Source organism: Vidua macroura, chromosome 4 (assembly GCF_024509145.1).
Source record: "Vidua macroura isolate BioBank_ID:100142 chromosome 4, ASM2450914v1, whole genome shotgun sequence".
NCBI lineage: Eukaryota > Metazoa > Chordata > Aves > Passeriformes > Viduidae > Vidua > Vidua macroura.
This window is the reverse complement of record NC_071574.1, coordinates 59651773-59723861: the sequence shown is the minus strand read 5'-3', so window position 1 is coordinate 59723861 and position 72089 is coordinate 59651773. Positions and strand designations below refer to the sequence as shown.

General features: G+C 40.7%; 2 protein-coding genes across 4 annotated transcripts in view; both read right to left on the bottom strand.

Moving 5' to 3' along the window:
- The window catches only part of NKX3-2 (NK3 homeobox 2), a 2419-nt gene extending 1275 nt beyond the window's left edge, over nt 1–1144 (bottom strand). The window contains exons 1-2 of the mRNA XM_053975958.1: nt 748–1144; nt 1–307 (exon numbers count right to left, since the gene is read on the bottom strand). The exon at nt 1–307 is cut by the window's left edge and continues 1275 nt beyond it. Coding sequence (XP_053831933.1) covers nt 1–307; nt 748–1144 — 704 coding nt within the window. The remainder of the gene's footprint in view (nt 308–747) is intronic.
- Nucleotides 1145–18771: 17627 nt separating this feature from the next.
- Nucleotides 18772–55701, bottom strand: BOD1L1 (biorientation of chromosomes in cell division 1 like 1). Of its 3 annotated transcripts, none has more exons than XM_053974968.1 (25): nt 55507–55701; nt 54982–55106; nt 53552–53742; nt 51797–52402; nt 51182–51328; nt 49690–49859; nt 48710–48833; nt 48211–48355; nt 47474–47549; nt 40455–46584; nt 38318–38379; nt 36882–36951; nt 34443–34486; nt 33436–33523; nt 32288–32367; nt 31588–31672; nt 30558–30631; nt 29215–29290; nt 29099–29133; nt 27168–27213; nt 24329–24363; nt 24139–24223; nt 23537–23690; nt 21328–21471; nt 18772–20197 (listed from the first exon to the last, which is right to left on the bottom strand). In XM_053974968.1, exons 1-25 carry the CDS (start codon nt 55699–55701, stop codon nt 20089–20091), a joined length of 9096 nt encoding a protein of 3031 aa, XP_053830943.1. In that variant the 3' UTR covers nt 18772–20088. The 3 variants fall into 3 exon arrangements, with proteins under 3 accessions (XP_053830943.1, XP_053830945.1, XP_053830944.1); XM_053974970.1 differs by having other exon boundaries at nt 40845–46584; XM_053974969.1 differs by lacking the exons at nt 24139–24223; nt 24329–24363.
- Between the last annotated feature and the right edge of the window lie 16388 nt (nt 55702–72089).

Below are 72089 nucleotides of genomic sequence, written 5' to 3'. Positions count from 1 at the left end.
GCGGCGGGGGCGGCGGCCAGGAGGTCGGCGGCCATCTGCCGTCGCTTGGTCTTGTAGCGCCGGTTCTGAAACCAGATCTTCACCTGCGTCTCGGTGAGCTTCAGCGAGGCGGCCAGGTCGGCCCGCTCGGGCCCCGACAAGTAGCGCTGGTGGTTGAAGCGCCGCTCCAGCTCGAAGACCTGCGCGTGGGAAAAGGCTGCGCGAGAGCGCTTCTTCCGCGGTTTCGGAGCCGCCGCCGCCTCCTCCTCCCCCGGCAGCAGATTCCCGCACTTGCCCGCTCCGTCCTCTTCCTCCGGAGGGCTGCGATCTGCGGGCAGGGCGAGAGCACGGCGGTCAGGGCAGGCAGGCACCGGGACAGCGGCATCCGCGCTCCTCGCGGGGCCCTCACTCGCGCACAGGCGGCCAGGCGCGCTCCCTGCGGCCAGCCCGCAGCGACGGGGCGAGCGGAGAGCCCGCCAAGCCGCTGCCCGCCTCGTCGCCGGCGGCCGGGGCTTCTCGCTCTCCTTTAAGCGCCGGGCGCCCTGGCGAGCTGCGGGCTCAGCCGGGCCAAAGGTCCTCCCCGATCCGCCCTCCCTCGCCCCGCGGGACGCGTTTCGGGTTTTCACTCCCCCCCCGGCACAACCGAGCCTGTCGCACAACTCCGGGGAGCCGGCGGAGAGCCACGGTCATCTCCCGTTCCCAGCCTTCCGGGACCCTCCCGCCCTCCTCGCGCGGGTGCGGAGGAGCCGCCATCGGGGCCGCCCCTACCTGAGACGGCGGCCGACATCTCGCTGTCGCTGAGGCCGGTGGTGTCCCGCTCCGCCGCCTCCGGGGGCTGCGCCTCCTCCTCCGCCGGCCGCCCCCCGCCCGTGGCTTCTGCGGGGCGGGCGCTGCCACCGGCGCCCTCCTCCTCGGAGCGCCGCTCGCCCTCGGGGTCCTCGCTGAGCGCGGAGTCCGAGTCCCAGCCCGCCGGCGTCCGCGGGGCCGGGGCGCGGGCGGCGGGCGCGGGGAGCGGCGGGTCCTCGGCGGCGCCGCACAGCCGCCAGCCGCCGGCCGCCCCCGGGAGCGGCGGCCGCCCCGCCGCGTGGCGGGCGCGCTCCTCCTTCTTGTTGAGGATGGCTTGGATGGAAAAAGGCGTCAGGGCGTTGCCGCCGCGGACGGACATGGCCCGGCGACGGGCAAGTCCCGCGGACGAGCAGCGGACCGTGCCGCGCCTTCAGCTGGGCGACCGCATCGCCGACCGCCGCCGCGCCGGTGCCGGGCCCTGTTCTGCCGCCGGGAGGGCGGGCGCCAGCGGGAGCAGCCTCTCTGCGCCACTGCCGGCCCGCCCGCCCATAGGGCCGGGGCCACCGGGGCCACCGCGCTGCGCCGGGCGCCGCCGCGGGTCCCTGGCGGCACGGGCGCTGCCTCCGCCCCGCTCTGTCCCGCCCCCGCCCGCCCTCCGCTTTTTCTGCCGGCGGCGCTGCCATCCCTCACGGCCGCCCGACAGCGCCGGCCCCGCGCCTTCCCATTGGGCAGCCCCCGCGCGGCCCGCCCGCCCATTGGCTCCCGCCGCGGGCCGATGCGGCTCCGCGGGGCGCGCGCCGGGGCGCGCCGTCTCTTAACCCCTTGCGGCCCGCGGGGCGCCCCCGCCTCCCCCGGCGCCCGCGGCCGACGAGACGCTCGAAGGGACGGTCCCACTGCATGGCGGAAAGCGGCGGCTTCCACCTGGAGAGTGTGGGATCGTAGTTCAGAGGTGCTTCCCCCCTCGCCGCGCCTCTGCAGAGCGCTGCAACCTGGCGCCGGGGAAAGGTTCGGTCCCGACGGGGACGGGACCAACGCCGCGGTTTGGCGTGCATTGCTGCGTGCCGCTGGGGAAGGGCATCGGAACTCGCCTGTTTTGAGTCTGTCGGGGGCCGAGACACCGCGCCCGTGCGGGGCTGTAAATGCGGCGGGATGAGCGGCCAAGCCCCCGACCGCCTGCGCTGCCGGGGTAAACGCAAATCAGCCTCGGCTGGTTTTGAAAAATGCGCTTTTGACTATTGCGTTTGTTTAAAAACATGGTCGGGTTTATATTAAGTACGGTCTTCTGTCCATGGGGCTTATAAAGCCCGTATTAGGAAAGCAATTTCTCGGAGATTAAACTCTTTTCCCTAAACCATGCTTTTCCTAACAGAAAACGGCCCTACACAGGAAGACTTTGGAAAGTATAACACGCACATGAATTGTATATCTCCGACTCGTTGCCAAAAAACCAATATGCCCCCAAGCATCATGCTTTTCTCTTTTTAAAATATTTTTTGGCATTCTTGGAGCTAATAAAAATACCGGCAAGGGTATCAAGCGGGTACACGAGAAATGAAACGCCCGTGCCTCACGAACATGGGTGTTTGGTGCTGGGTGAACGCGGCAACATAAGGACATAAAGCACAGAAAAAAGATGCCCGCAAACCCGCTTTGCTCCATGAGCTAAATTCCCAGGGTGTCACCGGGCTTCTCCGCAGGCGTGTGGCCACAGCCAACACCTCCCTACTTGATCTCACAGAGCTGAACGTCGGTTTGCAGTAGACTACGAAGTGACAATAATTGATTATCAACGACTCCGGTACGAATTAAATGTTTTCAGTCATAATTTTTACATCAAAAAGAAATCAACAAAATAAATAATCCCACTTGCATACACAGCGCAAAGCTGCAGAGCACCTCTGCATGACTAAGCGGGAGCTGTCTTTCTCTTTCTGAACAAACTCAGACCATTTTAATAACCCTGCTTGGACTCACCTTTTATCTAATTTTTTTTTCCCCAGGAAAGCCATCGCTTTGCCACCAAAGACTTCGGTGTCACGATACACTAAAAAAGGGGAAATTTTAAGAGCTGGAGGTAAACAAGAAGCATCTAGGGAAGCTGCGAGAAATCCACTTACAAGAATATACGTAGGGGACTAGGAAGGGTGTCCTGCACGAGTGTTTTAAAGGCTCCTTAACAGCCAAGAGGGATGGGATGTCAGAAGAGATGAGTGGCCTCAGACGCGGGGACAGAGGAAGGGCTCCGCTTTTCCAAGGGGAAGGGCTGGAGGTGCGGGTCGTGGGAGTCGTGGTTTGGGTTGGCGGCCGGGAGGGAAGTCGGGGCACGGTGGAGCTCCGGACAGGGCGTCTCTTTTGTCGGGGTCCGCTCAGGTGCGGCAGAGCGCCCAGAGCGAGGCAAAGCGGGCGCTGCCGGGGCCGGCGAGCGGCGGGGAGAAAGGCAAGCCTTTCCCGGTGCAGCCTCCCGCCGTGCTCCGGGACACGGAGTTCCAGCCTAGGAAGACCCTGATTTACAGGGTTTCGTGCCCAAGCTGTTGAAAATACCTGCGTATTGTTTACAGTGGCTGTAATTCTTTGCTAATTTACTCAGCTCTTCCCCCCACTCCCCCCATCTCCTTTTCTCTTTTTCTTTCTTAATATTTTTTTCTTCTTTCGCCTACTCGGGCGATCTCTGCACCCTCTTTATGATCAGTAAACCTCTCTTTGGGGGAGGAAATGCCTGGGGAAGAGGCCGGGAGGAGAGCGAGCGGCAGCGGCGTTGAGGCGCAGAGGAGCGGCGGAGGGAGGCCGGGCAGGGCCGACGTGCCGGGGCCGTGGCGGCCGGGGGCCAGCTGGGTGGTCCCGGCCCGCGCGGCCCCCAATCCCGCGGAGGAGACGGGCAGCGGGAGGGAGGGAGGGAGAGACGGAGGGATGGAGGGATGGAGGGATGGATGGATGGATGGATGGATGGATGGATGGATGGATGGATGGATGGATGGGGGGAGAGCGGTGGCCCGGCTGTGCACCGCGCTGGCCACCCGGGCGTAGGGCTGGCAGCCGCTCCCGGCCGCGCTCCGCCGGGGCAGCACCGGAGGGCACGGGCTGCCCGGCCACGGCGTGCGGGGCGCACAGGGCCGCCTCCGGGTGTGCGACGGAGAAACCGGGCGCAAACTGTCCTCGCTGGAAAAGGCTCGGAGTGGACATGATGGACGCAGTGGAGAGGCAGGGCAGCGCCTGAAACGGGGATGTCTGAGGGGGGCACGATTCCCACCGTGCCTCCACCCTTGACAGAGCTCCGCACCTCCCATTCCTCGCCGTCTGGAAGCAGCCACGAGCCTTAATACACCGTGATATACTATAACACACGGGCCCGCCGTCTCTCAGTCGTGTATTACATTTCAGCAGGGAAAGACCAAACCCGCCGTGCCCACAGCTGCCTCCCCCCGCGTCCACCGGAGACCCCCGGCTCGCTGTCCCGGGCCCGGCTCGCTCCGCTCTCGCTCCGCTGGCAGCGGCGGAGCCGTCCCGGTGCCGCCGGTGGCCGGGCTGCCCCACCTAGAGGCGGCCTGGCCGCACTGCCCGGCCCGGGGCTGCCCTCGGGGCTGCGCGCGGCCCTGGTGCCAGCGGGGCTGGGGCGGTCAGGGCAAGGCCGTGCGGACACACGGGTGCCAAGGCGCAGCCCCGCTGCCCGGTATCCAGTGACAAACCACGGCGTGAGCGGGACAGCGGGAAGGAAGCCTGCCTGGCTGCAGTGGGAGGTGGCTTCTCTCAGCCACCTGAGCCGCTCTGCTTGCCAGGTGAGAGGCAGCCCTCTCACAGAAGCACTGCATATGACATGTGGGGTGATGAAGTGGGGAAAGGTATGTTCTGCTTATAAAAGCCTTTTTATCACATGTGAAAGCACAAGGAAAGGTGTCTGTAAAACCCTAAAAAAGCCTTTGTAAAGAGCACAGACTTTCTCCATGTTATATAATGTTGTATAAAAAGACCCAGATGATCTCCTGGGTGGGAGTACACTGCGCTGGGAAAAGAAAATGTTATAGCTTTTCCTTCAGGGTAGGATTTGCCCAGTATGGGAAAATAATTAGTGGTGTAATCTCCATATGCCAGTTTTGGGGCAGAGCCAAGCCAGTACAGTACCACTTCTGCCTTCCAAGCTCTTCTCAGCTCTGAGGCAGGCCAAGGAGTTTCATGGCTAGGGGCTACCACACACTGCAGCCCTCTTGGCAGCACCTCCCAGAGCCTGCATGGTGGTAGGTATTACTTTTGCCATATTTTATTAGAGGTGATTTTTTTCTAGACACAAGCTGTCTCCCCAAACTAGTTTGCCTCCCGATATATTTAGAGCAATGCAAATCCTTGCTGAGTCTCCTGCTGGGTCTTTCAAGGACTTAGGTGGAAGATGGCAGTGGTACAAACAGTGCTTCCTTCTATAAGGAATTTGAATCCCTTGTTGGTAATGGGAAAGATTTCTTTCATAGCTTTTACCTCAGCTGTGCTGTTCTCTGACTGTGCAACAAAGGCACACAAACATATCCTGGACAACTTGCTGGTTTTGCAGGAAAATCTTATGTCATCTGCTTTTGAACAGGTTTTGACTCTATTTCTTGAATAATAGCAATTTATTTCCAACAAATGTAACTGTAACTACACAGTAGGTGACAGCTGTACATCTCTAAACCACTTTCCTGTCAAGATTTCTCCATGTATTTCATGAGGGATCTCATATAAGCAACTGCTGCAACACACTCAGTCTTCAAATTGCTTTTTGCAGTTGACATCAGGATCCTGTGTTGCTGAGATGTGAACTGTAAGATGCTTCCAGACTTGAGTGAGAGAAGGATTTACCTTCCACAATTAAGAGAAAAATTTGAATGATTTTTAGAATTCAACTGAATATGTGCAAATATAATGCTGACAATGAAAACTTTATTCTCACTAATGTGACAACCTTTTAGCAAATTAACTCACTAGGTTTTAATAGCTGCTTTACAATCTCTTTCATTCCTTATATGGGGAAAAGCCCATGTCCTTTAGGGCTGGGAGGCTCAAACAAAAACACTTCTACAGGAGTTTACAACCAAACTGAAAAGAATGCTTGAATTTTGCTGGTTGCATACATACAGTGACACAACTTCACCCAGTTTTATTTCTCAGAGATGCTGTTTCTGGGAAAACCAACCCAAATCGCCCTCTTGTTACTTCATCTTTACACTAACAAGTGAAGGCTTGGCATGCCAAGTACCAAGCACGAAAATAAACCTACCAACATTTCATTTCGTTGCATGGCAGTTTCTCCTGAATTATTCCTCCTTGCAAGACCTTGAAAAGGAAAAGACATGCAGGCTGTCTAACCACATCATGCTCTTAGGAAGGAGTGGAGCTGCATGATTGTGTCTGATGCTTAGTGCCAGGAGGCAACGAGTTCTGTACACACTGTACACACGAGCCCTGTCCCACAACTGCCTTCAGGCACCACCTGCTTTTGAAATAAATCTTCTCTTTGGCTGTCTCCTTATTTCTATGCTAGGTTTCCTACTAAAGACATAAATGGCTGTATATTCCTTATTTTCTGATGTAATTACCTGTAGGATAGAAATACAACCTGGATAAGATTAGCTTGTTTTACTAAAAAAAAACAAATCAGCATATGCAAATGGCCAGATGCTTCTCACAGTCATTAAGTAAAGCTTTTGCAGACCCTGTATTTAGCTTTAATCTGTTTTATTTCCAGTCTCTGATAGAAAAATTGTGGTAGAAATGTCATGTATGTGTAAGTCACCCATACAGTGTATTTACTTGTTCTGAATTTTTCCCTATTATTTACTAGAACATTTTAATGACTATCCACCATATTATAGTAGATGCATTTCCTGTGTGCAAGTCTGTAGGCTTTTAAGAACACTCCTAGCACAGATTAATCATTTGATGTTTATTTGCTAATTTACTTAGCTCTTCTATGATGTTGGACTTCATACAACATCATATGAAGTCCAGGTTTCCTTTACCACTGCTCTTCCACCTATATAGAAATAATAACCTTTCCTACTTTTTGTTTGAAGTAGTTGAGCTCACTTTTCACATATGATAGAACACCTTGGTAACTAAATCAATGGCTGCATTGCAGTAACATTTAAATATTTTTATTGCTTTTGATGCTTAGGTAAATCAATTGAGCCTCTCAGGATACTGACACTGTTTACATTTCTGAAGTGGTTTTACCTCTTTGTCTAAGAGTCACCTCTTTATTGATAGCAAGTCAATAGTAATTTTATATTAATGTTTTTATCTCTTTATTATTCATATCAGGAGTAGACACCCATCAAAGGTAAAATCAGGGAGCGTTTGGTACTTATAAATTTACACAGATCATTGATTGCTCAAAAATTTCAGAATTTGAGATCAAGGACTTGCTTGTTTCACATCCTTTTCACACTGAATAGGAAGCCTGAACTGTGGTGATAGGATGTGGCATTTCTGTGTGTGTTTTGGGCAGTCTCCTGCAATCAATGCTGGCCGTTGGGATGCTGCTTTGAGAGCAGACCTGACTCAGGAGCTCCTGTACTGACTCAAGTGTCTCAAACATGGTCTGTTGTGGAGATGAGAGTTGTGGAATACCCATCCTATTTTGGATCCAGGCCGATGTGACTGCCTTCCTGTGCTGGAAGGGCAATCAGAGGTGTCAGAGCACCAGCAGCTCACCCAGTGATGGGTCTGGTCCCAGGAGTGCCCATTGTGCTGCCCAGCAGAGAAGGAAGCCAGGCAGTTTAGACCAAGAGTCTCAGTCCATGTGAGGGAGGCACCCCTGTCTCTTTGAGAGCACTGTGACCCCTCTGGGAGGTAAGACCCCAACTCCACCTGCTGTGTGACGGGGGTCCATGCCTGCAGCTGCCTCGCAAGCTCACGGTGCTGGCCTTGCCCAATGACCTGCGGTGGAGCAGCCAAGCCAAGCAGCTTGAGCATGGAGAGCTCGGATCCAGGGTTGAGTTTATGAAGTTAGGGCAATTAGCAGGTTCATTGTGTGAGTTGTTTTCACTGGCAATGATTCTGTATGTACAGTGACTGTACATTTCATCTGAACCCAGCTTTTACATTAAATCACTAATTCTTTTGGCTTGCTCAGTGAGAATACAAATACTTACATAAACTTCACAAATAAATTAGTGACTCTCTTTTGTTCAGTACACCTGCAGATTTAATTGGCTGCCTGAAAATTACAAACCAAAAAAATCAAACATGACACAAGTTGTCTGCAGGCAATACAGGTATTGTTTTTATTTTCTAAATATTTCTTAAAGGAAAGAGACTTTGAGCATATCAATTGTGGATGACTGCAAATAAGCACCCTGTCTTCTCCTTATGATGCTAAATTCTGTCCTCTCAGAATTTCCTTCTTCATTAGTATTTTTTTTTTTGCCTAATTTTAGATATTCTGAATTTTAAGTTGTCTCCTGAGTAGCTTCTCAGGGTATTCTTGTCATAGAAGTAGCCATTTCTAGAATTTATTCTAGACATGTTTTGGGATTTACCTAACATAAAAACATATTAAGGCAGGGAACAGATAACAAATAAAAAAGTGTAATATGAGAAAAGCAGTTTGTACGCTACCCCATACATGACCAAGTGTAAATGAGATGGTTGGAAAAGCACCCAGTACTAAAAGATTCCTGTGACTTAGTGGAAAACTCTTGTGGTGGGAGATGTACAGAAATGTAGGTGGACAAAACATCAGTTATGGATTCCTTGGAAAACCAAGATAATACTTTTATTTCTCCAGATTTTTCACAAGTAAAGGATGCAGAAATATGCCTGCAAGTGAAACAGAGTAGAGGAGTGCTGTCTGGAAGGAATATTTCCAAGATGGCCAACTGTGATATCCTGCACTATGAATGAGGTTATTTTTGGCAGGACAAATGTGAGCTTTCTGTTCTCCCTGCTTTGGAAGGAGGGTAGTCTGGGGTGTGACCTTCTGGTGCTTTATAGTATCATCTGTATTTTACGAGAGCCGATTAACAACCCCATGCTTTTATCCATGTACTCTTTTCAACTATAGGTTGAAAACCTATAGGTTTCCAACCCTGTATAGGTCCAAAGTAAACTGCTGCCTGTAGGAAGCATTAAAACACAAGCTTTGGTCAAAAATGTTGCTATCAACTCTCCTTTCATATATCTGGAGGACTTCAGATGTGTCTGTATTTCCTTCACACACTGTACACTTTGTGCAACACCTCTCAGAAACTGCTCTGCGTCAGATATGCTCCCTCATCAGAAAATACAAGTCAATAAAATGAGTTGTTATGCTTTATAGCTCCAAAAAGATGTCTGCAGTATAGTCTTCTGCAACAATATAAGCATCAAAACTGTTGTAGTCCAAGATCTTTGTACTGCTGTGATTATTTGGTCTGGCTGATTGAACATTCCAAACACAGATGGAATATGTGTCTAAGGATCACTCATGGATATCCATACCTCTGACTTTATCCATAGTTATCGTGCAGGGAACAAAAATCTCCCACAGGCAAAACCTCCCTTCACGTACAATCATATTTCTTTCACAGGGTTTAATTTAACTATTTTAGTGTGTCCTTGACATCTAACCTCTGCAAGCATAAGACCTGAATATTGACCCTGAATCCCTGTGAGCTGTTGGCAGGCTCTGGAAGAGCCAGAGTGTGCTGGAGGGACGAGTGGACATCCTGCAGTCTGAGTTGGAAGAACTTGCACCTTCCAACCCCAAATGCCTTGCTCCTTGGCCTGCATAAAACCAGGTGCACCCCTACAGCTCCTGGGGCTGCTTTCTTCATAGTGACTTCAGAAGCAGGCCTGGGCAGCTCAGGTACTTACTTTGGTATAAGGTAACAGCTGCTTTTACAGAGGATATATTAAATGCCAGAACACCTGGATAATGAGATAGTGAGATCCTTTCAGTGAGGAAGAGGCAAATCTAGCAGTTGTGGAGCTGAAAAGACAAATCAATGTCATGGCAGGGATCTGTGCATTGTTTTGTTCCAATAGCACCAGCCCTTTGGACAAGGTATGTGGTAGTGGTACTAATGGTATAGCATTGCAGTACGCTCTTGCATTTAATAAACTGCTTTTCAGAAAGTGTTGATTCTGAGACTCATGATAAGACTAATTTATGAGTATAATGGGTTGTTACAGGCTGTAGCTTGCTTTGATACCTATCCCTTGTCATGTGCCCCAGCATCTGGGCCCCAGCTGGCAGAAGAATCCCCTGTGCATTTTCTCCAAGAGCCAGAGAATGTTCAATAATTTCCTTGAAGAACAGGTTTTATTTTCTCAGCTTCTGGGTCAGCTGCTTTTTGATGTTGAATCTGTCCCAGTTCTTGTTTTCTGCATCCTGGAAGCCCAAAAGCTGATTCCAGTCACATCAGACTGAAAGAAATGAGGAATAAGGATGGCTAAGGAAAACGGGATTATGATTGCTTTACTTGATATTTACACAACTTCTCTCATCATATTGACTCGCAGAAGCTAGTGCAAATAAGGTAAAGGCTCCCTAGGTAAAGGCTAACTTGGTTCAATGTCAGTACCTCCATGTACTTTTTTCATCCACAAAAGTTCTTGGTCATGCCAAGAAGACTGAGATGAGGGAAGAATGGAGCTGAGGAAAGGATTTTTTAAGAAATAAATGGAGGACAAGGGCAAAAGGAGAGGTTACATTATATGTGATTCAAGGGTGTGCAAGAAACTGATGAGGGAAAGGGAAAGGAAAAGAACAAGCAGAAAGCAAGGAAGAACTGAGGTCTGGGAGGGATCCTGTGGGAGAATTGAAGTGCTTGGATGGGAACAAATGGTCGTTCAGTGAAACACAGGTCAAATGAGAAGTGAGGATGGTGGGAATTAGACTGGAAAAGTGCTAGGAAGAGGGGGCTGGAAAATGAGAAAAATGAGAAGGACCTAAACAAGGAAAAAGAATGGAATGGAATGGAATGGAATGGAATGGAATGGAATGGAATGGAATGGATGGCTTCTATTAAGCCACCAAGTCTATCTCATTGCACCTGAGGGAAAAAAATAGTTAAATGCGCTGTTCCTAAAGAAGTTTGATGTGCCTATAAAGATAGAGCCATATTACATGGAATTTAATATTGCATCTGGAAATAAAACACTTGGTGGATTTGGATTTATGCACGGTATGCTACACAGCCTTCTCATGGATGTAGAGTTGAAGAAAGGTGTTTCTGCTCAATCCTGCCTGTGCTGTACAGAGCAGCAGCTCAGGAGGAGCTAATGGGTGGGTGGCAGGATATTCAGGAGTGGTGGCCCCAGGACCATAGCACGCCAGCCCTGCCTTGCTCCTCTCTCGAGCCCTTGTGGTTCTTGTCTAACGTGCCCCGGGCTCTGAGCGCTCCAGAGGCAGGAGAGGGATCCTGCCTGTGTGCACCCTGCCCGCCGTTTACCTGGCAGGCACCCGTTGCCATCTAGTGGCTATTGTAGGATTCTCTGTGCCTGGAAAACATTTTTTTTTTTTTTTCCCAACCAAATTGCAACCCAGCAATTGCTTTTCTAGAAAAGATTTGTCCCCACAAAATTGTCCAGAATCACTTGCTCAGAAGCACAGGTTCTGATGCTTGGCGTGGAGAGTGGGTGTCCCTTTCTGTAGCACTCAGAGTTTGGCCTTGCTTTGCAATTAGGTTATTCACCTGCCTTCTAGGTGGGCATTTTATGGAAGGAGAAGGCTGGGAAAATCTCAAAAGCAGCCGAATGAGGCCTTAGCCCTGCTGGGCTGGCTCCCTTACTGGCAAATGGGAGCTCAGCAGCACCAGGATCTTCACCTCTCACTTCTGATGATTCTGGCCAGATTATTGAGGCTGGAAATTTTTTGTCAGTATATTTTAGTACTTTCACCCTTGCTAGATCCCAACTGGATCAAGACAAAATACTACAGCTGTTGGGCCAGCACAGAGCAAGTATTGGTCCAATGGGTATGTTGAACTGGCTCCAGATCATTCCTCTCCCCTGGTCGCTGAGAATTGAAGACATTGTGCAGATAGACAGTTTAAGACTGATGGCCTTGAGCTGAAAACAAAAGTAATTTTTCCTCTTAAAGTTGCCAATCTCTTTCCATTTTTTTTTCCCTGAAGGAAAGAGATGATAAAAGCTGAGAAAATTTGAGAAAGGTGGCAAAAGAGGGAGAGGAGTAAAGGAATGAGATCTGTGAAGCATGCCCTCTATTCACTGGTGTCTTTGAACAATCCCATTATCTCAAGAGATCAAGTAGAAAAATCAAGAAAAGAATTAGGAGAACTTGGAAAAGTGGAGTACCTCCCTTGCCCATTATACTACTTCCTTGAAAGGGAGACCACTATGAAGGAATGGAAGAATTTTCCTTCTCTGTCTCATAGAGTGCCTCAATACAGAACATCCTCACATCCTTTACTGTGGTAGCATCTACTTGGCTTTGTGTTCACTTGTGATGGATTATTCAGTTTTGGGTTATTGTCACTGTGGTGTATAATCATCATAGCAAATCATAACCAATGATTTTAAGTACTTATCACTTACACACTGAGCCTATTGCCTTTTTCAGAAGAAAAACTTCCCCAATTCTGGAAATGCAACAGAACTGTGTGAACATTCATCACGAGGTGATAGCGGTAACTGGACAGTATTTTGTTCATGCAGGAAAAATGAAGCTCACAATATGTGCGTAACAGCAAAGTTTTGTGCATGTGTTACATGGCACAGTTGCCTTTCTGCTTTCTTGATGCACTTGAAGAGGATCCTTGTGTCTACTAGCTCCAGGCTAAGGCAAACCCAGGTATTCCTGCAAAGCATGGCTCCAGGGCAAAAATCTGAAGCTGTTGTATGAAAAACTCCCCACCACAGATGTTTTATAATGATAAAACTCCCAAACTTTTAATTATTTATTTTTAAATGCAGAACTCTGTCCTTTTTATATGTTTATTTCAAAACAGAAGAAACTTTTGCTTTATGCTTCTGCCTAAATTGAAGGTTTCATACTGTTCTGCCTTTTTTTTTTTTCAGTGAAGGAAGGAAAATACATGAGCCACTGAAAGCTGAGAACAAATACAGCTTTGACTTTTGAAAACAGAAAAGTAACAAAACTAGATCAAGCAAAATGCAGGTCTTAATGGGGTGAGACCCCACTGTAAAGAGATATGGTCATACAGGGAATAAAAGGCAAAAATAGCAACAGAGAATTTTAGGCTAGAAAAAAATTCTTTAAATCTAATCATCTGCAAGGGTTGAGTGACCTGGAGGTGGTGTGTGTTTTGCCATCACTGGGTATCTGTGGGATCTGGTTAGACATCATATACTTGGAACAACCTGGAGCAACCTGCCCAGTGGACCAGCCAGTCTTTTCCTCCCCCCATGAGAGTGGCTGTCCTGTGGCTGACTTCCAGAGGTGTTGGTGCCAAACCTTCATAAAGAAATGGACCAACTTCTCAGAGCCTCCAGCCCCTTCTCTGTTGGTCCAGTTCCAGCGCTGTTGGCAGGAGGGTGTGGAGAGGACACAACCTCCGGGGCGGCCCTGGGTTCAGTGAGCCTTCATGCTCATATCTGGTGGCTCCTCTTCTCCAATTTCATGCCAGTCTCTGTCCCCAGGCCCTCCTCTGATCCAGAAAAAGAAGTGGCATCTTGCTGGGAATGGATAACTACCGTTTTACTTTGATTAGGGCTTCACCAAGAGGATATTTCCTGTCATTGAGGGCCACATAGAGTTCTAAGTTCAAAATTAGTTGAAAGAAGTTTTATCATAAATTTTATTTTTCTTTTTAAAGAGGCCTTATATTGCCTATTTACTTAGCATGAAAAATCCTGAATAAATAGAGTTAAATAAGCACTATATTACTGAGCAATCCTTAGCTCTTGTTTATGTAAAAAGAATAGAGTGAACCTATCATTGTCTGAAAGGAAAGTCACATTCCAAATCTCTGCTTGCTTTGGGCACCAAAGCGGGAATGACTATTTAATTTTAACATTTTCAAGTTTATATACTGGAACTGATGCTGGAGTATAATGAATGTGACCACAGAGCATTTTTCTTTCATGTATTCCTCTTTATTCATTCATTTTAATGTATGTTGACTTATATAAATCATTGCACAGCATGTGTGACATGTTACAATGAAATCTAAAAAAGAAAAAGACATCACTGGAGGGCTGAGTTCTCCAGTTGACAGTAGGACTGATAGCTTTGATACTGCTCTGTTATTCATTCTCAGTATACCTCATTCTCATACTATACCTCAGTACATGTACAGAGGTATAGCCAGTGCCTGTGCTGTCCAGCTGTGTGATCAGCAAAGAAGCTGTGCTTAAAAATGTGGCTCAGTTTTGGTCTATTCATGTGGTTTGTGAGGGTCCAAATTATTCTGAAATATATTATAGAGCTTTTTCTACTTTAGTTATATTCCCACCAGCTAGTTAAGCTGGATAAGAGCTGCACTTTGTGTATGGCTTAGCTGGAGCCACATGTAAGCATTGTCCTTCCACAAGGAAAAGCCCCAAATGGAGCTCACCAGGACTGCAGCAGGTACTTGATCTCCAGACTGAACTGACAGAAAGGGTTATGTTTCCCCAGTGGAAAGCATAGATATTTTCAGTGTATTTGGTGGCACCAGGGACCAGGGATCTGAGACAGCTTTCCTACATTTCAGGGGACCTGAGCTTGCTGATACAAGATGTTGACGGTGAAGGTAGAGATACACGCCTTTCAATTGTCACTATAATTTGTTGTCAACCCTAAACAAATACACAAAATAAAAAATCTCATCATTGGTGATGCATAATCTATCCTTCTTTCAAGAAGCCTCTTTGTTTTGTCACTAGGAAGGATAAAGCCCACAAATTACCTCACTGTTCACTTATACACCAATTATTGATAGAGAGGGTTCCATAAATGGGAGAGCTAATGGTGCACATGGATAATCAACGTAAGGGCACTCAAACCCATGGTACAATGGGAAGGTGATTTCACAGTCCCTCTCTGCCACATGGACATCTTTATGCAGACAGCAGTATTTGCCCAGTTTCCTCAGCAGCTGGTTTAATAAAATGATCACATTAAAAACTAATCTGCAGTTTTGTTGAGGTAATTTCAAGCTCCCTGATCCAGCAGTCTGTGACTGTACAACTCAACACTGGCATGGAGAAAGGCACTGGCAAAGGGGCAGAAAAGGGAAGGTGAAAAGTGTCTTGCAGTCACAGCCTGACCATGCAACCCCACCCCTTTGACAGTCAGTGCCAAAAATCTATTTGTACCCTACTAAGTTACGGCCATTTCAAATCATATTTTCATTCCCCAGTTGTTTGGCAAGAGTGTTATGTTCCTAGCTTTAAATACAGCTATCTAGGGACTCCCAGCAAGACATTTATTTTTATTATGTTTTTCTTTTGGACTTTATTCACAAAACCAGTAAGGATAACTAAAAAGCTGAGATTTGAAAGAGGAAGCGGGTTTAAATGAGAAATACCCTTTCAAGGAATTTTGGTGAAACATCTTGAAACAGAGATTAGAATGGAGATAGAATTTCCTTGGTGTTTAAACTTTCATGTTTTAGTAGAAAAAAACCCACCCTGTTTGAAACAGGCCCCAGATTTTTGAAGAGCTGATGGAAGTAATGGAGTGTGACGTACATAGCTGGGACAAGGAATATACTGGAAGAAGCGAGCACAGTATCTTTAAGAAGTTGCCAAGACCTGCAGAAGGCTGACATGGACAATTTCCTCCAAACTGAAGCTACAAGCAAATAAAATAGATGGAAGGTTCTTGAAACTGAAGGTATGAGTCTTCTGAACTCTATACAAAATGAATGAGCAGGCAATTATGAGGATACCTGAGCTATCAAGAGTTTGGACTAGGTGTATGCTGTATGAATGTGCAGTCACCTTTGTCAAGATGGTCCATTAAACCTTAAAACTGCAAATTTTACTGGGAAGAGAATAAAAGTATACCAGTTATTTTCACTCTTTACAATATGAACAGGTACAGCTTCAAGGAAATCAAATGCTGCTTTGGAAGGATCTGTAAAGGCACTCAGTGCATCCCAGATTCAGGGCAGCAGCTCTCTCTCTTCAGCCCAGTGACGCTCAGTATTGCAGAGGTGCCATTACCTCTGCCAAAAGCAAGGGAGTACCGAAAATCTGTGGTGGCAAATGATCTTTTCCTAATGTAGAACCTGATATAGGTATCAGACCACTTTTAGGTGTAGACACCTGAGCTGGTATTGGGCTTGCTTCACAGTGGACATCTGCTGATTGTCACTATGACCAGGAGTACCTGCTGCTCTTGGTTGCCAAGTGTTATGTGACAAATTTTTACTGAGTTTCTGGAGAGATTAAAGCAGCTCAGGACCTTATGCAGCCTCTGAGGGATCGGGGCCAGAGATCGTTCTGTATGGGATAGTTTTGGAACATTGGTTGGGAGAGAAGAAACAGTAGATGTGTATGTGGGATGAATGTCACAGATTAACCCCCACCTCCCTCAAGAGAGAAGCAGATGTGTTACTAGAGAAGGTGTTGGAATAGAAAACTGAGGCACTCAGAGATCTGCCAACATCAGCAGAAACCTTGCCCCAACTGCTGAATGCATCTACTGACTTTGGATCAGGCTCTAGAGGGAAATTTCACCAGTTGCAAGACTTAAAAGCTTGCCAGAATCCACCTAAAAATGAAAATTGCAAACTTGTAACTTGGTGACCCTCTAGCTGGTTTAAAAACCCACCACAAAAAAAAAAAAAAAAAAAAAAAAAAAACAAACCCAAAAAAACCCAAAAAACCAAAAAAAACCCCAAAACCAAAAAAAACCCAAACAAAACCAAAACCAAAAACAAACAAACAAAAAAAAAAACCACCAAAAAAATCCATTAATGTGATTTAAAATCTATATAGTACATAACACCGTAGTATTTCAAGTTGAAGAGAGTTAAGAGGTGTAAATAGCCTTTAAGTAGAGTGCATCAGAAATATGAAGAAAACCTGAGAACAAGCCAGCTGGTAACACAGGCAGATGAGGTATGGGCAAGCAGGACCCAAGTTCCTGTTCTGTAAAACTCTGGGAGGAGTTGAACTCAGTCTTCCACCAGCACATCTCTGCACACTCAGTATTTTAACATTCAGAGAAATGAAGTTGTCCCAAGAGAAGGAACTGGAAGAACAAACAGCCACTAAAACATAAAAACCAGCCAAGTGGTTTAGAAATTTACTGGGATTGAAGCCTAGCCATGTTATTGCACCAAACGGCCCTGAGCAAATCTCTCCACAAAACAGTTTCAGGACATTCTGTTTCATCACAGTGCAGGACAGTATTTCTCTCCTGACCTCTCTAAATTTGCATGGGCTAGGAAAGTATCATTGCTTTATTCATATGTCAAGATTCAAGCTGGAGTACAAACCTCACTTCTGATGAAGATGGGTGTGTGTGACTGTGGCAAAAGATAGTCTTCCTCACTTCCTCCATCTCCCACTTTGCAACTGTCTTTGATGGGCAATAGGATTTGTCCCAGTATGAAAATCAGATGAGAATTGCAGGAGAAACTGTCACATAGTGAGATAAAAATCTTAAAGTAGCTCCAGAGTGCTTGTATTATAATTATGGATTCTGCAAAGCCAAAGAGTGTAAACACTTCTAGCTCTTCCTGCTTATATATAAACCCTTTAGAACTGCTTGTCTTATATTGACAATACTTAGGTACTGTATCAGCAATAAATCCAGTCATAATCATCCACATAACCAGTGTCAGACCTCCTGTGCCTGAGTCTTCTCTCTACGGCTCTGCCTAAATGTGACTCCTGCTGCATACACTGAGGGAAAACTGATTCTTCTTCCACTCCCTGTCTCGTGCTCAGAAAGGCTCTGGGAGACAGAAGGTACAAAAGAATTGGAAGTTGTGAACATTCAATCATAGAATTACAAATGTCGGAAAGATCTCCAAGATCATCGAGTCCAACCCTTGATCAAATGCCACCACGTGAACTCAGTCATAGCACGGTGCCATATCTGGTCACTCCTGAACAATTCCAGGGATGCCCCCTGGGCAGCCTGTTCCAATGCTACCCTTTCAGTGAAGTACTCTTCCTTATCAAGGAAGAGCTTCTCATGTTTTGCTGAACTACAGCAGGCTAGTACTGTTCCTGTAAAGGGCAATAGTAATTTAGATAACACTTTGAAACTACTAAGCAAAAAAATATTGGGAAAGAATTCCCAATATGGATAGAGAGTGATGTGGTCTAGCATAAATGTCTATTTTGTTGACAAGAAAGGTGGCAGTAAGTGACATATGCATAAGCTGAAAGTCTGCGAAATTGGCAGGTTTTACCTTCTCTTTAAGTAAAACTGGCTGTCCGGCAGAAAGATAATTCCTTTGATGCTTTCATATCACAGAATAATTTAATTAATTATCTGCATAGTGCAGTGGTGAGGCTTCCTTAGGAACCTCCTGAGCCAACCTCACTACTGAATTCAGGTGTAAGGAAACAAATGGAAAAGGTGCAGGGAAGGACTCCAAATCCCACCTAAAGTCTGGAAAGCACCCATGGAAAAACAAAGAGTTCAGCCTGTTTAGCCTTACAGAACAAAGGCTGAGACAAAATATACAACTTTGGTCCATGCCTACTGGAGGGGGCAAAGGGAAAAAAAAAATGGAAAAAAGGAAAGATTCAACTTATCCTACAGCTGTGCATAAACATCAGTTTTAGTAACATACAGGAATATATCAGTATGCTAGCAAGGCATGTATAAATATGGCAGCAGAATTAAGATAGAAAGTAAAAGGAATTAATTTTCAGAGCTAAGGTATTTTCTTCTTTCAGACTAATTTACTTAGAAAAGTATTATGTGAGCACTTTTATAGTGTCCTAAGGCAGGCAAACAGTTGCAAACTTTCCCTACTGTTTACATATCTAAAATATAAGCACCTGTGAACATTTTTTAAACACACTAACCAGGTAAAGTTTATAGACATGACTCCAACCAGACACATTTGTAAAGACAAGTTCCCCAGCAAAACAATTAAAGAAAAATAAAATATGGCAACTCAGATTTTTGGCAAACATTTTATATTTTTATACAAAAATTTCAGTAAGAAACCTAGCAGAATATCTGACCGAAACATCTGCCTTACAACAAGTTCAAAAAAAAACCAAAAAAACAAAAAAACCAAAAAAACAAAAACAAACTCACAAAAAAAAAAAAGAGAAATAAAGAAAAAAAAGAGTGAAATTCCAACCCCCAAAATATTTTTTAATTATAAACCAGAATATCAACAAAACACTTAAAATAATCTCAGATTGTTTGGCAATTCATCACATCATAACAAGAGACACATTTGATCATAAGAAAAGTTTAACTTTATATACAACTTCACTTGAACATTTGCTCTTACCAGAGTTAATATACATTAAAAAAAGATTCTGGCAATAATACCAGCTTCTATTTTTAATACCTGTGTATAAAATGTAACATACAATGCTGAAGCTCTATAGTTAGGAGAAGTGACATTTGATTTCAATGGGTCCCTCTTTGTTGAAAAAGATAAATACTGAAAGAACATGTGTTTAGTTGCAAAATAAAACTTTCATTTTAGGGTGGTATTGGTTCACTGTGAATAAATCTAACCTAGTACTATTTATTTCTTGAAGTTGGTAGTAAATTTCCAAGTGAAAATATAATCTAGGAAGATTACATTTTAAATGCTGTACTTTGCCACAAATGTGAACAGAAAGGAGCCAAGTCCCTTTCACTATGCTAAACTACTTCAATGCATGCGAGAAAAATATCTTACCAACTGTCTGAGCATATTTTAGAGAACTTCAGATTTTAGACAGCCCTGGGGGAGCAGAGGGGAAGCTTCCTACTGACATCTGCATAGAATGTAAAATATATAATTAAAAAACCCTAAGGTATATACTAAAGTTTACAGACCAATGCTTTCCATATAATAAATAAAATGTCCATCATTGATCAGATTCATACACAGAGTAAAATACAACCTATTTTTACAAGTTTATGTACAAAGTGTATTAGTAGGCACATGGGTGCCTTATGGGCTGGAAGCATCTGCATTAGCATGTCACATTGGGAAACTCCAACTTTCCAAGTCAGTGATAAAATATATAACTACTTTGTTTTTCATTCAGATACAAAGTAAACTTATTTTTCATCTGAAATAAATGTACATAATATTCTGTATAAACAATAGTTTATAAAGCTGTTTAAAATGTAACTTAAAAGTACTGCATTGTTTAACTTAGAGCTCTGAAACAAGCACGTGCAAATCCCTTTGCTTTAAAAAAAATAGAAGCACAGATGTTTGTTTTCCTTTTGACTCTTCCAAGAACAGTACTGGCTGGTAGAGATTATCGTTTTGCTTTCTTTATTGGTGTCTCCTCTGCTTTCTGCTGGCCTTTTCTCCGTACCACTGTTGGGCTGTCCTCCCTTTTACGCTTGGCAGACTGCACCTTTAACCTGAAAAGCATATTAATAATTATTTTCACAATGCAGAGTGGTCAGGCACAATTCTATTCAGAGGGCTGAACTAAATTGTCCATCTCCGATGTATTATATAAAAGCTTATTACTGAAACCCACTTCTTAATAAAATATGGGGTACTAATTCTGTATGTTGGAGAGTGCTCCATATGCACAATTCAGGGCTAGAATCATCCTTCTTCCTTCTCATTCTCTGGAAAGATTTGTGGATTTATAACAGATTTATAATGGACTTCATTACTCTTCACTACAAAGACAGAATAGCAGCAATAGTGTCTCAAGCCCTGCATTCACATGAGGGAGTAAAGGGCAGAGATCACATACCTTACCCTGTGCATTCACACACCCATCTACGTGCTCACCATATTTCAGCTGCAACTAACTCTACATGGGCTTGAACTCTTGGCCATTCATAGCCATACAAAATAATGGAGCTGAGGTGTACTGTGACAGCCATCAGTGCACAATGCACATGTTCTCCAGGTTCAGCCTGAAGACACTGACACATTTCAGAAAGGATGACAGCTACACGTGTTTGGCATACAACACATTTTACAGGTAAACTACAAGATGCAGAGCAGCTCTGCATCACGCTTGTTACTTATTCCCTTGGGACTCTGCACCATGATCTCAGCTTTACAAATTAAAAAGTATATCAGGAAAAGAGGGAAACGGAAATATATTCAAAACCTGGTATATGGGCTCTCAGAGTTTCTTCTCTTTTTATCAGCTAATCTTAGATCTTTGAAGCATTAGAATCATGTCATCATATTTAGCTTTAACCTGAACTACTGATGCTCTTAACCCCCACCCAGGAAAGAATCACTGCTGAAGTTAAAATGCTACATAAACAGCATTTTCAAATTCTCCCAAGAGGTTTCCAAGGATATAAGAAAAAAATCTCATCTTTCAAATGTCAAATAAAGGAAGAAAAAGAAAAAAATGTAAACAGAAGAAAATCCTTTAAAAGCTTTTATAATTCACATGAGAACAGAACAAAACTAGTCTGCTGTTCAGATTTTGAAGCAGTGTGTTACTTTCCTTATATGTATCTCTGTAGTGGCTTCCAAAACAAATACTCAAAGTAGATTCAACTTTAATACTTACTGTGTCAATGGAGGAGATTTATTGATTCTTGTATCACTTGGAGATCTTTTTTTAGCTGCTAGTTTCTGTCGTTTCCTAGGAGAAACTGAACTTGGACTGCTGCCTTTAGAAGCTGCACGTGTGGTTGGCTTGCTAGGCTGTTTTCTGTAATACAAAAGAATGATGAATTTATATATAACAAAATACTTTTACCAAGTCAATTTCTTCTTGCATTCCAAGTGTAGATAACTAAGACTGCACAGTATTTGCAACAAGTAAATCAAAGTTGCCAAAAGAAACAGTGAAAAAAACGTATTTGCCTGCTTCAAGACAAACTGTGAGGCCAAGCTGGGTATTTTGTATCAAATGTAAAATCAAAAGATTGCTTTACTGATAATATTTGGTATTTGCAAGAAAAACCAAAGTCAAACCAATCCATTCCAAATCTTGCAATAATTTTTGTACGTAAGTGTCTACATTTAAAAGAATATCCTGTAGTCTGAATTCACTCATATAAAGCTTTGGTATCCACAAGTTCAGAAACCTGAAAAACTGGTTATTGGTGATTAATTTCATAGTTTAGAAAACAGATGACTTAAGTCAGAGAAATCCAGCAATGCTGAATATGAAGAAGCATCCTCTTCCACAGACTTATTCCCAAATGCTAGTTATACAATGCAGACTGTACGCAGCACCTTAAGGTAGAGATGCTTTGTTACAATCAGAGCCAGAAAGGTAGCATTGGAAATCTGAGACACAACCCCAAATTCATAAAATTTATAAACCCCAAATTTATAAAGTAGATGTTTCCACAAGCAAGCAGAATAAACCACAAAAACCTTTATTACAATTTTAGAGTTAACAATTATCTGAGACTAAAGGAAGTCCCTTTGCCTTTACTAAAAGAAAACTTGTTTACTACGTGGTAGTGGTAAACCTTCACAGTTTTTACATAAATGAACAATCATGTAACTACTTTCAGATTCAGTTCTGAAATTATCAGTTCAAGAGCACTGTGGCAACTGTGCTTCAAGTACTGCCCAAAGGCTAACATATCATATATACAATACAACATAATATCCTTAAGAGGGAAGTAGATGTGGTCATTTGAAAGTAATCCCACCACCAACATAAAAAAAAAAGCCTGGACTCCAATTCTCTTCTGAAAGACAGCAACACACATAAAAACTTCCCAAAGCTGCTATGTTTCATTGTTTCCACAATAACATCAAGAGGATGAGCTCTGCTAGAATTTATGATGTCTACAAAAAGGCAGACTAGAAGAACAGGTTCCTGAAAACAGAACTCTTGTTACCCACACTTGTCTTTTGCAGCAAGACTGCTTTCCAGGCTTGCAGATCACCATACTGTTGTAAAATGCAGGTGAACCCAATGGGAAGAATGATGATGTCTGACTCCAGTTCAGAAGGCTGAATGATTTATTTATTATAACTATGCTATAATACATTAATATACTATTTAAAGGAGGATACTAAAAACTACATGCTACTTTCTCTAACAATCATATCTAACTACTCACAACTTGTGAGCCTGTTTGCCAGAGTCCAGACACAGGTGGATCCAATTGGCCACCAGACTCAAACAATTCTCACCAGAATCCAATCAAGCAATCACCCCAGGTAAACAATTCTCCAAGCACATTCCACATAGGAAAAACAAGGAGCAGAAATAGAAATTGTTTTCTCTTTCTTTCTCTCTGTGCACCTTTATGAAAAATCCTGAGAGAGAAATGTGCTTGCCACACCATACTAGAAATAAAATCCTCCAGTACTGCAGATTCATGTATTTAACTTGGATAGTACTTAAAGAAACAAACAGGGATAATTATATTTTCACCTTGTTCCAACACCAAATACCAAATGGTGAATTGTACAGTCAACTCTGATTTCCTGTTTTACCCATCAGAACCAAGTGTCCTTAGACTTAAATTCTAAGACGAAGAGTGCCAACAGGATCAATTCTTATCTTGTTACATATTCAAATATGCCTTTTGACCCTAACAATTTCCCTCAGCCTCACCTTTTGCCTCTTCATTCCTAGAGGAGTGGTACTAGAATTAGAATCAAAATTATTTGGGAGGCTCTTATCAATTTAAAACAAACAGAAAAAGGCAAAAAGAGGAAGACAGAAGCTCTTCCCTGCAACAAACCCCACAACAACCGAGAACAAGGTAGAAAAAAGCTTGTTCTTGGAGTGTCTACACAGTTACCTTTGAGCCTCTAATCTTGTGGCTGATCTAGTTGTGGCCCCAGAATGTGCGTCATCATCTTCCTCACCATCCTCTTCCTCACCTTCCTCTTGCTCTTTTAGCTCATCTTCAGAAGACGTTAATTTCCGACGTTTCTTCTCTGGCTCCAGTATTTCTGTCCATTTAAAATTTTACACATATGCTATAATTTTCCAAAAGGCCTCCAGAAGGACATGAACACTTAATTTAGAACAGGTATTCTAGTCACAAGTCCCGTTTTCAGTAAGTAATTTTCCATTTCCTTCATATTTCAACATTTTTAATTCACACTTGTTTGACTTAATCTTGCTAACATATTCACCACAGTTTACTTACACAGCTCCTAGCCAGAATTCATAGAAAATTCATGAGCCTTTATGGAAGCATCTGGGATGTAGCAATTCTGACATGAGATTACAGCAATTTACACATATTTACATAATATTTACACTAGCTGTAACTCAATGATTTTTCCTCAAGAAAGGAAAATTGAATAAAGCTTATCTTGTTGCTATTAGTAAACAGAAAAGCACAGCAGTATTTTCTTATTCTGTTAGGAGTAGCACAGTTTCTTAAGCTTTTACCCATTTCCTCTGATTGAACCAGAGAACGCCTGGGCTTTCTTCCCCTTTTACGCACAACCATTTCTGCTTTCTCAGCTTCATCTTCCTGAAAAAACGAAATGGAATCATGTAAGTCAAGAACTATTTACTTTACACAGAAGACAGACATTTTTCATTACATACTGCTTGTAAAGTTACAATTCACACTTACATTTGTTGTTTCTTTCTTATTAGATAGCTCTGTACCTAAAAAGAAAGGAAAGAACAAAACTTGATCCTGAACTTCAAATCTTTCACCAATCAATTTAAAAGGGAATCCTTTCATACTCTCTCAAATTTGTCTAAGCATCACAGTAGCTCTAAAAACATTTCAAGTCTCTTTCTAATTTACAAAATAGCTTGTTGTACTTTATTATATACAGAGCATACAGAGACTGGGACAATGATTAAAATTTTTTTTACGTACTAAGGCTTTATATAACTGACAGTATTTACTGCTTTGTTGTATATGCTGTTCTGTTTTAATGGAAAAGCAGAAGATACTTACCCCCTTTAGCTACTGTCAACCAATTACAGAATCACAGAAAAATTTGGCTTAGAAGAGGCCTCTAGAGGTCACCTAATCCAATCTCCTGTTCAAAGCATGGCTAAATTAATTGATCTAATCTTGCACAAGATCTTGTTCAGTCCAATTTTGAAAGTCTCCAAGAACATGGTTCCTTCAGGTGATCTGTTCTAGTGCTTAACTGTGCTCATACTAAGACGATTGAGATGAAGCTCAAAAAGACACTATTTAAAAACTTTCTAGTATGAGAATTACATGACTTCCTCTGCTGAAATACTTCTTACTTCCAACTCAGTAATTTTTACAGGCTAGCCTATGCATGTTAAAACAGATTTTTAACTCTACAGCCCATGTCTCAACTTGGCTTCTCTCCATGGTTACTTCTACCCTAACTCTGTGATGGGAGATTATTTTACAAAGCTTTTGAACTCTGTCAAATGGATTTATCTCCAACACTGCAAGGATAAAAATCCTTAGCAGTAGAAAAGAGAAACCTAAATAAAAGCAAATCTTTATATATTTTTCCCCTGCCATAAAATTGCTGTCTAATTTCTGAAAGCTAAATAACAAGAGGACACAAACTCTAAACCCCTCACCAATTAAGACTGAGAAAACAAACAGAAGAATGACAATGCAAAGGATCTAAAACAGATCTCAAAGAGCAGAAACATATTCTAAAACTCACACACAATCTTTTTGGCACTCCTTTGTAAGGTTATGGGGGAAAAACTTTTATACAAAAGCAAATGAAATAAAACAAATATATTTAATTGTTCAAAAAATAAGTGAAATAAAACATAGGACCATCCACTGTATTAAGCTCTACACACAGTATAAGCACATACATAATACAGTCAGCCTGTATTGTGTTCAAAAGAGATACTTCATAATTCTGGTTCATGTTGGCAAAACTCTAGCAAAGGGGTTTTTGACTGAAGAATAATTCCACCTAGGTCCATGACATGCCTTTAACATAATCCTCTGTATGATAGGAAAATGTACCACTTATGCTTAAAGGTAAGTATAAAAATAGTAAGACATAGTATCTAAAAATCATACTAAATTTAGAGCAGCAACTGTTGATTAGTGCTAAGTAGTTAAAGTTCAGTGTTAGTGTTATCAGAGGATGATACGTTCAGAAAACATGTGTGTCTTAACTGTATGCGCTGTAGTGACCAAAAATAAAACTCTGCATCCCACTCCACGTGTGGGTCTGTCCCTATTGCAAATCCTTATGCAGAACACCCAGAAAGTACCAGAGTAAGTGAACTGCACAGAGGGATTCAACTTGGCTTCCTTTTCATTACCAGGGGCTCTTAACCCCTTTATGCCCATGAATGCTAATACAGGATGAAAAATTTAACAGTACATTCCTCTTTATATACTCCTCTGAACATTGCTGTGATATTAACAGCCTGTTACCTGGAAAACAGAAATGTTACATAACACACCCAAACTTTAAGTACACAGTCAGGTGTCTGTGCTTTTGAATAAAAAGCAAAGCAGAATGCACTTTTATTTCATTCTCACATTCTTGTCTGTTCTCTTTGCCGTTCACAGAAGTCAAGTATCACACAAGGAGCTAACCCTCCAGAGACAATTCAGAAGCATATGGATTAAAGCTGACATTTTAACAAATGTGGAGAAAATAGGAAACAGCCCATATGTTCAGCGCAGCCAGATTAGTGTATCTGTAGAAGCCTAAGCTTTTGGAAACTCCAGAAGATTTGTTTTGAAGATTTGGTTTCTCAGATTTTTTGCATGTTTGTTTGCATTAGTTTACAAACCTTTTTGAACCTACTTTTCAGTCCACCTGCTTCCTAAAATGGTTTTAAAAAGTTTTTTTTTAATGAATGGCCATAATTAAAAAGACACATTTAAACAACCAGTGCAATTCAGACTCTACACAAGAAAAATTAAGAAAGAGAAATACAAAGCTAAGCAAGCTAAGCAACCATGTTCCAAAGATCTTACAGCAGTTGTGAAAAGGGAAATAAATATCCCCTCAAGATACCCCTAAGATCTTTAGATACATATCCACAGATAAAACAATTAACTGAATAAAATTTGAAATGTAAAGTAGTAAGTGTGATTGACAGTCGCTGTATGAAAGAAAACACGCAGAAATGGAAAACAGTCCCTAAGAGCCAGTCTGACGGAGCACCTGCCTTCCTCTGAAGCTCTGCCATGTACTTAGCCTACTCAGTCATTTGGTACATTCTGCAATGCATTATTCAGCACTGAGCAATGCTGTGACATATTTGAACTAAGTTCTTATCAAGTTGCTCTTTTTTGAAAAGAAAAGCTTGGTAGAAATTGGAGACAAGTCTTCACTTCATCTCCTTCTTCAGATGCTTTCATTCATGAATAACACTGACTGCCAGAGATGATGTCAGGACAAAGGACCCATGTGATTTTTGTGAAAACCCTCTTCTATTTCTTCCATCTTTCATTTTATATGTTGAGGCAGGTATAATTTGCTTACCTGTTTGAGGTGTTTTCCCTCTACTTGCAAAGGTAGGAGACTGCAGCTGAAATTAAAAAAAGTGGGTTTTTTAATTTAAAGAAATTCAGAAAAATTCAGCATTGTGTTACATTATCACAGAAACTTGCTCACATTCAATGTAGAATGAATCCATAAATCTAGAAGATGTGAACACTAATGAGCACACAAAGTTTGTACTGTAGTTTAAGAGTAGGATGCATTTTTCCATTTTGCTAAATAACTGAAATAAGTCAAATCAGCCCATAAACAAATCACAGCACTTTCAGCAACCTGACACTAAAATCATTGCAATAAAAGACACAAAAGACAAAAGCAGTTTCAGTCAAACGCATTTCTAAGTATTTAACTATCAACAAAGTAGTTAGTACAGTCATGTTACGTAATCTCACATACAGATTTACAGAACTACAAGTCACCAGAAATTGTTTATTTACTCAGAACGCAGAAAAAGCTATATATAATTACACAATGTCCTATGATGACTGTCCAAAAACTTCAGTGCTTTCACCACTGAATGACCACACCAGGATGCCTACAGTTCCTCTGAAGTAGCAACATGTTCCCAAGCAGCCCTGGGGAAATGTCATACCCTCCTGTCTCAGATGGAGAGCAAGTACCACTCCTCCCTGAGCCAGCCTGCAGCTCACACCAACCCCTCACTCATCACTAGGAAGCACAAGACCTTTAAACACTTGAACCAGAACAAGATGATTCTGTTCCAGTACTGAGGGTGCCAAGGTACACCTATTTCTGAGGGTGATTAAAAAATTAATTTTAATCCTTAATTGGACAAAAAAAACCACCCCAAAGAACAACCAAACAAAAATCAACCCACAACAGCAAAACAGAAAAACCAAATACCAAAATCCACACCAGTTCAAATTACATTTCACTGAATTAACATTGAAAGAAAATCAAATCAGGGAAGACTAGGAATTCTGAAACGGAATTCCAGTCAACCTGTAAGAATGGACAGGACTCAAAGGGCTGCCTGAAATATGAGGACAGAACAGAGACAGTAATTCCTTTTATCCATAATCTAGGTAAATTCCCAAGACTTCCAACAACCATTCCAGCTGGTGCCTCACCAGGCAAGCAGGAAGAAAACCTGTGTTTTAACACAACTTCATTTTCAAAATCCACCCTTTTCTATGCAATAATGTTGATTCTGAAATAGAGGAATTCCCTAAAGAGAAGCCTTTAACCAGAATAAATCCAACTGGCTGTACTCCACAAACATGCCTGACCCATCACTGCCCTGTGCTGTAATCCAAGTGGATTGCAGCAACAATACCAACAGACCACTTTCTTAGCTGTGAATATCCTCCACAGGGGCTAGGAAGTAAAACTACCACTGAGCTTTAGAAGACAGACATGTTTCATGAGCTTCTAGGTTACTCACCAGTATGTCCCTATCTCTTGCATGAGATGTTGCAATATATATGTAATACAACTGCTTTATATTATATTTTACTTTACAGCTATGGAAAGATTCTATGTGCTATTATTATCATATATTCAGAAGAGGGAAAAAAATTGTTTTTGAAATAAAGTCACCCTTGCTCTTCAGGCCAAAATTAATCTCAGCATGAACTAAAAGACACATATGCACACCACCAAAAATTCACCCTGCACACAGGTATACCTTGCTAGCTAGAATAACAATTAGATTTGTATTAAGTGAATTAAATGTGAAGGTGATAGGTAATTTGCTATGTTCTGAATTAACACTATAGTTTGCTTAAAAAGTTCAGCTATATTAAGAGATACTATTACTTTTGTTTGCTTAGACTGAACTCAATTATCAAGTTTTCTGTAAGAGGTTTCTGAAATGCTGTTAACTGCTAAACAGATCAATGGCTCTTGAAATAGTGTGTTTAAATGCACCCAAACAAAATAAAGGCACTTACATTCCCAGTGCTCATATCAGCTTTTGACTCCCCACCTGAGGGAAGAAATATGAGTTCAGAACTTGAATGTCACTATTATCCTTGTTTTTCCACCACAGGTATTATGAACTACTTACCACCAGGCTGTACTGCTTCAAGAGGGTATTTACGAGGCCGTCCCCTTTTGCGTTTCACCACTACAGGCTGATTTTCCTATTAAAATAAAGGACAAAAATATTTTACTTACTGTAACTGACATCTGGCATTTGAGCAATACAATACAAAGCCTGCTAGCTGAATTAATAATGTGACAATGGCAAGAGTAGTAGTACTTTTCAGTTAAAAAATAGGTGAGGCAAGTTTAATAGAAAGAGAGGCTGCCTGTTATGAAATCAACCAATATAGGTGAAAAGAAACAAGACAACTCCCAGTTATACAAAATTATCAGCAGGTTGACTCAGGCACAAAGCATGTCTGAGAATGCAGTGCCTTCTGCTCCCCTAGCCCCAGAATCTCAATCACCTGGGCTTAAAAATGCTGCTGGCTTACCCTATACAATAACTCCAGACTTTACATCCCATGAGCCCCTTTTCCTAGTGCCATATAGCACAGGCTACATCCTGTATGTTGAGCAAGTGCTTCAAACAGTTAATATTATAATTATCCCAATACACAGATTGCTGATATTCTTTATATAAACAGGATCTTTAGCAAAAAGAGCCCCTTCCTTTGAATTAAGCTTTGAAAGAGAACTTTTAAGTAACAAAGTCAGATGCTCAGACTGTGAAATCCCCAATAAGATTTTCTCTTATATACAAGGAAAGCTTAAATGCCACATTCAGCATTTACTGAAGTTTAGCAGTATCTCCCCCAGAATGGTTCTTAGAGACTCAAGCCTTGAGTGAACAAATATAAAAACGTATTCTTTAAATTTCCTCCTACTTCTAGATTTGAGGCAAAAAAACCCAAATGAGGAAATTGAACACCTTTCTGAGATCAGTGTCTTTTTCTAGAGGCCAGCATCAATTTTAACCTCGAGGGATCAGACATTTGTTTATAACCCATACTGTAGAATATCTCAAGTACGTGCCTAGGAGATAACATAAAAACTGTTGACAGACAGTATTTTCTAAAGGCAAGTTGTATTTGTTAATGACTAAACTGTCCCCATCAATTACAAAGTTTTCAGAAAACATGATTTCTATACAATATAATTCTATATAATTGCTTTCTAGACATTTTGTAAGCACTATTAAACCTAGGAAGGGAGTTAGTCCTGCTTGCATAATGAGACATTGATGTCTTACAGTGTGTGAGTTTATACTTTGTGACACAGCTATGTAAATCCTTGGTACCTGGTACTTTTTGAAGACAATATTAAAATTGCTGTCAACAAAACACGAAGTACTTATGTACCGCAAAGACAGAGTACTGTGAACCTTCACTATCTCAGTGAGTTAACATGAGTAAGACAACTCACCTCTGGAGAATTTTCATTTGATTCTGGACTATGCTTTTTCTTTTCAGACATTTCCTGTTCAAAGTTAAAGTCATCTTCACACATACAAAAGAAAAAAAAAAAAAAAGAAATTGTATACCTTTGTTTTATTAGGCAAAAGAAATAACAAAAGCCACAACCTCCACACTGAAAATGTTATTTAATTCTTTAGCCCAAAATTCCCTAAAAACACCCAGCAGAAATCAACACTGTTTGCCTTGTAGCAACAAGGTATTGTTCTTCCAAAATGCTTCCCACTAATGCCAGATGAGTTAGGGAGGTCTTCTATTTTAAGGTAAGAACAAAAGCTCACAATTGTGACATACTATAAAATGGTAGGACAAATACAAGCCCCTATTCCATTTTCTCACATGTTCCATGAAACAGGAAGCTGAGGATACAAGCACATTGCAGAACAGATTCAGACTTGTCAACTTGCTCGCATGAGAAACAAAAATATTAATATGTCAAACTAACATCAGGGAACATTCTCAGACTGTTCCCACAAAGACAGACTGAAGTAACATCAAAGCCACATTAATTATGTGGACATACCATCTTTTATTATTTATTTTAGTGCAATTAAGTCAATTCTAACAGTGTAACTTGCATTTTTCTGGTTGTTTACAGATGCAAACAAAACCGATTTAATGGTTATGTCATGGATTTTCATGTAGGACAGCTCTTGCTGGTAGTCAGAGGTAGAAGATGTTTTTATCACATAATGCTGATTGTTCTATTTTCCCTACCATTAGCTTTCCTACCCAAGATACATACTGAAGCAATAATGGAGCCAACAGGTGGTAACAGCAAAAACATCAAAGCTTTTCTCACCATTAAAGAAACTAAGATTAATGCATTATTTGCCAGCAGTAATAGAGCAGAAATCAACTAGAATATATGCAAGTATATTTGCTGGGATCAAGTTCCCACTTTCTCTCAAAAATCATTAAAATGAAATGAACATTCAATATGGGTTCAGAAAATCTGCCATAATGGGCAGTTTAATTACCTTTTTCTTCTGCAGTACTTCTAGGAGGTGTTTGTGTTACATCAATTTCTTTGGACACTTCTGCTGCATCACCAGAAATAACTTCCTACATTGTTTTGAAACAAGAGAGGAAAGATGTTTTACTACACATTAAAAATCATTGCCAGTTACACTAAAAAAACACCCCACCCCAATATGTGAGTAGTTATTTTACTCATTAAGATTTTGTACTGTCTCTTAAAAACTTTGACACTGAGAAGCTTCATCACAAATCAGTGGGTAAGACAGCCCCAAATATAGTGCCTGTATGCCTAAAAAGAACATCTATCTTGTTCTAGTTCCTGTTTTGATTTAGCAGAACTCAGGTAAAGTGCAATATACCCTCTTGAAGAGCTCACGTCAGTACGACAATGTAGACGCTGAACTGACTGGAGAGCTGGCATCCAACAATGCTCCATGAGATCCCAAGCTCCCAACTCTTGTGCAACTCAGTCCTCTCAGTCTTCCACACCTCAAAGAGGCTCAACACAGACCCCTGACTTTTTTTTTAAATTGTCTCCCCCACTAAAAAGTATCATCTGCTAGTCAGTTCTTTCGTATTCAAGACAATGCAAAAGTAGCTTAATTATGGAAACAACTCCCAAAACAAACTACTGAAGAAATAATGATTAAGATTTTCATCTTATTTACAATTGCAGAACATAAGAGTTCTTGAAAATACCTTGACGTTACCAGCTTTCATTTTGGAACACTGACTTTGTTCATCATCTTTTAGCACATCCTGAGCAATCTGCTGTTTGCCTGCAAAAGCAAGTGACAATTGAAGTGTTAAGAAAGTGTCTTCTGCGTTTGTCATATTTTTGTGCCACTTTTATACAGCTCATTATTACTGAGATTCAAAAGTCTGAAAAGCAGCCTCTTACTTACAAAAATACGAACAGGAAGTTATTCTAACCACTCTCTGAAAAGGGAAGACAATACAATAACAGAAGAGAATTACATGTTTCTTGTATGTTATAGGCATGGTTTGTTTTGTTTGCTTGTTTGTTTTTAAAGATAAGCTCAAAATTGATATTTGGTAGGTAACACATCAAGAAAGAGAACACTAACCTCAACTTCAACTCACCCAGAGACAGGGAAAGCATTTATGGCTATGTGGGACACTAATGAATACATGACTTTTAATCACTCACTTCATCAGTTCACAATTCTTAGAAGAACAATAAAAGCTCTTATGAAAAAATGCTATTATTAATGATATTAACTTTTTTCTAAATTGTTCTGATGTTGAAAAGATGTAAGAAGTTGAATCCAGAGCTTGAAGAGATATTACATTGTTGGTCTTGTAATTACTATATCAACAAAATGGCCAACTTATTTTGATGCTAACTGCATCTAGATTTAATTTAGAAATGTTTATGCCATTCAATGGATTGAATTCCTTACCACTTTTTGCTTCCAGACAAATAAAAGGCTACACTAAAATCTATGTCTTTCCACCTAAGAAAAGGAAGCATCCATCCCCACAAAATTTAGATTTTCCTGATGATCAGCTTTCTTATCTTTTATTTTAAAAGGATAAAATTAGTAATTACTTTACAGTCTAAACAAAAAATGTTTCTTCACCAATGATTGAAAAAATGACTATAATGCTCTTCTGTGCAGTAATTAAATTTGTTTTAATATTTTTATCAAATATATTAACTGAGATATTAGAAATTGTTTTGGGAATATAAATTGCTTTGGAGTTTGGAATTTCCCCTATTCTATACTTTTCTCAAAAATACCATTTTATGGTCTAGACAGAGTAGAACATGGTTTTGCCACAGAAAAGCTTTGCACAAATTCCTGTACTTCTGTATCACTTACATTTTTCTTTATCCATTGTTTCTGAAGATTTACATTGAATTCCTCTAGATCTATGTTCTTCAGTTATCTGGGTAGCCAAGTTATCCACCTACACACAAAACAAAAAGAAAGATAACTTATTTTTTTCCATGCAATTTATAAACACAGAAGGGAGAAACTTTTCCCTACTTGCTATTTCCAAGCACAACATACATTAAAATGGAAAGCAGCTGTTACAAAGGAATTTATTCCTAGAACTCAAGTAACATTCCTACTACAAAACAGCATGATCAAAAAATTTCAAACTTGCAGTATTTTCAGAATTTATGATTGATATTTTTATTGAAAAATGTCTAAGAATTAAGCACCCTAATACATGTTTTAAAAGTACTTCATCACAGTAAACCACACAGAGTATTTCTGGATTTAACATTCTCCTACACACAGGAACAGAATTATCTCATTAACATCAGAAATGTGGCCAACCAGCATTTTAAATAGTAATAAATATATTTACTACCCAAGTTTAATTAATCACAAACACAATTTCAGCCTGTTACCCGTATTAAATGTCTTGTTTTTGCTCCATAAGACATACTTTACATTTGCAAGTTTCCAAGTTATCCCTCTTGTAAGTTCTTGTGAAAGACAGCAGACTGCATTAAACAGCTTTCTAATTGTGATCAAAACCTCCAAAAATAATCCCTATTTTTTTTCTCTAGTCTCATGGACATCAGTCAAGCTTCTCTCTTCTGCCAGTTAACAATATTGAAATAATCACAGACCACGGGACAACAATACAAGATTTATTTACTGGCAGATTTGAAAGAATAATTAGACATCAACCTACACAGCTGCAGAATTTCAATAAACATAGGCACAATATACACAAAAATAATATTTATACATATACATATACACAAAAATAGTATTTTCCTTTACAGAATATTTAGTGTAAATAGAAGTAAATTCAAGTATGAGAAAAGAAGCACAGATGTAGAGAATAAATTTAAAAAACAAGTACTTACATAAGAAGTTTCTTTTTCTAAAGGAGTATTCCTCTGCAGCATATCTATTAAAAATAATTTTAACACAATCAGAAATGCTAAGCAAACGTGAAATATCACACTATCCTGTACTTCATCTCCCTGAAAGGATTCCAGACAACCTGAAACTATATAAAAGTTACTTTCAATGTCAGAAGTAAGAGACAACCAATCTTCTCTTTAACAATCTACCCACAAAATAAAACAAGATATGAATTCCTCAGCACAGGATAACTGAGACTCACTTCATGGCTGAAATACAGCCAATGAAAGGGCTGTCATCTTTCAATTTCAAATATAGTTCTACTAACTGAATCAGAATTTCATCCATCACAATCTTAGATTCTGGATCATGAGATGAAGTAGAACATGATTAAGCTACATTATAATTCCAGAGAACTAAAGTTTGCATAATTGTACTACTAAAACATATAGCTGACAGAATGGACATAAGGAAATTGTCCAATTGCTAAACTCCACTATACTCTGCTGAAGTAGAGCCTCAGCCTTCCATATCACAAAACAGGGAAAATAATTGTAAGAGTTGATGAATGGTCTGCAGTTTTGAAAGAATTCTATAACTTTCAATACACAAAGAGAATTATAAAGAAGCTGTTCTATCAAGTGTTCTTAAAATCTGATTCATAAAAGCACCAAATTAATACCTTGATTAAAAAAAGCTGCTAAAACATTCCAAGCAACTTTCCCTTCAGCTACCACAAAAACAAACCTAAAATCAAATAAACCCACTTTTTTATTTACATAGAGTTTTTTGTATTTTGTATCTTGTTTCTTAAATCTCCATGTTTTAGCAACAATTCTTTCACAGCTGTATTGCTGAGTTGCACATTTTTCAATTTTTAAAGCAGTGTCAAATTAAGAGCTAGCTCCTACCCACTCAAACAGCAATGATTTGTTTACATTCCAAAGAATCTTGGACTACTAAACTACTGTGTCTGCTGTTCATACTCATGACAGGACACACATTTGTCTTTTAAACAACTTCCTTTTACGTACGTTGAGCTGTATGTATATATGCATGCATATATACATATAAGAGAGATTATTGTGGGGGAGAAAAAAACCTCTCTACCAAGATCTACACAGCTTTAGTCTACAGTACGTCATATCCAACATGATTTACACAACAAATGGACTTTTGTTAAACATTTTATAAGAAACAAGATTATCTCAGCATGTTCAATATGCACATTTAAAATTTTAAGTACAGTCTGTCTGGGTGACTAAGTGATGGGAAGTGGCAGAGTTTTAAAGGCACTTCAAAGAAACCTCACAGAAAAACCTGCTCAAATTTGAGATCTGTCGTTCTGAAGTCTACATTCTTCTAACCAATTCTCAGGGTTTACATTTGCTTTCTTGTGAGCAGAGCATGTCTCTTATCACTCAGCTGAATATACACCACCCTATAACCAGGTATATGAATTTGACCTACCTGGAGAGTAAATAAAGAATTCCAAAGTTTTATACCAATGCTTATATCTCACCTTACAGCTGTTTTTGTTTTCTATTTGGTATGTCTAAAAATTTAGAAGCGAGTTTAACAGTGTGTCCCTTCATAGCATGTAGGCCTTCAGCTGCAACCTTCTGTTAGAGGAAATGCATCTTTATCCTCCCTGGACAATATAAGCAGCAGTAACACTGGTACCTCTTGGGATTCATTTTAGTTCTGCTTGCTATTCCAATAACTGAGGATTAGCTCTCATCTGGTAGTGTTGTAAACATCTTTGTAATGCATCTGGAGCACAAAATCCATCAAGATGGGCACAAAGCAGGCATTTGTTTCTGCTTTAACAGGAAATCCAAACAATTGCAATGCATAATTTGGGTTTGGGAAGAATGGATTATTTTTCAGTTTTGGTCCTACTGAAGATTACCTACTTATAACTGCTCTTCAAATTTGAGTGAATGGCCACAATTATTTTAATCTTTTGGAGAGTAAGAAGGAAAAAAAAACAACAGAAATTTTCAGTAAAGTCTCTGTGACTTGTCCTATAGTACTTATTTTCATATCCTCAAAGGCCTGTCACAGCACCCTAAAACCAGGATGTTCTAAATCTATAAGGAAGAAAGCCATTCCTTGGGGAAGTTTCTGTATCTTTCCTGGACAAATGTTTTTCTTTATTTATTGATTTTAAGTAGAATATTAGCAGTTGACTTTTTTTTTAATCTCAAATTTCAAAATCCTTTCCTACTTTCATCATATCATGTTGGAGGAAAAGTCTGACCCTCCTTTCCCACAAACCAAATTCAAGGCTCCCTGAACTCCTTGATACAGTAAAAGATTTCTGAAGGCTTTCTTCAACTCCTTTATATGATATATATAACAGATCTGCAACCCTCTCATCATAAATAATAGTCCCTTCAGCATGAAACTAAGTTGCTATCAAGCATAAAAATTACCTTTTTGCAATTCTTTAGTCTGAAGATCCATACATCCTTCTTCACTTCTTGCACTTTCAGGCTGCTGTGACTAAGCACAAAATCAAAAGAAAGAAATATTGCAGATATTCAGAACAAGTATGTCTCACTCCATTCCTGCGTGTCATGATGAACATTGTCTTATCATGAACTATAAAAGTCTTCAAAAGCTTTCTTATTAAGACATCAGTACATATATTAGGAAGAACAATCAGAGCTATGTTCAACAGTACAGTATTTAGATTTGACCTTAGAGTTAACATTAGTACCAGAGATTAGCTTAAAAAAGCAGATTTCAGGAATTCAAGGTGCAACACCTACTCCGAGTTCCAAATAGCCTAGAAATGTTCACCTATACAAGGAAAAAAGGATCTGCTATGTATAACAAAGTACAGTGATCTCCCTTCAACTTGTGTTTTGGGTGGATTATTTAGGTTTGTTTGATTTTTTTTTTTAAATGAAGTTGCAGATCAACTCAAAGTTACCATTGCATAAATAATGCTATATGGAGCTAAGTGTATTAAGTCTGATATGAACATTATAAACTCAGCTACAGTTCCACATGATGGCTATACTGACACCAGAACCATGTTATGCTGGTAAACAGTGCAGCTGTTTGCAGGTGGAATATCAATAATTCCCACCAGACTGAAGCTGACTTCCACTTTCCTGAAATCCACCCTTTCATAGATGCTTGAATCTCTTAACCATGCTATCCCTCAAAAACTTATTCTCAGAGCTTGGCAAGATACATGAATGCACTCCTGCATCTGAATGAAGAATTAAACCATGTGGAATCCTGCCTACTGTGGAACACAGCCCAGACACACACACTCAGCTTTGGTCTTACACAAGCTATAGGTGACCATGAGCCCAGACACCCTGGATTACCCAGGGCGTCCCATTCTTCTGTGACGGCAGATAAGGGGCTGTAGTTATCAGAACACAGCAGCAGCAAGTGTTGCTCACATACACAAGGATGTGTGAGTCTGAAGACTGGCTAGGAAGTGATGCAACACAATGAACAGCAGTGTAGGTTTGTTTACTGGTTCAAAGGACTAAACCAATGTTTGCCAGCTCTAAGAGCTGGAGTGTGGGTGACTATTTTGCAGGCAACATGCACACATATTTTTAAAAAAAACAAACTTCAATGCCTCAGTCACAGAAGGAGTATGGCTGAAGGAGGGAATTATTCCTAACACAGAATAACATGGACAGCCCACAATTTAAAAGCCAGCTGCTTAAAAAACTACAGCTGAATAATCTCAAAATCTACTCTTTTGAAGTTCTCCAGTTTAATTTTTTAAATCTCCATTTTTGCTGCACAAAAAAATCAAAACATACAGGAAGAAACCCTAGCAAGATGTATGAATAAGCAAGAAACAGTGCAGTAAAAATTTTCAAAATAACATAAATACCTTGTCAGTTCTCAAGGTACTTTCTAGTTCTTCTGTCAACTTTGGTAAGGCTGCATTATTGCCTAATGAAATACAAAATATGTTAAAATTATCAGAATACATTATACATTTATCTCATGCTACAGTAGAATGTTATTTCTGAGTACTACCTCATAATATGGCACACAAATCCTTCCTGTGAACAACAGAAACAAAAGCCAATCTGTTTACAGCAAACCAGCTCAATAAAACCCAAACCTGGCATCTGCAAGAACACAAGTACTGCTATGTTTTCCTTAAATACAAAAGGCTTGGAAAATATGGGGTATCAGGATTTACCACACCTTACTTATGAATTCTGACTTTGGCTTTTCTTCCTTGTTTATTTATGAATTCTAACTTTGTTTTTTTCTTCTTGCTTTTCCTTCAAAAAGAAACCATCAACAGATTTTTTTAGATCAAATTCCAAACAGCAAACTACCTCTGTATTAATAAATGCAGAACTAAGAGTTAATACTAAGGATATATTTTGCTTTAAGTGACAATTAGGTCTAAATTTGTCAGCTCTAGAACCATAACCACTGATAATGTTCAATTTCTACAGAGACTGAAAACTCAGTAGTTCCTGTTAGCATCAACACAGTTTCAGAAAATCATAAAACCCCTTCCCATTTCATTTCCCAGGGGAACAACTGTATGCTTGTAACATCTTAAAAACAGGCCAGGCAACAGCATAATCACATGAGTTTTATAGTGTTTTTAGAAACCTATTTCAGAACCCTGTTTAGAAAGCTTTTCCTAAAAAAAAAGAAATACTTACAACATGATAATTCACCAATGATGCTTGCAAAGTGATTACATGATGGTTGCAGTTCACAGAATAAGTACCATTACCATTTATAAAAGCTACATCAATGGACAACAAGTATCGAGGCAAGCAACGAGTCAGGAATACTTTACTGTGTAGTATTTTACACTTTCATGGCTCATTTGCCTCTTGTATAAACAGCAAATAACATTTTTCAAGCTTACTAAACCAGCACCTTTCCTAGAAATATTCCTAAAATCCCAAAATCTGCAGAGACAGCTTTCTCAACACAAATGTCAATAAAACTAGAGAATAAAGCCAGCCTTTAAGAAACTGGACCTAAATCCACATTATATTTTTTTTTTTTAATTATAGCAAAGACAGGCATGAGAAGGAAAAGATTTAAAAAAATAGTACTTGACCAGCATAATTCCACTTTGTGGGGCATAAATAGATTTTTCTACAGTTTAATTTCCCCAAAATTTATAATGAAGTCACAACCTTGACTTTATTACAGCATCTACACAATTCATTAATGTTCAAAAAACCTGGTGCTTCAGCTACTTCAGAGTGTCAAAGAAATATAAGGTCAAAAATAGTAGGATGTTCAGTACACTGCATTTTAGGAACCAGCAACCATGCAGATTCATTTCAAATGTTAGCGTATAAAAATAGATCTGGATAAAGAATATGGTATCTTTAATGCCATATACTATCATTTTCTTTTTAAAATAGACATCTACTGTTCACTTAAAATACTTATTTAGGATAACTGGCTGATTCCTTTGTAATACAAAGCAGAACCATTTTAAGTGTATTCTTAAGACAAAATTAAGTGTAATATAGTGAATCTGAACATGACCACTAAATAGTAACCCAGAGAAAATCTGCAGTTATGATTAAGCATGGCCAATCTTAACCTTCAAAATTATCTTTCTAAAATGACGAACATATGTCAAAATGAAATGCATCCTCTTTCCTAAAGAACTTTTTGAATTTTGTAACACATTAATAATAAAAGCCATGTGTACCTCCACAATAATTACCCCTTGCAAATAACTCTACATATTGGCTGACAACTTTAAGTCAATGTATTTTAGTAATTTCTTGCACTCGAATATTTGTTTTCCAACACAACTCAGGTAATTATGCTCAGTTGGTCTTGTTCACTCAGAATCACATGCTTATTTATTTGTCACCAATTCTTAAGTGTATTAATAGCCACTTTGCAACTAATGAAGAAGTGAGGTATATCTGAACAGTACAAGTTATTCCTAACTATAATGGTAAAATGCATCTGTTTATGACAACCTATGAACTGAACAATTAAAAAAAAAAACAAATCCTCACCTGAATTAAAGGTTGCATTATTTTTCTGAAAAGTAACTTCAATGCCAGTATCACCTGTTTTGACCAAGTTGGTTTTGTCATCACTGTCATATAGCTTTTCTACATGCAATGACGTGAGGTCCCTTTTTTTCCCTAGCTCTGCTTCTATCGTTACTTCACCATGGTTGGTGTTTACAGTCACTTCATTTGCAGAAACTAAGGAGAGAGCCTGTGTCTTAGGCAGGGGAGTCCTAATTTCAGATAAGTCATTTTTTAGAAGTACGTTTGAATTTAATTTATAGTTTACATTCTTTACAGCTTCACTCTCTTTCGCTGCTTCTGAAATCGTACTAGAGAGTTCCGATGTAATGTTCTCACACAAAACATCTTCTGCTTGCTCATTGTGCTCACCTGCCTCTGGGGAAGGACTCTCAGCAGTCTCTGTACTAATCTCCACGCAAAGGGCCTCATCTACACTCAGGAGGTTCACTGCATTTTCATCTGTTTCTGTGATTTCACTGTCTACTGTGGCCTGAGATGCTGCTGATTCTGTCCTCACCCCACTCTCATGTGTCTCGTTCTCTCTACCAATAACAAGCATAGAATTCCCGCTTTTTTCTGGGCCTGTAGTTGAAAGAATGCATTCAATCTGGTTAGCAGTATTAAAAATTTCTTCACTTTTGTCTTTTACTTCTGTACTCTCAGTAGCAAGTTGACTTTCTTCTATGACTGTGAAGGTGAAGAGACTATCACATTCTTCCATTGTGCTCAGAGTGATCACTGCCCCCTCCTCCTTATCTTCTATATTTGAAGCAGTGTGTTGATCTTCGCTGTCAGTTGCAACTCTTAGCACAGGAGCTCCACATTCTCCCACAAAAATCACAGAACCTTTGCTTTTCCCATCTGCATTGAAAGCAGTTAGTCCAAATTGTTCATCTACAGTTTCAGTGGTCTCCACCACCCTACATTCCTCTGATGCATTTGCAGAGAGAATGGCACCTTCATCTCCTGCTACAATGAGCTGACTTTCAGCTTGTGGTGCTGCACTGATCAGGACTATCTCACATTCTTCTGTCATGCTTGTAGTGATCATAGCAGCTTCACATCTTCCTTCTGTTTCTGAAGCAGTGAGATTGTTTTCATCTTGCACAGCTACACTAGACATAGGAGCTTCAAAACATTCTGCTGTACTTGTAGAGATCACTAGTGTTTCATTCTTTGACTCTGCGTCTGAGATATGCTGAATTACCTCTTCTGTGACTTCACTTGACATTAGAATTACTTGCTCTTCCACAACACTTGTGGAAATCATAGCACACTCATCCTTTTCTTCCTTCCCACTAGCAGCTGGGTGACTTCCATCATCACCATTATCATCTCCTCCTGTGCTGGATTCACTAGGCATAGGAACCTCATATACCTCCATATCTACGGAAACCATAGTATTCTCATTTATTTCTTCCGTTTTCACAGAGGAGAGCTGACCATCATATTCAATAGCTGCACTTGACATAGGAGCCTCAAATTCCTCCACAATACTGGTGGAAATCATAGTGCACTCATCTTTCTCCTGCTTACTGCTGTAAGTATTCACACACTCTTTAAACTCTGTAGCTGTGCTGGGCATAGGCATTGTGTCTTCAGCGTCTATTAAGGTCATAGAGTTTTCCCCACTTTCGTTTACTCTTGCAACAGCAAGTGGACCTTCTTCAGCATCTGTGGCTGAATGTAAAGGAGCATCTTCCACTGTGCTGGTAGAGATGACATCACCTTTTACCTTTACTTCTCTGTCAGCAGGAGTATGAGAAGTATCATCCTTCTTTGGAACTGCACTACTTATAGAGGCATCAAGTCCTCTGCTGTCAAAGAAAGTCGTGGCTTTCTCATGTTTGTCTTCAGCACCAAACTGTGTCTTATCTTGCACTGCCATAGCACTAGTCATGGGACCCTCGCATTCCTCAGCATCTGAGGGAAGCAAGGTACCTTCACACTTGCGTGTCTGTGCAGCTAAGGCACCCTCATCTGCAGCACTTGCACTGGTCACGCTGCTTTCAACAATGCCTTTATCATTTCTGCAGTCTGTGCCACAATTAGCTTCTTTCTCTGCACTTGTCATGCTGTCGACAGTAAGCTTATTTATATCTGTGCCAGCCACTCCTGACTCAGCTTCCATTTGTTCAGCAACTACGCAGATAATGGAACTTTCACCTTCTTCTGCACCTATACAAATTAGTGCACTTTCACTTTCCACCCCTGTACAAGTAGAAGCATGCTCATTTTCTTCATTTCCTCTTCCTGTACTGGACACAATGTCCTCACCTTCTTCATCCTCTTCTTTTGAGCCTGTACTAGTCACAAAACCTTCATCATCACACAGACCTACACTGACTGTAGTGATAGTGGCTTCTTCCTTTGCCCTTGTACTGTTCATTAGACTTTCACATTTTTCAGTTTCTAAACAAACTACAAATCCCTCGTTGCTGTCTTCTAGCCCTGTGCAGACTGCTGAAATTTCAGCATCATCTTCTGGGGTTATGCCTGTGCTGGTCACTGCACTTTCACCATTTACAGTATCCTCAGATTTGTCACCACTAGCTCCAGCTGTGGCACTGTTGTTTGTGACCACTGCAACACACGCACCAGTTACAGTGTTTTCTCCTTGGGTATCTGTACCAGTCACAGAGCAGATGATGAAGTTATGACTTCTTTCTTCTGCACCTGTGCAAGTCACAGTACCTTCGTGTTCTTTTACTTGGCCAGCTGTCACATTGCCCCTAAATTCACCTGAGTTAACAACACTGGTTGACCCTTCACCTGTTTCTGTCCCTGCACTAGTTACAGCTCCATCGCTCTCCATTTCACCTAAGCAGGACACAGAACTTTCAAATTTGCCTGCATCTACACAAGTTGAGGTCTTTTGCTTTTCTTCGGAGCCTGCACTAGTCACAGCATCATCTTTTTCTTCTGTCCCAGCACTATTCACACTGTCTTCAATTTCTACTCCACTTGGGTTCACTGAATCCTTACCACCTTCTTCTGCATCAACCATGGTACTGTCACCATTTTCTTCTCCTTCTGTACTTGTTAGGAAGCTTTCACTTTCCGCTAATCCTTCAGTGACAACACTGCCACCACCTTCTTCAGCTGCTGCAACAGTACAGTCACCAGTATCTGCTCCTGTGACGAAACTGCAGCCCTCACTACGTTTTACCCACATGCCTGTTGTGAAACCTTCATCAGCTTCTATGCTTGTGCAGATTACCGTCACTTCACTTTCTTCTGAGCAAGTGGTTGTAGCATCACTGTCCTTTCCAGAATGTGTTGTACCCTCAGCTCCTTCTCCTCCTGTACTAGTTGCCATTGCAGTGCTCTCAATGATCTTTTCAGTGCTAGTTCCTATCACACTAGCAGGATTTTTTTGTGGGCTGCTATACAACAAACTAAGTTTACTACTTCCTGCACTGGTACCTACAGCATTACTTTCATTTTTGTCTTCCATGCTAACCACATTAGTCCCTTCTTGCCCATTAGCTATAACAGAGCCTTTGAAGCTTTCCTCAGGAACTCCTTCAGGCACTAAAACAGAGGAAGACTGGATCATATCATCAGTGTCATGCACCTTGTTCTTTTCCACACTATCCATCATTGTGCTTCTTTCTCCCTTTGTGGAAGGATCTATATTCAAGCATTCTCTTCCTTTTCTTCTTGGGGTAAGTTCTTTTGTTGTTACATTTCCACGATATTCAGTTATGCCAGACATCAAGTTTTCCTCTTTTCTTTTTAACTTCCTATATTGAGAGCCTTCTGACTTTGCTGCTTCATTGTAATCTTTCCGCCTACATAACCCAGCTGTACTGTCTTCCACTGCCTGTTCATCAGGCCGGGACACCTCATTAACTTTTTCCACACTGTTTGCCATGACGGTGTTGTCACCATCATCTTTCATGACAGAACTTGGCACTGCACGATCTTGCTCCATGTATACAACCTGTGCTGTATCATTCTTCAAAAGGAAAGCATCTTCCAATAAGGAAGTCCCATCTGAATTGTGGCATTCTTTAGACATGGTACCTAAAGAGTCTGTAGAATCTGAGAAATCCATATCCATGGACTTTGCATCAGCAGCATCTTCTCTTGAAGAATTAATTGCTAAAGGAATATCATCTGAATTAGAATTTATCACAGTTCTTAAATTCTTTGGTCTTCTGCTATCTTTTGAAGCCTGATCCTTACTAGATGCATTCTTTAAGGTTCTACCACTTGTTTCATACACAATACTTGTTTTATAAGCCCCTTGTTTACTGGGACCTTGAGCCATGGAAGCTTTTTTGGACAAAGGGTCTAAGGCACCAACTTGTTTATTTGAAGTATCTCCTTGTTCACCAGTTTTTTCAGCTGCGGGCAGAAACTGTGATTCACAGGCTTCAGGATCTGACAAGCTGTGTTTTAACTCCTTATTTGAGATAGAACGAGATCCTTTTTGTTTTACTGCACACTTGGCATCTGTGGCTTGGAGAGAGTTTTGAATGTTTTTTCCATCAATGTTAGATGCATCCTGTGCTTTTGTTTTTTTCAAATCAAGTTCAATCAGCTCTTCCTCATGACCAGCATGCAAGTCATCATTATTCATTGTCGCCTTTTGGAGGGCTGGAACCTGGTTGCTTGCAGTTGTGCTAGCTGATTGCTTTTCCTCCTTAAGTAAATCTTGGTTTGATATATTGCCTTTCCTATTTTCACAGGATAACTTCTTGCTTTGTTTTTTATCCACTGCCATTGTGACATTAGATAATCTTTCATACCCACTCTCTATTTCTTTAGTATCTTTATCTTCCAATTTGATGTTCTCTTCCTTCTTCTTTATTTCCTTGTTGCTGTGCTTTAAGTTTCTGCTTTTATGACCTTCAGCAGAGAACCTTCTTTCTAGTTTGGAATTACTTAAATCTTTATCACTTCTGTATTTCTCTTTTACAGCCCCTTTTTCTCCAGAATGTAACTTAACTCTGTGACTAAAGTCTTTTTGTGATCCCTGAGTTGACTGTGGGCCACTTGCAAGCTGAAACTCAGCACCACTCTCCTCCAAACCTTTATCTTCATTCCTGGATTTGTGCTGTTTATCTGAATCACTGTCTTCCATGCTCTTATCTTTGTCTAGTTTCTGTCCAGTGTCTTGTTTTGTTAATTCCTGTAATTCTGCTTCAGATGCTTTGAACTGTTTACTATGACTCTTTGACTTGGACTTTAACAAAACCTTGTCTTCTGCAAGGCTCTTAGATCTTCGTCTATCTTTATGAACACCATCTTCAAGTTTTACATTACTATCAGAGTTAGTTGATTCTATTTCATGTTTATCTTCTGAGTAGCTTTCGCTCCTTCTGTGTGATATTGAACCAGGTTGCTTTGAGGCACTTAGGGAATCCTTCTGTGGCTTAGAATCACTCAAGGACCTTTTGGTCTTGTATTCCACTCTTGATTTGTCTGTTGAGAGACGTCTGTCCTTTTTGTTGTCTTTCCGCAGCAATTCTTCAGCTTTTAAGGCTGAATCAGAAGAGTTTTTACCATCTTTTCCTGTTACTGATACTCTCCGTTCACTTCGGTGTTTACTTTTTCTTTCACATTTGTCATCTGAGGAAACCTTTATTTGTTGATTATGTTTTTGTCCACCATCCTCTCCTTTCAAACTTCGCTCAAATGAATGAAGTTCAACATCTTCACCTGACTTGTGAATACCATCTCCTTTATATTTGTGCTTTAAAGGAAGTTTATCTTCTAAAGCAGTTCTTTCCTTTTCATTTTTATCTCTGTAAGACTTGGCTTCTTTTTTGGCAGAATTTCTCATATGTTGAATTTCTGCATCACTATCTTTTTTGGGGTGTTTTTCATTCTTAGATATAGATTTCTGCTTCTGTGGTTCATCAATATTGACTTCTGCTTTATCCAGTTGTTTTTTTGCATCCCGTGTTTCGCTGTCCTGCTGAGCTCCTTCAGCCTGAAGAGAAGTGGAGGTTTTTCTTTTATGTTCTTTTTCTGCTTTAGAATCACTTTTGCTTTCCTCAGCTGAATGTCCCCATTCCGAAAGTCTTCTAAGTTGTTTACAGATTTCATTTTTTCCATGATTGTGCTTCAATTCTTTGGAAGAATTTTTTTCACAGGTCTACAAAAGAGATTTTTAAAATATATATAAATATACATTACACAGTTCCCTCACTTATGTGCCTGAACAGAACTGGCAAGCACAAAATCCTGAAAAAAACCATAACACACTAGGGAATACACTTAACATTGTAATAAAAATTCATTTTAGCCAGAAAATGAAAATTGCCATTTTCCTTTCAGCTATCTGCTATAGTGGAAAAATTGAAAGCAGAAGAAGTTAGCCTTAAGCTGTCTGAACTTCATTATTTTTTCTTCATATGATAATTTTTCTAAAATGACTATAAAAGGTTTTTGAATAGACAATCACAATTTCAAGTACTCTGTAAGCTACTTTAAATAGCTATCATGCCATCTGGTAAAACAAAACTGTAACTAAAAATCTGAAATTAAACAACACACCAAAACCTAAAAAAGATACATCTAGATTTCTACTTGAACTTCTACTCCCACCTTTTTTAATTTAAATAATGTTATTCATAAAATTCTCACCATAAATTTTTTCTTTCCTTTTGTGTTTGGAGCACAGTCAGTTTTCCTTTAACTTTCCAGTGAGAAGTTAAAATAGATCAAGCTCAAGTCTTTGCATATAAAAGACACTGCTCTTTTTAAAAACTCAGCATGCTTCACAGATTAGGGCTCAAACTGCATCTCAGGTTCTACTACAACATGCATCAGCACTGAATACACAGAGCACATTTCAGTGGCTACTGGAATTCAGAAAACATTACTACAGTGATGTCAGATCACTAATACAACTGAAGGAACAGGCAGGGAAAAACTTTGGAGTGAGAACAAATGCACGTATATGCAGCTTGGTGTGGACATATGAAAGAGTACTATCAGAATTAAAAGGAAGATTGTAAGATTTATCCTTAAGAGACACCTACCTCATTTGTCTTTTGCATTTCTTTAGAATCTTCTTCAGATGGCTCATTTTTCTTTCTGCAGCTATCTTCAGCATGCCTGAAACAGGTATTTGGACAATTTAACAAAGAACAATTGGTACCAGTCTATCACTACTTCACAAACTTTCTACTTTCAAAGCTGAACACGAGAGAGAAATGCCCACTAAAAATACAGAAACTGAGCATGATGACCAAACTTTTGACTAACTAATTCACCCAGGCTTTTTTCTCTTGCAAAATTATATATATCAGCTTCAAAAATACCCTGAATACCAGTGCTTTTAAGCAGTGTTAGTATGACATTAGTACTGTTACTGTCCCTGTAAAATGGGTAAAAGTTCTCCTTGCCCCATATTTACCTATATATAGACAGTTATTCACAAACGTATGTAGCTACATGAAACATCTATCTAAAGAAGCAGCCAACTTGACTTGCCTATTAGATGCACGAACATGTAAAAGCTCTCTATTCTCATGCCTTTATTACCATTCTGTGAAAAGCCTCAAAGACTGCTGCTGCAGTCTGAGCTGCAACATACTGAATCAGCTGTAATTTTTCTGCAAGAATTTCATGTTTATTAGTAACAATATTATGCAAATATTTTAAGAAAAAAACTGTTTAAATGGATAAGGCTAAGTACAAAGTTGAAAAGAACCTTTCCAATCTGCAAAAATTAATATTCAAAACATTAAGTGCTTTTGAGCAAACACATAAATACCTTGAATCTCTTTTTCTTTTTCTGCTCAGGGCCACTTTTTTTTCCAAAAATTTCTGTTCTTTAAGCACATCCTTAATGCTGGTACTAGTTGTTTTTGACTCTAGACTTTTTGATGAAGGTTCTTCTAATTGCAAGCCACTTTTTCCTAAAATAATACACAAATTATGAAATACATACATATCATTATATTAATGCTTCAGCTATAAACATGACAGAAAGCAGTATAGAGAGTATTAAGGTGTAGCAGAGAATAGCAGTTAGACAGGTGTTAATTAAGCTTAAGCAGTGTAATGGATATATGAAAAAGTGAAGAAGAAATGCTGTATCAATATTTTGCATTATATTTTTTTCTGTTACACCACTGTTGTGATGTTGGGTTATTAAAGGAAGGAAATGACTATAGCCCTATATGACCATTATTCAAAGCTGAATGTTTTATTCTACAGAGGGTAAGCGAGAGCAGGGTGATGTGGGCTACTCACAGCCTTTCTTCTCATACCTTTAGCATTCTGATTTCCAGTTTTTAGGGATTTCGTCTTTTCTGCAGCCTTCTGTTTACGTTTTTCTTCAAGTCTCTCTCTGTTAATTCGTCTTCTAAGGAGTCTCTCTTCTTTTTCTTTGGCCTGGAGACACAAAACCAAGGAAAACAATTTATCATTAGACCAAAGAGTATTCTTTGACTACAAATATAAGTCTAAACCCTGTAGAAAACTGTAGAATAAGGCAAACTAAAACATAAATACACCTTAGAAATAATATAAAAGTTAATGGAATCCTCTAATATTTTTGTGAAGTTAAATTAGCTGAGTTGCAGAATTTCCTTGCTGCTCAACACTGCAGACTGAAGCTATGCAACCTTCTCAAAGAAAGTATGTTTTATCTGTATGTATATACAATAGATACATATTTATTATAAGTATAAATGTATGTATCTGGCCAACAGAGAAAGTCTAAAAGAACTGCTGCTCCCTCTTCTCTGTGCTGGCCCTTCTGCCACAGAACAGAGTGCACATGCTTAAATCTGTTTCCGTTCTCATTGGCTGTAGACTTGCTACAAACTACTGATTTCATGGTCAGCAAGGACTACATTTGTAAAGAGCTGAGGTAATGCAGTACCCTGCAGTACTCAACACAAGCCTGATCTACTAAAAAGCTCCACTGAAGGCAAGCTGCAGGTAGATATGGGCTACTTTTTCATCCAAATTGTCATGGTATTTTGGCAGGAGGGGAAGGAGTTAGAAAATTCCGTCATTGTTTTACTATAACGAGCAGAGCAAAGTGCTGTGCTGGAAAGCAGATCATGCCATACTGATGGAAACCTGAAGAAAGGAGAGCTGTAGTACAAGGAGAAAAAAAAAACCTGAAGGGAGAAGAAACTGAAGACTCCTCCTCGCACAAACCATCACCAACCAGAAGTGGAGTTTCTGCTCTAAAAAGTTTTGGGGCCAGAATGTGAGCAGTGGCAAAACCCGCACTCACAATGGACTGACGGCGCTGTTCTACGGTTCGTTCATCATCAGAATCACTGAAGTATTTGGAGTACAGGAAAGGCTTGCGAACATAAGCGTGGCGAACAGGCTTGGCTTTCCCATCACTCAGCTCGTTCGCATGGGGCTTCGTCTTACTTTGACTGTTTTTCTCCTCTTCATCTAAGGAAAGGTTGGTGAGTGTAGAGATATACTGATAAATTAGGACAGTGCTTTCAACATAACTTTTGAGAAGGCAAAGCTACTCAAAATATATCAACCATTATTTACTTTAAAACCATAAACAGTTAATAAAACGAAAACCTTTTAGTATCAAAATATCACTAGATTATGAAAAAATCAAAAGTGCATTGATGCGTTTGTGTACATCACTCAGCCAAAAAACTGCATGACAGAAGCCCAGTAATAAACCAGGACACAACAACTGTGCTTACCCCGCTTGCCTCTAATCCCACTATCCCTTTACACTTAGTATTTAGTAGCTAGCTATGCATGAGAAGCCAATATAATTTTTTCTATGTATTAAATTCTAGTTCTCCCCACACCAAAAGTATCAGTACAGTATTTGAGTACATAAAAACTAGTTGGATTAATGAAATACATACACAAAACACACTGTTGGTTACACACATCTAAGTATTAATCAAGTAAAAATGAATAAATCTATTCCAGTTTTATCAGGATTACTAGAAATAGTGCGACACTGTATAAATTATTTATATTCATGAAACATACTTAAGGCTTGCTTTCATTTCATAAATATTTAGTCATAACTGAACACAATCTGTCATGTTTCAAAGTCAGACCAAAGCCAGAGAATACACAAGTGATTCAGTGCTTCTAAATTACATTTTTAGAGCAGAAAAGGTAAGCTGTGAGCATACTAGAAAGAACTCATTCAGGTATTAAGGAATTCTGCATTATAAAGTGGAAAGTTTTATTTACTGCAGAAATCAGAGTCTGAAGTCTGTACTACACAGGCAGAACACAAATAGGCAACACAGTCAGTGAAATTACTTGGTGTTTCTGAACTTTTAAAGCTAGATCCATTCCCATTCTTTCTACTGTGGCCAAGCTTCTGAATCCTAAGGCTCTAAACCCAGTCTGATCTACAAAGTCAGCTACAACCACTACCCTGGGATCACAAAGCACTCCAGTGCTATTCCAAGTTCATGGCAGATGGGAGGTGAAGACACCCTGCAGAACAGTGACATTCAACATTATGTGCTTTTGTCACCTATGTAATACTGTAGCATAAAAAAAATTTACAATGTTTAGCGTATACTATATTATATGAATAAAAATATTCAAAAATAAATCCACTACTCATCTTTTGCAAGTGCACAAATATTATTCAGTTGACATCCAAAACCTCTCTCATAGGTAGGTACAATATTGCAAACTCTCATATATATGACATGGTACATTCAACAAAAGCATTACATACTCTTTATTGCCAGTTAACAATGTAATTATTTTACCACCTGATGTGATCTCCCCCTCTTCAGTACTGTCAGAAATTACAGGCTCATCTTCGCTCTCCTCTTCAAAGGAAGAAAGGTCACTGGTATGGACAGAGCTGACTGTGATGTCACTGAGTACATCCATATCTGAATCTATTAACATATTTTCTTGCAAAGGAAAAAGTAAAAACAAAGAGCTGTAAGGCAGCACACTGAGTTTGTTAAACTTCTCCTAACAAAACATCAATTTTGTCACTGAAAACAAAACTATGTTAAGAATTAGAAATAAGAAAACAAAATTATAACACTAATGAAATAACCAAGCTAACTCTGGTTTATTCAAAACAAAAATCACCCTGAGGTAGAACTATAAACTTTAAATGAGGACTGAAACTGTTGAGAGAACTTGCCAGATTAAGATGACCAATCACACACCTGAGAAATCAAAGGTCATCTGACTCCTAATTCAGGTACCTCAGTTAAGAGAGATGGACTAAATCCAATTGTCATTAGCAGACCAGTTTGCCAGACCTAGCAGAAAACTTACATTCTAAACATATTGATTCAACTCCTAAATTAACTTAAAAACCTCACTTCTTATTCATATTTTGAGGAAGAACATTGCCCACACCATACCTTCTTTAGTGCTTTCAGCTGTTTTATGTTTATTGCTATTTTTTTCTGGAACTAAGTGTTTCACTGGTTCTGACTCTTTTGCTTGTTTTTCTTCTTTTGACTTTGTAGTATCATCACTTTTCTTTGAATGATCAGATTTCTTGTCAAGCTTTTCCTTCTTTTCTTTTCTTCTTTCACTTTTTTCACTGCTTTCTGGTTTCTTGTCAGATTTATCCAATAATTTACTCTTTACATCTTCACTTTCCTGTGGAATATCTTTACTTGTAAACGTATTAGTTTCCTTTGCTGAATTTTTTATTTCTTCACTTTGGCAGGGAAGCTCATTTAAATCTTCACACTTTGCAAGTGTTTCAGCCCCTTCTCCAGAAAGGTCACAAATTGCTTTCTCTTTGTCTGGCAAGTCCTCTGCATTTCTCTCTTTATCACTACTACCATCCACACTCTGCTGAGATGAGAGTTTTTTTGCAACTTTGTCATTGTTCTTGGGATTTGAGGTCTCTGTTGAAGCCCTGGCAGCACTTGCTTCTTGATTAAGAGAAGTTATTGTTTCCAAAATGGACATTGCATCACTAGCTACATTAGCACTTGGAGTTGTAGCAGAGACACCTTGAATAGTAAGAAAGAACAGTTTTACTTCACCCTAGTTTCCATAATTCTGTTCTGATAGAAGGTTAAACATGTGAAGAGAATAAGCACTCTCTACAAAATACATATATCTAACTAAAATATTTGACTAACTTTGCCTAGAGAGATTTTGGCTAAAAAAAAAAGAACTGAACAAAAATCTCCAAGACATTGTGTTCCTGCAGCAAGCACCGTATGATTACTAGATCCATTTTGCTCTGTGACACACCACTGTTCCTGAGCTCTGCCTAGAGAAAGTGAGGATTGTCAATGGGAGGGACATCTGAACACAGCTTTGTTCAATATTACCAACATCCTAAGTAGGATGACGACTCTGGCTAAAATACTACGTGTATAATATATATTCTATGTATATATATGTATATACACTGCAAGCGAAAGCTGGTAGCTCACACCTCTAATATCTCCATAAATGTCATGGAAAATCGACTCAGCATATTGACTATATAACAAGACTATCAGAAATACCTTATCACTTTCCTGTCATTTTAGAACCAGCTCTGAAGATGGACGACTAAGCATTAAGTAGACTAGCACTGAGAACTGCAGGTGGCTTGTTAACCCATTTCAAAGGAAGTGAGCTTCACAGGATAAAGGCTTGGATTTAAACAAATAGATGGATGGCTGTGGAGTCTCATAGAACAGGAAAGAATGGACAATTACCTGCAGGAGTGTTTAGAAGTTGATACAGGTAATATTAGGACCGTAGCCATCCAAATTTTATCACACAGAGCAACTGCACATGTAATTGTCTCTTAAATAATTCTTTCGTCTCTACTGACAGACAAAAAAGTTGCATCATTCTTCTCTTATACCTCTATGGCTTATCTGATCCTATAATACTGAGACCAACTTTTCTTCCCACAATGAACTGATCCCTCAATCTCATGCAGAAGTGAGAGAGTGACATGGTCATAATAGCTTGACATCTGTTTTGCTTTCTACATTTAAACACAGAGTAAGAGACAAGTGTTCTGGCATGCTGCCTGGAGTTCAGTTTGCTAATACTGACACTAACAGTGTTATGGTAGCAGAAAGCCTAGTCAATGATTCTGCTCTCTTAAACCCCATTCTTTTGTTAATAGACTGCTCAGAGAAATGGTAGAATACCTTGTACTGTAACAGAAGCATCTGCTTTCTCCTCACTTGGAGACGTACTGGGGCCTCCCTCCTCTTTGTGATTCCACGTGGCTAAAAATTCATGGACAGCTTTTTCCACCTGAGGTCTGAATGTGTGGTTGATCTTTGGGTCCACAACCTGAGAAATAATTCTGTCAATTCCCGATTCCAACATTCCAGACCTGGAACAAAGTTACATAAATTAGTATGAAGAATTAGTTTTTAAGAACATATTAATAAAATATGGTCATTTAGATGTGCTCCAGTGTTTTCTGCGCATTCCCACAGCTATGCACTTAGTCTGTGCCTTACCCGTAAGAAAAAATGTGCTAGAGAAACAAAACAATCCAAGCAACACATGGAATTAATACAACAAGCAGCCTGTTGTAATATCATTAGCGGTTACAAGTGTCATCAAACTGCAAAAACAGTATTTTGGAAAAAAATTTAGAAGAAACTTTGTATTACGAATTACCACAGCAAAAAAGAGATGAATTATAGATGGCGTGAGGCATAAATAACTACTATACCACTCATCACTACCCTAAGTTACTTTCTGCCCAGCATTAGGTGGCAAGTTCTGCAGCTTTATCGAACACATTTAGCCCTCAGTAAAATAAAATAAAAAAGAAAACACACAGCTATAAAGCTTATTTTTTTAGACCCCTGTAGTCTTTTGTGGGACATATGCTACCTCTTGTCATTATTGCTTCTTTAACAAGAAACAACAGTTGCTCCCACTCCTTACAAACCAAACAGTCCTCAGTATAAGTTATCACCATGATAGTATATGATACCACCACAGCACAAATGATTAAGTTTGTTCCCAAATCCATGGTTTGACCCAATTTAATAGCCATGGTACTTTGAAGAAATTTCCTGATGTTTCTTATGAGTCTAAGATTTTGGGAAGACTGAAGGAACCTTCATGAAATAATGTAACATCAAGTTAAAGTGTCTGACATAATTTTAACATAACATTTAAAGTCTCTTCTCTGTCCAGATAGATTTAAATCCATTTTTCTATTTTGTGACTAGCTTTATACTTTGCTGAGTTTAGTCTGTGAAATGTTTCTCCTTAGCTCTAAAAATAATAATTGCAATTTTATTAACACCTCTCTTAAAAGAAAAAGTAAAGGTAGCCTTTAGCTAGGGGGCTACATCTCAAGTCAAAATCGAGGTTTCCACCCCTGCATAAACTCGGACCAGATCAAAGAACATCTGCAGTCTAGTTCTGACTAATACTGAGGGCGAGTTACTACCTCCAGTAGTATTACATTTTAAACACTGAGGGGGGAAAACAACCCAACTTCTTCAGAGGTTTCTCTGAAGAAAACAACCCATTTTACACTGACCCAGACCCTTTGTCACCTATCACAGTACACGAGCATGTTCAGAGAAACCCCAGAGCTGTCACTTACTTGAGAACCTGCTGTCTAATGTTATTTCTCAGCTGGTTCTTGTTGAGATGAGGACTCCAGGTATGAGTTGCCAAATGGTTGGAAACAAAGTTGTCAACGCGCTGTCTCAAATTCTGGTAGGCAGGCTAGAAGGCAACAGCAGAGAGGTTGGACTGGAAGGATCATATAAGTGGCTGGTTATCCTCTCGGAGGCCAGGCTGGTACAGCAAGGAGCCCCGTCGGAACCCCCGGTGCTCTGCAGGCGCAGCCGCTGCCCTGCGGCGGTGGCAACGCGTTAAACGCTGCCCCGCCGGACCCTGCGCGAACCAGGTGTGCATGACCGTGCGTGCACGGCCGGCCAGCCCGCGCTCCCCGCCGAACACGGGGCTCCGGCTTCACTCCCCCGGCCGCGAGCGGAGCCGGAGCCCCGCGCGGGCCCAGCGGCCGCTCCGCACCGAGCGCGCTGCCCCGGGCCGGGCCCGTCCCCGATCTGCCAGAGCCCGGGACGCTGGGACCCCCCGAGCCTCCGCTCCCGCCCGCCCGCACCTTGGTGTCCACGTCGGCCAAGCAGTCGCGGCGGAACTGGTCGAAGAGCCCCTGGCTCTTGAGGTGGTTAACGATCATGGAGACCAGCTCGGGCTCGGCCGCGCCGCCCCCCGCGCCGGCCCCGGCCCCCGGCAGCGGCGGCGGCTGCTGAGGGGGCGGCGGCGGGGGCGGCGGGGGCTGGGGGTTGGTGGCCATGGGGGCGGCGGGGCGGCGGCGGCTGCTGCCGGCGGTGCCGGCCGGGCCCCGGGACGGGGCTGCTCAGCGAGCAGCGGCGGCGCTGACCCCGGAAGCGGAAGGGGACGGCGGGAGGAAGCGGCGCGGGGGAAGGCGGAGGCGCCGCCGCCGAGAGCGGCGCCATCGGCGCGGGACGAGCACTGGCGGGGCCGCGCGCAGCCGCCGCGGGCCCTGCACAGGGGCGGAGGGGGCGGAGCCGCTCACGGCCCCCAGGCCGGTGCGACCCCAATCCGCCGGGCTGAGGGGGGAGAGGAGCGGCCGTGGCGCCGCTCGGCCTCCGCCCGCCGCGCACACGGCCCCCCCGCGCGGCGCGGCCGCCGCTGGGCGCTGCGGGCACCGCGGGCGCGCCCCTCTCCCCGGCCGCCCCGCGCCGCTGCCGCACTCCCGGCGGCGACGCGCGGCCCCGCCCCGCGGCCCGCCCCTTCCTGCGCCCGCCGCCATCACGGTGCGGGCGGCGCCGCGCGCTTCCTCCCCCAGGGGCGGGGCGGGACCGCGCGGGGTCACCGGCGGCGGAAGGGGATGGGGATGGGGATGGGAATGGGGATCGGGATCGGGATCGGGATCGGGATCGGGATCGGGATGGGGATGGGGATCGGGATCGGGATCGGGATCGCGCCGCTCGGGACATCTGGGGGCTGCTCCTGCCTGACAACGGGCACTGGCTGCCCTCCCGCCCCGTGCGACCTCAGGGGCCGCTGTCGCCGCACCCCTGGAGGAAGCAGCTGGAAGATGATACTTAAAATACTTGAATTTAAGCTTGGGACCTTTACATATCAGTGCGTTCTCGTGTGCTCTTGTAAAAGAAATGTCTTCAACCCATTTCTTGTTTCCTGATTACCTTCTTAGCCATTGTTTTTCATATGTCAGTGTTACGGTCACAACTGTCCAATGTGCTGAGGCAAGCAAGATTCAGATTAGGTATTAGAAAACATATTTTCCACTGTTTGGATGATCAGGCATTGCAATGGGTTGCCCAGCAAAGTGATGGAGCCACTGTCCCTGGGATTGTTTGAGGCATCTGGACCTGGTACTGTGTGATACAATTTAACCTGTAGCCCTTGCTATATATGTTTACAAACTGGTTATGACTAAAGTTGCTTTTGCATTCTCTTTTAGGGCAGTCTAACTTTTAAATATTTTTGACATGTATTTAATACAAGAAGTCTCAGCAAGTTTCCTAATGTCTTCTAAATAAAATAGACAGCAGATGTAGTTCCAGATGCAGTTCCTAAACTTCAAGCAATATTTAAATTGCTGAGGAAATACTAAGGTATGAGACAGACAGAAAGGAGATGTATATGATATTGTGGGAACAAATTGTTATATGGCTGCAGGCTGGACAAGTACATGAAAGTACAAGTTACAAAATTTAGGGAGGGTGCTTGTGGCTCAGAATGCCTGCTCTGTGGGCTACTGGGGACTGGGAAGGTGGTTTTTTCTCTTTCTAGCTCTAGGCTTGCTTTTTGTCCCTGAATATGAGAACGACTCTAAGGCTGGGCAGACCCATTTCAGCCATTGCTGTCACGTCAGCAAGCCGCTCAATTTGTGATTTCAGATTAACATATTTTTATCTCAGATTTTGTCTCATTTTTGTCTGACTAGGGGCACAAATGACAGGATTTTCACCTGAAGCAGAAATAGGAATAAAATACTATGAGGAACTTGGAAATACTGTTACTTGTAGTAGCACAAGTAAAAATAAAGCACTAGCAATAGCTCACTCTTTTTTAGTCAATGTTGCAGAAATCTTATTCTATGGATGCCTACCACAAGCATCAAATTCAGAGTGGCCAACACGCCCAACTGATTCTATGAGTGTTCATAGACTTAAGCTCTCTTGAGGTCAGTTCATACCATAATTGATAAAAGTGATAACTGAACTTGACAGGTTAGTTGATGTTTTATGGTTTTTGTTTGTGAGTGAAACACTTTGTGTAGGTTTTTCCTCAAAAACTTTGTTCATGCTGTGTATGCTGATAACGAATCTAAATTTATGAAGTATCTGAAATCCAGGTGCCAGCTGGGTTAAGAAAGTAAAAAAAGAAGGTAAAAGTCCTTCACTTTGCATGGGAGTCAAGGATTAATCTGAACAAATTTGGTAGTGATAGAAGATGCCCTTCCTTTGTGATGAACTCTGTTGCAAAATTCTGTGCTGTGCAAAGATAAAGTACTGCTGTCAGTACTGAGCATGCAAAGGTGCTGTTCCTTTTTAACCACTGTACTCTTTTACAGACAAAGGTACACAGAAAGGAGAGCTCTTTAGTAACATTTTGAGTTTTGTAGTAAAAGTAATGACTTTTCAACAGGAATAACTGAAATGCCTGAGCAGATTCTTGGATAGTAAAAGCTCTAAAGCTGCCCAACACCAACAAGAGATCTGTCCTGGATTAATTGCTCACTTCTTCCTCTACATATGTGGTAACATGTTTGTGCCTTGCACCATCTGTGTTACCATCCATTCTCTGAGGTTTATTATCTTTTAGTGTGTAGCTTATTGGTATGTTGTTTATTATGGCACAATAAACCCCAGAACTGGATGCTGAATTGATTTGTTGTATGAATGTGCACAGCCTGATGCATATTTAATTTTTGTTTCTCCCTGTGCATAAACAGTTTACTTTTATGATTGTCTATAGTTAGAGAACGCCTCAGATTTTCTGGTGCTTACTGTTACGGGATTTTTCTAAAAAAAGGCAAAATTATGCCTAGGAGCAGCGCTAGTAATCACCATCTAGTCCGCTGTTTTTTGGAAGAAAAATGAGAAATGGTGCCAGCATTGCTGAGGTTTTATGCTTCATCAATAACAGCATATGTGGCTTCAGCTAAGCTGCAGCATGAAATGCTGTAGTTGTAAGACCGAAATGTAGCCAAGGCACGGACTGTACCTTCAGCTGTGATGTGACTGGAATGATGTCCATATCCTTACACGGGAATAGTTGCAGTAGATAAAATGTTATTGGACTGCCATAAATGGAGGATATGATTCTGTCATACATTTTTTAGGTATGTAAATAAGAACATTTGGATAAACTGTTGCTTAGTAGTGCATGCTTGAAGTGCTCTTTCTGGCTTTGTAACCATGTTTCCTTCCAGGTGTCAGTCATGTTTTTATCTGTTTGAATAGGTATATACATGTATTTACATTTTTTATTTGAATGGCAAGTAGGCCCTGTGTAAAATGTGAGGCATGTGGCTTAAGTGAATTATCTGTAGAACAGCAAATGTATTTTGCTTCAATATGAGGCTGCCTGTCCTAAGTGTTTTCTACAGGCAAGCTTTTGGCAAATGCAGAAATGAAAACAGTGACTAGACTAGACAACATGTTTTTAAGTGATGAAAGGAAAGCTTTTATTTGGAGTAGGGTGTCATGACCTTGCACTGACACATCTAAAACTCTTTGGTCACTTCTAAAGAGAGCAAAACTAAAACTACCCTGTGACCCTGGTTCTCCCACTGGAACTGACCAGGATAATTGTTACTGATGCTTAAGTTCAGCAGAGATGGACATTTGGTGGCTCCTCAAATTGGCAAGTTAAATAGATAGACTGAAGTGCTTTGTAAAAATACTGAAATTTTCATGTTCAGTAGCTAATATAACTTCTTGTATTTGCTGGGAAGATTGTCTGATTAAAGTTTGAGAAAAAGTGAAGTCTTCTAAGTCACATTTCATCAACCTGAATTTTTTAATACTTTTTATTGATATGCAGAGACATTAACTCATTTTATTTTATGTAGCTTAACATGGTAGAATCATTTAAAGTTACAGATCTGAGTATAACTTTATCTGAAAAGTTAGGATTATTTTTTCCAATTTCAGAACTTCAGTGTGACACCAAACTTGCACATAATGCTTTTTAAAGTACATTGTTTTGAAGGTACAGCTATGCCTCTTCTCCATTTTTCTTATTTTATGTCTCTGTCAGTGCCAAGAAATTGAGTTTCTGGATGTCCAAGTTTTGTGAGATGAATAGAGCCTGTTTAGAGGGTGACATTTGAAAGCAAAAAAAGATTACTGTCACAAATAACTTTAATACACAGCATTACTTGATTTTTTGTTGTTGTTGTTGTAACCAAGAAAGGAATCTTCAAGGGCAGATGGAGCCTTGACCTGCCTGTGAGAGGAAAGCCCATCTGTGTGGCCGTGGCTGTGACTGGTGATGCAACGTTTGTGCTGTTCACTTTCATGGCAATGAGAGAAGGGACAGGCACACTACAGCTTTCTTACCTCTTACCTCTTCACAAGCAAACAATGACTAATGGATGTAATATTGTTTGGATTGTTGTTGGCATCTAGGGAGTTGGACATCTAATTCCTGCTAATGTGATCGATGATCTCAGCATATCTTTTTTTTTTTCCTTTTTTTTTCCCTTGCCTTTTTTTTTTTTTTTCTTTTTTTTTTTTTCTTTTTTGAAATGTAGGTTCCTGCATGCTGGAGAATTACCACTTTATTTCTCCATTCTGGTGAAAAATGTTAGAAGGAATTATTGTGCTCCTTTTAATAGAGTTTTTACTTTGGTGTTTGTTTTTGACTGGAAAATACATGTTTTTGCTATTTGTGTACAGGGAGACAGAGAAAACTTAATGGAAACTTGTTCTCCAGAGAGAGCACAAGAGTTTATACATTCTTTCTACACTCTTTCACTTTTGCCTAAATGTAATTTTAATGGTAAGGTAAAATGGTACAGCTTAAACATGAAAGCAGAGTGAATGGATACACAAAAGCGTGACACATTTTGTATCAGCATTCTTTGCTGACTACAGCAAGGTGAAATCAAGGTGGAGGCATTGCTTAAATGGAATGCATGAAGCTTAAAGTAGAGCTGATGGACTGAATTTTGCTTTAATTTATACCTGGTGTATTTCCATTGAAGTCAGCAGGGAGATGGATCAAAGCAGGACTTTGCTACTAAATAATAGGGTGCTCAAAATTGCTCATGCCATCATTTCTGCAGCCTTGGTTGTAATCCTCAAGTAAAAATGAGAGTTATTGTATCTAGTGCAAAAATAGTATTTTCTGTGGAAAATTTCTAAAGTAGTAATTAGGAAAATAACAAAAATTAAAAAAAATAATTTGGGCTTTTGTCTTGTCCTCTTGTGTTGGCGGTGCCAAAGGTCTGGAGGAATAGGAATGGTGAGTCATGTATCAACAGTGTTCTTTTAGGAGAGGGGGGTGGAGGCAGGGAAGGAGGTGGGACATTTTGTTGCCATTGACCTACCTCCCATGCTTGGTTCCTGGTGCTGCTGAGCATTAAGAGGATGCTGTCTGAAGTCACTGGTAAGGTGGGGTGTGTAGAAGGGGCCGGTGTGAAGGTGTCATAGGTGAAACCCCACCCTGCTGGGTCTGCCTGCAAATTGAGGCAGCGGCTCAAGTGCAGTCAAGGCGCACCCGTTGCCAGTCTGCTGCTGGTCCTGCTGGATACCCCAGCACATGCCTGGCATCCTTGCTTGTCTCTCTGTCATGGGGGCAGAGAGGAAGGAGTGCGTTGCCCACCTGAGGCTGACACCACTGTAAATCCAGGTGGAGTGTCTGAATGGGTGTTGAGATTTACTGCCTACCCAGAGGAGTACCCCCAAGCTATTGCACCGCAAGGACAGCCCTTGGGACTTGTTTTAAAGAATATGGAAAATGTGAGGAAAAAAATCTTCAGTGAAACAGCAGAAATAATAATGCTTGCTCAAAATCTTCCCTCACCTATTGATTTGCACAAAGATGATATGAATTTAATGTCTTTAAGATTTGTGCTTTTTTGCCAAGTTCATTAAAATTGGCCAACCGTTTCAAAAGTTATGGGGCAGGGTTGGAGAAAGACTGACAAATAGTGAAATAATTGTTTCCTGGGGAAAAAAAATAATTGAAGCCTGGATCGACTATGATATATTGTGTGTGGAGATAACCAGCTCAGAATCTATTCAGAGACCAGCTGCTTTCTGAATAGGAACTGATATAGGAGTCAGACAAGGGGAAACAATCCCAGACTCACGCTGGGGAGTGTGAGAAATGCAAGGTTTCCTATTTAATTTGTTTAACCAGAGGAGAATGGAAAGTCAAGAAAAAGTATTAACAGTATTACCAATGCTAAGCCCCAACATTCACGCAACCCAATTTTGATTGTACAGTAGGAAGCATTTTTAAAATTTATTCTCCTGAATGTCTTGGGATTTTAGCTTTTATTTGCTCTTAGCAAGGTTTTAAACCTTCCTGAAATGGAGAAGTGTCATGTTCGCTTCAGCAATGGGGTTAGTAAAAATACATTTTTGCTCAGTAAAAAGGAGCTTGTGAGGCTGTAAAGGAAGAAGACAACTTTGCAAGAGCCTTTTTTCCCTGTTTTATGGATATGCTGGCTGGAAGGAGGATGGGTGGCTGAAACAGCTCTGCTGTCACAGTTCTGCTGGACCCAGCCAGCTTGGCTGTAGCCCCTTCTGAGAGGAGAGGGCAGGACTGCTCTGTGTGCAGCCTTTTCTGTGCCTTGGGTACAGGTCCTTTATATATTTTGTCCTGTTGTCTTTATTGCCATGTGTTAGTGATCATCACCTGACTGCCTTTGTTAATGTCATAGAGCTTGTTTAGTAAAAGGAATTCTTAAGAGAGCAGCGTTGCACTTGAGTGGATTTATTTTGGAATTCGAAATGTAGGTGCTTTGATGGGGGAAGGGAATGCTTCTACATGCTGTAGGGGGACAAGGTGGGTTTTGGCTTGCTGAAAACTTGCGTGTCAGGTTCAGAGGCTGGTAGCTGACGTGTCTAACCTGAGAAAGGAGGACAACTCTCACTGGACCTCAGACTGCTGTGTTACCCTCAGGTGATACATGTAGTGGGATGTTTTGCAGTGTTTATCACTGACAACAATATATTCTAGTCCTGCCAGGGCAGCTGGCATCAAAGGAAACTATCTAAAGGGGTAACAGTTTTCTCATTCTGGGTGTTGAGAATAGATGAAAATTTGTTCCTTTGACTCTCCATAAGTCTGAATTCCTTTCCCAGGACTATTTGATTTCTCTTGTGAGAAAACAGTCTGAAATTTTCCAGAGTTTTGATTGTTTTTACTTCTGTCCATTAATGAAAAAAGCAGTAGCTTCCAACTCTTCCTTCACGGAGACAGAATGAGCAATTGCCCACATTAGACAAGAATACTTTAGTCTTCCTTTCTTGATTTCTAAAGTAAAAAGGAGCAAGAACATGAAGCTGTGTAGCCATTGAGAAAGCTAAAGAGGAAGGGTGCTTCTTTGCTGCCTCCAAATTAGTCTGTTAGATTGTCCCAAAATTTGCCTATTCATATAAATAGAACAGCTCTCTATATCCTGGTTTTGTGCCTCTCCTGGTATAAGCTTGGAAGGTATTTTTTTCAACTTTGATTACTGAGTGATTGTTAATATCAGTTTTATTTAAGAAGTGATACAAAGATCTCCCTGGCAAAATTTGGATTTTATTATTTTATTTTATTTTATTTTATTTTATTTTATTTTATTTTATTATTTTATTTCATTTTATTTTATTTTATTTTATATTAAAATGTCCTTCTGTACATGCTTGTTTTAGCCAAAATTGTGATTTACCTCTTGTTGAAGAGTCTGAAGAGACAAGATTATAAAAAGTACGATCACTCCCCATAAACTAAAATCCTATGCAGCATAACAGAACTTTCTTTACAAGCCTGCAATAAAGCATCTCAAAAGAGAAAGGGAGTCAGGAGAAAGATACATGAAATTTCAGAGCTCAATAAAAGCTGGTAATAGTGAAAGTTTGTGAAATCTACCATTCCTGAAAAACATCTGTAGCAGTAGATTATGCCTTGACTTTTCCTGACATGATTTCATTAGTTGTGGTGGTAGAGTACTGCATGTAAATCAGAGTGGGATTTTACCTTTATGTAGCAGAGGAGGGAAGGACAGATTTGCCATATGCCAAATTTCTCACTTTGCCTGAGGGAAGGATTAAAATAACTTATTAGACAAGTAATCCAAAACTCTGGGACAGGTGAAAGTATTTCTAGATTCTCCTGGGATAGTATATTATTGATTACTCCTCTGCTATTAAACCAGGCAGAGTGAATAGGGAAGGGAGGGCCACCAATATCTGTTTCCTCTATAAAGCTAATCTCAAGATTCTCATCCTGTCACAAAATAGCAAAGAGAGCCTGCTGTCTAAGAGTTTCATTTAACCAACCTTCCCTTCCCTTCCCTTCCCTTCCCTTCCCTTCCCTTCCCTTCCCTTCCCTTCCCTTCCCTTCCCTTCCCTTCCCTTCCCTTCCCTTCCCTTCCCTTCCCTTCCCTTCCCTTCCCTTCCCTTCCCTTCCCTTCCCTTCCCTTCCCTTCCCTTCCCTTCCCTTCCCTTCCCTTCCCTTCCCTTCCCTTCCCTTCCCTTCCCTTCCCTTCCCTTCCCTTCCCTTCCCTTCCCTTCCCTTCCCTTCCCTTCCCTTCCCTTCCCTTCCCTTCCCTTCCCTTCCCTTCCCTTCCCTTCCCTTCCCTTCCCTTCCCTTTGTCCCCCCACACCCTCTTTTTAAACTCCTGTTTAACTGCAGCTAGAATTTGCTTGTCACAATTACATTCTGTTGAGGTACTACTCTGTCTACTTGCAATGCTATTTAAGATGTCTATTTGCACTAGCATATGAGCAAGATAGGAAAATGCAAATAGTGTATTAAATGAACAGGGATTTTGCTAATTTAAAAATATTAATTTAATGCATTTTTAGGTCCTTTTTGCTCCTGGGCAGACAGAGGAAACTTAAGTTACGGTACCAAAATTACTCCATGTATTCATCTAGGCTTATTCTATTCTTCATATGAGCTCCTCAAAGACACATTTGTATAAACAGAAGCACCCTAATTAAAATTGCTAGGGAGTCATGATCTATTTAAAGTCTCAAAGCACAATTTTACTTTTAGCCTTCATATTGTGACAGTGTAAAAGAGCAAAGTTTCTCTTGGAGGTTTAAACATAATGAGGTGAAAATTTTCTTTTAGTATTTGCTATTTGGCTGCATGCTGTTCTTATCTCCACTAACATGCACCTGATTTCCTTTTCTATCTTGCCTTTGTTCATTTGTAAATCTCCAGTGGTCTTTCATGTTTTTTAAAGGACTGCAAAACTCATTAAAACTTTCCAATTGTTTATTTCCTTGTGCTTTCTCATTTAACTCTCTTTTCACAGTGCCTGCAGTTTGACTTAGAATAACAAACTTTAAACAGTTCAGGCATACTACTGTCTCTTCCAAAAGTATTTGCAGGTCTATTTATTGCCAATATTTATTTCTTCTGCTGATGTACAGGCTTAGTACTGTTGATTTTTTTTTCAATCTAGTGTCTTTATTTCCCAAACAAGCATCATATAATTCCATTTCTTCCAGTCTGTAGCAATGGTCTCCACATTTTTTTTTGGCAGATGACAGTTCTCTTAGGTTTTTCTCCTTATGTCTTCTTCAAGATGCTGTGTCAAAGTCTTCCATTGAGGACAACTGTAACTCAATAGCAACATATATTTGAACCTCGTCTTTAGTGAAAGAAACTCTCCAATGTTTATACAAAGGGGCACTTTCCCTCCAATATCCAGAAAACTCAAATTTGTTGTTGAGGGAAGTGTTCCCACATTCTCTGTAAGAAGAGATAGGCAGTAATCCACTGAGCTCTTCCAACTTTCCTCAGCCCTAAATTCACCGTTACAACAAACCACTTTGTGCGTTGGTGTGTGACTTACCCATTTTGGCAAGAGTCTGAAGAAGGCAGAATTCTTATGCCCTCATCAACAACACATATAATAGCCAGTTTGGGATTTGTGTGCCACTTGCTGCAAAATGGCATCTCTGAGACAAACTTCAACAGCTTCTTTAGTGAGTTGAACAGATAATCTGTTGGCTAGGATGGAGGGCAGGAGGGTGCAAGAGAGTTTGACTGAATGGCCAATACATATGTGTATGAAATAATGTACTTGCAAAGTAAATAATTTGTTTAGAAGTCATGAATACAAGTTAGCAGTGAGAGACCAGCAGGTTCCTGCAGAAAATCTCTTTTCAATTTGAGCATTATTGCAGCAACATTTTTTTCACAATAATAAATTATTTTCTGACAATTTGGGGTCTCCTGGTTTTGCTTAACATACAGTTTTGAATAGAATAGACTAGACTAGAATAGAATGCTACAGTTGGAAGGGACCAACAAAAACCCTGTTCTCCAACTGTCTTACCAGTTCAGGGTTGAAAAAAAGTTTTTAAACATGTTATTTAGGGCACTGTCCAAAGGCCATTTAAACCCTGACAAGCTTTTGGCATTGACCACCACTCTGGGAAGCCTCTTGGAAAAGAAATGCTGGCTGATGTCCATTCTGAACCTCCCTTGGCCCAGCTTTGAGCCATTCCCACATGTCCTGTCACTGAATACCAGGGAGAAGAGATTGGCATCTCCCTCTCCATCTCCCCTCCTCAGGAAGCTGAGGTCGCCCTCATTTTCTCCAAACTAGACAAGCCCTGAGTCCTCAGCCACTCCTCCCAGGACATTCCTTCCAGCCCTTTCACCAGCTTTGTTACCCTCCTCTGGATGCATTCAGAGACCTGAATCCTTCTTGAATTGTGGGTCCCAGCACAGCACACAGCGCTCCAGGTGAGGCCAGCCCAGCGCTGAGCACAGCAGGACAGTGACCTGTTTTGCCCAGCTGTGCTGTGTTTGATGCACCCTAGGATAGGGGGTGCCCTCGGGGCTGCCAGGGCCATTGCTGGCTACAATGAGATGCTGTTGGCCAGCAGCACCCCCAGACCCTTCCTGCAAGGCTGCTCTCCAGCTGCTCCTGAGTGTCGGGGTCGGGTTGGTAAGACTTTAACAGTGTAAAAGTCCTTTTTCTTTAGTCTGGTAGCTAAAGAAAAGGTTTGGAAGGTGTGAAGCTGAGTTTTCAGGGTTGTTTATTTATTTTTATCTAATTTTTTTTTTTTTTTTTTGACTTGCTGAGATCTGGTTAGTACAGAAATTATGGTAGTCTGCTCTGAGCCTTGGGAATCTTTTACGTTATATAATCAAAATTATGTGTACTATGTTTATAGTTCTTGTACTAATACTTAAAATCTATGTTGGACAGTGTGTCCCTATCCTAGACTAATAGAAAAGTGTCACTATCACACCAAGACATGGAGGATAAGAAGAAGGAAGAAAAGGCTAGGACACGCCCAGGTTCCTCCATATTGTATTTCTGAATTACATTTTAAAAAACTTCAAAATTCTACTTTTTTACCTTGTGCCAATTCCCTTATTACACTACTTGATCCTTTTTGGCTTGTAATTCTTCATATAAGGTTGGCAGCTTCTCTCATGGGCTAAAATCGAAGCCACAGGTGTTTTTGACTTGTTGCTAAGATCCCTGAGCCCCCTGCCAGGGTCTCGAGGCATCCAGAGCAGCCAAAGGGATATTCTGGACTCCGATGCCTGAGCTGTGGGAGAAAGAGAGAGACTCCTTAGCACAGCTGGAGTCCAGCATGGTTCCTGCACTGCAGTTTAATGCAGAGCTTGGGTGCTGATGACATGGTGCTAGTCCACACAAGGTCTTTTGGGGCAATATGAAAATAATCTCTCTCCAGATGTGCTTTAACTTTCTTTGTGTGGTTTGACTCTGTTCTCAGAGCCAAATGAGGCCAGGTCCAGTGTCCAGTGGCCTCTTGCCGAATCCCTGAGCACATCAGGCTGCATTTTCAGGTTGGAAAAATGTGACATTTTGCTTTCAATTCAGCCCTGAATGAAAAGAATCCAAAATTGGGGCAGGGGGGAAGGGAAAATAAAAAAGAAAAGAGAATACCAAAATTTATGTTTTAGGGTTTATATTTTTATATGTTTCTAGTAGTGTGTACAATGCATGTCTTGTTGGAATAGACTGTTTTGTTTCAGCAAGAAAACAAGGAAGTATTTCCTTGAGTATTTGTTCTCTATTGACAGTATGGAAAGGAATTAGCACAACATAATGCTGCCTAGTCTCCCTGTTGAAGTAGGAGTACATTGCTGTAATGTAGCTTGATTTCCTCCGGGTTATCCATCAGTGATTAGCTTTGGTATTTAAGAGCTCTGGTTTGAAGCTTTTCTCTGTGGTTGAGGCATTTATAACGTCCCCATACATAATTTCGACCGAGCCTGGATGTCTCTGCGAGTCCCCGGCGCTGCCCTGGGTTCGGCCAGGAGGTGGCAATCTCTACTTTCAGTGCGAACTTTGGGAAAGTTGTGCCCCCACTCCAGCTCTGTTCAAAGAGCTGCCTCTGCTCTGCGTCGCGTGTTCTGACTGGCAGCGGGGCCAGATCTCATTCCAAATCTCTCTTAACATTTGAACGCTTACTTAGTCATCAAAGTATTTCTGAAAGCAGAACTTAGAAAGGCTGTTGCTTTATAAGTCATAGTTGTTCCTTTCCCATTCCTAGCTCTCAGTTACAGACAGAAACTCCCACAATTCAAAACTCAGCCATATAAATCGAATTCTGTGTATCATATCTTTTACTGTGAACCACAGACATTAATTAATATGCCAGTACTCAGACTTCATCAACTTCATGTTCAAACATCCAGACTTAATGTTACTTATTAATATTTTAAATTAATCTTGTAAACAGGTAATGGAATGAGAAAAAAAGAAGCAGGTATTTTCCATGCCTGTCGTTAAGTGTTTGCCTCACTTATTAGGTGCAAGCAATGTAATGACCTTTCCTTGAGGAACAATGGGCCAGTAACTGTACCCAAGGTCAGCAAGTCCTTGAGCTCTCTGCTGTGTAAGTGCAGTGTTGCAAAGCAGCTCTAAGGTTCTTTCAGTATTGACATTCCCTCTCCCTGCTCCATTCTGAGACCTCTTTTGCATACCAAAATATTACGGCAGTCATAGTTTCATATGGAAATGAGTGAATACTGATTTTTTTTTTGCCTCAGCTTTGTGGAATATTTGAATTTCTCTTTGAAATTGGGAGAGACATATGTATATATCTTTTCAACAGGTATTTTGATCTTAGCCTTTCTGTCTGAGATACATAAGCAAGATAAAATACTGTGATTGCTTGTCTGTTGGTAGTGTCAGGAAAATAGGTTTTTTGTTGTTTAACTGTCATTTGCTCTGGACTATTAATATCTAGAATTTACTATTTAAATATAGTCTGTATTTTGGCAGCTTGAGGAAATTTGATGAGGATTATTAGGAAATTATATTACAGTTAAGTTAAATAATTATGCTGAAGGCATGCAGTCCACCTGAACAAATGAACCTGCACAGATTCGTTCTGTCTAGTGGTCAAAAGCAAAGTATGAAACATTATTTTTGTTCAGTTAATGACTGAGGTGAGAGCTTTATGCAGTTTGTACTTACAGCAGCAGATAAGGAAAAGGTACAGTTCATTACATTTTCTGACTTTTAACAGTTTCTGTAACTTCTCAGAGAGTTGCTTTTTTTAAGAGCCTCACTTGCTTTGTTTATGACCTGTCTCACTGCTCCACCTACAGTTGTGCTGCTTGTGATGAGCAATGAGCATCTGCTGGCAGCCTGGGAAGTACTGCTGGCTTTCACCACAGGCAGGCAGCTGGAGGTTTCCTGCAGGAGCGGGGTCACCCATATTTAGGGAGAAATAAGAACATCCTGTTAGCCCTTGGCAGCCTGCAAATGCACTGGGTATTGTGTTGTCCTTGAGTTCTCATAGCTGTGCTGGGAGCTGCCTTGCAATTTCGGTATTGTTCCTTAGGTAGTTGTTTCAGGTGCTAGGATGCCATGGTGACAACTCCTGTCAAGACAGATAAGTAGGAAGGGTTGCTGACTTAAAACCAGTGTGATATTCAGCCCTGCCATAACTGCTGTTCTGAGGCAGCACTTGAGCAACAGATATTTTAAATACACATTTTGGCTAGAGTGGTTCTACAGTCTCTGTCCTCAGAGGTTTTCAAGGCCCAAGTAGCTAAATCCCTGGTCTGATCTCAGAGCTGACCCAGCTTTGATAAGGAGGTTGGTCTGGAGCCTGCTGGAGGTCCCTTCCAGCCTGAGTTGTTATGGTCATGCACATAGACCACTGCAATGCCTCAAGCCTTAAACCTGGCTAAGCCCTGCTGTGTCTCTGAGTCCTGGCCCTAAGATGTCTGCAAGTGCCAGTCATTTCCAAGTTGTGCTTCAGACAACATTTAAACTTCAGTTGTTCTGTGAGCTGTTTTGCCATATTACTGTTGGGAAAACCATGAAAGAGGTGACCCTGGCTGAAGCCCCAGGGAGACCTCCATGAGGGCTGAGATTGGGATTTGGTAATGCAGCTGGAGAAGGAACCATCTTTTCACTCCAAATTAATTTCTTGTTTTGTATTAGGCTGAAATTTCAAAGACAAGTTAGAGAAAGGCTTTTTTTTTTTTTTTTTTTTTTTTTTTTCTTTTATTCAGATCCAAGAATAACCAGTAACTGAGAGGTGCACTAACAGGACATATGATAGACAAGGTTACCATCTCTGGGCTGATGAGAAACACCATGGATTTTTTGACCTATAGATATTCTGGATTTGCCTAGTCATTTTCTAGTGGCTATGCAGAAGCTTTTATAGCTTCTACAAACTTACTCGGCTTTCTCCATCCTCCCCCCTTAAAAAAATTATCTATCTATTTATCTAGTCCTATTACATTTTCCCCTTACTGCTAATCTGGCTTTTTATCAGAACATACCTTTTGTTCAATTCCATAACCTCATCTAGCAGGGAAACACCAGCTCCTAATTGTGAGCTGAAAGCATTAGACAACATAGTCTCTTTGGCAAAGGACATTGTTTCAGCTGAGTGGCTGATGCAGGTAGAAATCACAGTTCACTTGAACTAGGAACTCTGGTTATCAGTGAATGAAATCCAGACTCCACAGAGTCTAGCAGAATTTGCATTCAGTTGAGTTAACAATCCTAAAACTCAAGTCCTGTTCTGTTTGTAGTTGCTTACAGACATTTAGTGCTGTAGTCATTTCCTCTGAGAGTAAAGGACAAAATGTCCCTCTTCTTATTGGAGCAATTTGCCTATAATGCAAAGCAGAACTATCCCAAAACAACTGCCTTTGACTTTTATGTTTTTTTTTTTTCTTCTTAATTTTGTATTTTCCTTTTAAATGTCATCCTCGGTACAAGAAATTGTCTTCAAAAATTTAATAATCATCATCCTTATCATCATGTCATTGTCTTTTTTCCCCAGCAATTTGTGCAGACACATATTCTGTCTAAGCAGTAGATGAGATTCAAAATCTAAGTCACAGCAGTGTTCCACTTTTGAGACCGTGTCAGGCTCCACAAAGTTGTTTCAGAGCGTTGTAAGCTCCAACTAAACATGCAATAAATGGCTACAGGTTTTTCTCTGGTATTGGGAGCTCAGAAAGACAAGTGAGGTATAAAAAAAGAGGCTCACAAAGAAGAGATTGCGCTGGACTTCTCTCATGTCACCCCTTGATAAAAGCAAACTTTTGGTATGCTCTTGAAGTGAAAGCTGCTGGAGTAGAGGCTACCTGAAGGAACTGGAAGGTAGAGACCACGGCAGCAGTCATCAGTACTGGAGAAAGAAGTACCAGAGAGATAATAAAATATTTTTCATGGGGCCATTCCTGTTTCTTCCCTTCATTAATGCTTTCTTTGAAACATAGGGAACCATGCTGGTTGGCTGGAGCTCGGCTAGAAAGATCTAGGCATACTACCTGAATGGATCATTAATCCAGTTTTCTCATATGTTTAATCTGTAAAAACTCTCACATTTTTGTATTAGAGGTGGTGCTTCCAGTTAAGACAGGGAATCCTGCAGAAGAATTAAATCCTGAAAAGGAGTATGATTGTTCTGTGTAGCTACAGGGTCATAATAGTGACTGGTTCAAAACACTGCTGTAGCTTCCCTTTAGAAGTAATGCCATTGAGAACTCAAGCCCCATGTTTTTGCAGAAAGCTTAATGGAGCCAGTTGCCTGTGAAAAGGAGACAGATTTGCTCCATGACTTACTAACTATTCTTTTTTTTAGAGCATATTCAGGAAACCTTGCAAGATGAGCCTTTCAGAGTTTCATGAAAATTTCTGTCCCACCGGAGAAGAGCAGCTTGGATAAGCATGAGGTTCATTAACTTTTGGGTGACCTTTTCACAGCAGATACATGGCTGTTGCAGAAGCAGGTAATGAAATGCTGATAATTTTGCAGAAAATATTCCATAAATGTGGCTAGAGGCAGCAATATGAAATCTGAAGAAATAGGTTTCCTGCTTCTAAACTGGAGTTAAAAATGAAGCTGAATTCAAACACAAATCAAATTGTGCAAGATTATTAATATGATTTAAAGAAAACCAGTGTTGGAGGTTTTGTTTTGTTCTTAGCATGGAGACATGGTATTTTCATTAAATGGATGAATAATAAACGGATTAACC

Excerpts from the sequence above, each read along its gene's own strand:
- BOD1L1 (XM_053974968.1), bottom strand. The coding sequence starts at position 55,701 with ATGGCCACCAACCCCCAGCCCCCGCCGCCCCCGCCGCCGCCCCCTCAG. Across the intron at positions 38,380-40,454 it reads TAATGCAACCTTTAATTCAG|GCAATAATGCAGCCTTACCA; the intron begins GTGAGGATTTGT and ends GTATTTCATTAG. Across the intron at positions 21,472-23,536 it reads ACAAGATTAGAGGCTCAAAG|AAAACAGCCTAGCAAGCCAA; the intron begins GTAACTGTGTAG and ends TTTGTATTACAG.